The sequence below is a fragment of the Balaenoptera acutorostrata genome, chromosome 20 (assembly GCF_949987535.1).
Source record: "Balaenoptera acutorostrata chromosome 20, mBalAcu1.1, whole genome shotgun sequence".
Taxonomy (NCBI): Eukaryota; Metazoa; Chordata; class Mammalia; order Artiodactyla; family Balaenopteridae; genus Balaenoptera; species Balaenoptera acutorostrata.
This window is the reverse complement of record NC_080083.1, coordinates 41,336,492-41,406,690: the sequence shown is the minus strand read 5'-3', so window position 1 is coordinate 41,406,690 and position 70,199 is coordinate 41,336,492. Positions and strand designations below refer to the sequence as shown.

At 50.2% G+C, this 70,199-nt stretch overlaps 2 protein-coding genes across 15 annotated transcripts; one reads left to right on the top strand and one right to left on the bottom strand.

Moving 5' to 3' along the window:
• The first annotated feature begins 9,541 nt into the window (after window positions 1-9,541).
• On the top strand, window positions 9,542-20,295 carry CD300LG (CD300 molecule like family member g). Of its 9 annotated transcripts, none has more exons than XM_007180235.2 (7): window positions 9,542-9,640; window positions 10,576-10,902; window positions 11,542-11,626; window positions 12,317-12,429; window positions 14,910-14,962; window positions 17,854-17,973; window positions 18,458-20,295. In XM_007180235.2, the coding sequence occupies exons 1-7, from the start codon at window positions 9,598-9,600 to the stop codon at window positions 18,569-18,571; spliced, it is 855 nt and encodes a 284-aa protein (XP_007180297.2). In that variant the 5' UTR covers window positions 9,542-9,597; the 3' UTR covers window positions 18,572-20,295. The 9 variants fall into 9 exon arrangements, with proteins under 9 accessions (XP_007180297.2, XP_007180295.2, XP_007180294.2 ...); XM_007180233.2 differs by having other exon boundaries at window positions 11,452-11,626; XM_007180232.2 differs by having other exon boundaries at window positions 11,416-11,626.
• Window positions 20,296-29,688: 9,393 nt separating this feature from the next.
• On the bottom strand, window positions 29,689-57,966 carry MPP2 (MAGUK p55 scaffold protein 2). 6 transcript variants are annotated; one of them, XM_007180230.2, is made up of 14 exons: window positions 57,727-57,966; window positions 56,065-56,185; window positions 55,080-55,143; window positions 50,164-50,282; window positions 37,305-37,457; window positions 37,042-37,191; window positions 36,464-36,691; window positions 35,549-35,680; window positions 35,349-35,454; window positions 35,199-35,267; window positions 34,818-34,979; window positions 33,995-34,197; window positions 33,538-33,666; window positions 29,689-32,268 (listed from the first exon to the last, which is right to left on the bottom strand). In XM_007180230.2, the coding sequence occupies exons 3-14, from the start codon at window positions 55,108-55,110 to the stop codon at window positions 32,092-32,094; spliced, it is 1,659 nt and encodes a 552-aa protein (XP_007180292.1). In that variant the 5' UTR covers window positions 55,111-55,143; window positions 56,065-56,185; window positions 57,727-57,966; the 3' UTR covers window positions 29,689-32,091. The 6 variants fall into 6 exon arrangements, with proteins under 6 accessions (XP_007180292.1, XP_007180291.1, XP_007180293.1 ...); XM_007180229.2 differs by lacking the exon at window positions 57,727-57,966 and adding an exon at window positions 57,396-57,694; XM_007180231.2 differs by lacking the exon at window positions 56,065-56,185.
• Between the last annotated feature and the right edge of the window lie 12,233 nt (window positions 57,967-70,199).

Sequence of the window (70,199 nt, the reverse complement as noted above, 5' to 3'; positions counted from 1 at the left end):
CTGGTCAGGGAAGTAGATCCCACATGCATGCAGCAACTAAGGAGCCCGCCTGCCACAACTAAGACCTGGTGCAACCAAATAAATAAAAATTTTTTTGTTAATCTTAAAAAAAAAAAAAAAACTAAAAAGCTTTTGCACAGCAGAAGAAACTATCAGTAAAACAAAAAGGCTGCCTACTGAATGGGAGATGATATTTGCAAATGATACATCTGATAAAGGGTTAATATCCAAAATATACCAAAAAACTCATACAACTCAACATCAAAAAAACAAACAACCCAATTGAAAAATGGGCAGAGGACTGAAATAGACATTTTTCCAAAGAAGACATATAGATGACCAACAGGCACAGGAAAATGGGCTCAGCATCACTAATCATCAGGGAAATGAAAATCAAAACTACAATGAGATATCACCTCACACCTGTGAGAATAGCGTCTATCAAAAAGACAACAAATAACAAGTGTTGGCAAGGATGTAGAGAAAAGGGAAACTTCATGCACTGTTAGCGAGAATGAGAATTGGTGCAGCTGCTATGGAAAACAGTATGGAGGTTCCTCAAAAAAGTAAACGTAGAACTACCATACAATCCAGCAGCTCTACTCCTGGGTATTTTTCTGAAGAAGAAAAAAACCACTAATTCAAAAAGATATATGCACCCCTATATTCAATGCAACATTATTTACGACAGTCAAGATACAGAAGCAATCTAAGTGTCCATCAATAGATGAAAGGATATAAGAAGATGTGGTATATATATACAATGGAATACTACTCAGCCATAAAAGAGAATGAAATCTTGCTATTTACAACAACATGGATGGACCTAGAGGGTATTATGCTAAGTTAAATAAGTCAGACAAAAACAAATACTATATTATTTCACTCGAATGTGGAATCTAACAAACAAAACAAAAGGACAAACCTAAAACAGAAAAAGACTCATAGATACAGAGAACAAACAGGTGGTTGCCAGAGGGGAGAGGGTGGGGAAATGAATGAAATGGGTGAAGGAGATTAAGAGGTATAAACTTCCAGGTACAAAAATAAATGAGTCAGGGAGATGAAATGTACAGCATGGGGAATATAGTCAATAATACTGCAGTAACTTTCTATGGTGACAGATGGTAACTAGACTTATTGTGGTGATCATTTTGCAATATATGGAAATATCAAATCCCTATGTTGTGCACCTGAAACTAACATAGTGTTAGATGTTTGGCTGAATGAGAGCTTAGAGCTGGAGAGCTGAGGAGAGGGCTGAACCCCAGGACAGAGAAGATAACTCAGGGCGGCGTTGGCCAAGATGGCTGGAAGCCCAGGCAGGGTCACCTCACCCACCCAGGGCTTGGTCAAGGTGCTCCAGCCAGGGCAGCCACAGATGGAATAGGAAGATGAGCTTGATGCCAGAGGAATGAATGACTAGGGGGTCCATCTTTGCAGGGAGAGAAAGTATAGGAGGCATGCTCTGGCAAAGATAGAATGTCAATGGTCCTTGATCTTCCTAGAGGTGACAGAATCTCTGCTTCAGGCTACAGGTCTGCATCGTTTGGTTTGGCACTCAGCCCAGACACCGAAGAGAATGAAGAATAATTCCAAGAGGAGAAATGGGCTCACTCCCAGACAAAGAGAGTGAGTCAGAGGGTCTGAAGAAAGGGAGGGCTCAGCCTATTTACAACTCAGTGAGAACTAGGGAAAGTACTGTAACCTTGGGTTTTTGTTTCTGTTTTGTTTTGTTTTTTGAGATTTCTGATAACTTTTCCTATTTGTTGTTTCTGTTACTCCATCTCAAAAAGAAAATTTAGATTTGTGATATAAAATATGCTCGCAGGAAAGGGCATAAACAAGACAATTTCACAAATTAATAAAAAACGGACACCTGGGTAGCCACAACCCCAACGAAGAAATAAACCCTTCCAGCCCCAGAAGCCCCCATGTGACCCCTGAGAGCACAACATCTTCCCACAAAGACATCCGCTACCCTGACTTTTATAGGGATCACTTCTGCTTTCTGGTTTTACCCTCTAAGTAAAACAATACAATGCCATTTCGTTGGGTCTGTTTTTAAATTTCATCTAAATGGAATCAGTCTTTTATGTGCCTGGCTTCTTTCACTCAACATTATCTTTTTTAATGATTTATCCATGTTGTCTGTCATGTGCGTTGCTGATCTTTTCTCCCTCTCTGTGGGTGTGTCTCTTTGCTCTTCAAGGCATCTTTTGATGAACACTTTTTCATTTTAACATGGTCTAATTTATCAGTCTTTTCCTCTGTGGTCTGTGCTTTCTGTGTCTGGTTTTAGAACTCTTCCCCTACACCGAGATCATGAAGATATGCTCTATTATCTTTAAAAAGCTTTATCATTTTGCCTTTTACATTTAGTTTTGTAATCCACCTAAAACTGACATTTGTGTGTGATGGGAGGCTGGGGTCAAGTCTCATATTTTTCTGCACGGGTACCTAATTGTCCCAACACTACTTATTGAAAAGAACACCCTTCCCCCACGACTCCACTGTGCCACCTTTGTCATCCGTCCGGTGTCCATACTGTACCTCTCTTGGACCCAGGGAAGATGGGTCGTGCCCCAGGCCACAGGCTTTAGCATCCCACATATTATAAACACACACACACACACACTCACGTATTAAAAAACACAGACTGTGTTTCTTCACATTTGGAACATTATTGCTTGTGTCACATCTTCTGTTTTCTTTCCTTCTATGTCTCCAGTAAAACGTATTGATTCCCCATTTCTTTTACCCTTGTTTCTCTATTTCCCATCCTTTTGTTTCTCTGTGCGTCATCCCAGATGGTTTCTTCTGATACATCTTTCAGTTCACTATTATCGTTTCAAATGTGTCTAATATGAAATTCACCTGTTGGATTCTTCATTTTAATGATTGTATTTTTTCAGTTCTAGAATTTTATGCCGTTCTTTTTCAAATCTGCTATGTCATTTTTTATACTTTCTGGTCACCTGCCAAAAATTTCCAGCCTGACTTTTACCTCCTCTTCTCCTTGAAGAATAGTTGTGTTAAGGCCGTTCCTGCTATTTTCAATATCTGGACTCTCCGGGGGTCTGTTTCTGTTGTCGGCTGTCCCTGAACACTCTCACTAGTGGATTCTTGTCTCCTCATACAACTGGTTATCTTTGATTGCATATTGGATTTTATTTGAAAAGAAAACGATTTTTAAAATAATTGGAGTCTTAGGCTGTTGCTATTTTCCTCCAGAAACGATGTTTCATTGGTATCTTTATGATACCTGGAGGTAGGGGCCGGGAGGGTGTTACCAGACCAGGACAATTTCATTATTGGTACTTATTTATTTATTTAGAGTTGATTTACAATGTTGTGGCAATCTCTGCTGTACAGCAAAGTGACTCAGTCATACACATAGAGACATGTTTTTTTAATGTTCTTTTCCATTATGGTTTATCCCAGGAGATTGGATATAGTTCTCTGTGCTCTACAGTAGGACCTTGGTGTTCATCCATTCTAAATGTAATAGTTTGCATCTACCAACCCCCAACTCCCAGTCCATCCCTCTCCCTCCTCCCAACCTTGGCAACCACAAGTCTGTTCTCTATGTCCGTGAGTCTGTTTCTGTTTCGTAGATAGGTTCATCCGTGCCATATTTTAGATTCCACATATAAGTGATATAATATGGTATTTGTCTTTCTCTTTCTGACTTACTTCACTTACTATGATAGTCTCTAGTCACATCCATGTCGCTGCAAATGGCATTATTTCATTCTTTTTAAATGGCTGAGTAGTATTTCATTGTATATATGTACCACATCTTCTTTATCCATTCATCTGTAGATGGACATTTAGGTTGTTTCCATGTTTAGGCTATTGTGAATAGTGCTGCTATGAACATAGGAGTGCATGCATATTTTTGAATTATAGTTTTGTCCGGGTATATGTCCAGGAGTGGGATTTCTGGATCATATGGTAATTCTATTTTTAGTTTTCTGAGGAACCTCCATACTGTTTTCCATAGTGGCTGCACCAACTTACACTCCCACCATTCCCTTTTCTCCACACCCTCTCCAGCATTTGTTATTTGTAGACTTTTTAATGATGGCCATTCTGACTGGTGTGAGGTGGTACCTCCTTGTAGTTTTGATTTGCATTTCTCTAATAATTAGTGATGCGAGCATCTTTTCACGTGCCTACTGGCCATCTGTAGGTCTTCTTTGGAGAAATGTCTATTAAGGGCTTCTGCCCATTTTTTGATCGGGTTCTTTATTTTTTTTGTTGTTGAGTTGTATGAGCTGTTTGTATATTTTGGAGATTAAGCTCTTGTTGGACCAAGACCATTTAAAATTCAAGTTCAAAGTCTGAGGTTTCCTGGGACACCCAAAAGACAGGAAGCTGAGTGAAGTCCATGTGGCTTGGTTTATTTGCAATTCACCCTTCTCCCAAAGTGCAGCTCTTTGGGGTCCTAGCCTAAGGTGATAAAAAATTACATATATGCCAGATTTCTCACCCTTGGAGGGCCCCGCACTCCTAGCTCATCCCCTTAGTTGCTTCCTCTGAATCAGTAAATGCTCCGAAGGACAAAGGTACCTTGCCTACTCAGTTCATCTTTCTGGGGTTTTACTTGCAGACCTCAGCCGGGTAATCCTTCACACTCTTGTTAGCTCTTCAGTGCTTTTTTTAAAAATAAACTTTATGTTGGGGAATAATTTTAGATTTACAGAAAAGTTGCAAAGTTAGTACAGAAAGTCCCTGAATACCCTTCACTCTGTCTGTTTCCCCTAATGTTAACATCTTACATAACCATGTACGTTGGTCACATCTAAGAAATTAACATTGGTATATTCCTATTAACTAAATTCCAGACTTTCTTAGTATTTTGCTAGTTTTTCTAATATCCTTTTTCTGTTCTGGGATCCAATCCAAGACACCACATTGCAGTTAGCCTTCAATGTTTTTGAGAATATTTTAAAATATATGTCTATTTCATCCAGCTTCTGAGGGAGGATGGTCCTATTTACTTCGTCTTACATTGCTGCCCTCCCCCATTGTTTCACTGGCATTCCTAGAAATTAAAAAAAAAAAAGTCCTTTAAACAGTCAACATAAAAATCTCGAAAGCAGTTTTTAGATTTGTATAGTGGAGGAAGTTGAACAATTGAGTTTGTCACTGGCTGGGGATGGGGGAGCTGTAAGTGGAATAGAGGATGAAATGTATGTGAGAAAACCAAAAACTTTGTGTTGGCTCAGGCTATGCCCCAGAAACAAACTGCAAAATCTCAGTGGCTAGGGACTTCCCTGTTGGTCCAGTGGTACAGAATCCGCCTTACAATGCAGGGGACGTGGGTTTGATCCCTGGTCAGGGAACTAAGATCCCACATGCTGCGGGGCAACTAAGCCCACATGTCACAACTACCGAGCTCGCGTGCCCTGGAGCCTGCGTGCCACAACTAGAGAAGAGAAAACCCGCACACCACAACTAGAGAGAAGCTCGCGCTCTGCAATGAAGAGTCCGTGCGCCACAACTAAGACCCGATGCAGCCAAAAATATAAATAAATAAATAAATAAATAAATCTTTAAAAAAAATCTCAGTGGCTAAACATATAAAAGCCTCTCTTGCTCATAAAAGCAAGTCTGCTGCTGGCATGGAAGAGAGTCAGCTCTCTTCCAAGTGGTGACTCAAGGATCAAGGTTCTTTCCAGCTTTTGGCTCACCCATCTTTGCTGGGTGTAACACTCTTGGTCTCTCCCCACACCTTTACTTATTTGACTGATGAATTGGAAGAAGGAACAAGGCATGTGTCACCCAGCCCTTTTTACTTCCCTTCCTCCTGGGAGCTGGCTTGCCTGCAGAGACTGTGTGTTCTGCACTGCCTGTGAATGCATAGTGTGCCTAACTCTGAGGTTCAGGAGTAGAAAGCTCACTCTCCTACATCCAAAACCTGGTTACTGTACCTATGTAAACACAACTTACACTGTTTTTTTCCCCAAAGGTTCATGCATCATCTAAGGCAGTGGTTCTCAACCCAGAGTAATTTTGCCTCCCAGGGAAATATTTGACAACATCTAGAGAGATTTTGATTGCCTGTATTTGGGGGATAGTGAGGAGACTGACGGCATCTAGCGGGTAATGGCTAGAGATCCTGCTACACACAGGACAACTCCCCACAGCAAAGAATTATCCGTCCCCAAATGTCAACAGTGCTGATATTGGGAAACCCTAATCTAAGCGGAACAAATGACCATCTTAGATCAGCAGAAGTGACTCTGTCCGAGCAAGTCCAAACCGGAGGGGAATGGTTGGGGGTGACAAAGTGGCACCTGTCAAGCTAGGCCCTTTTGGGGCCAGATTTTGTCTGCCCTGTCAACAGCCCTTTCTAAACCCTTCCCCGCAGCTGGGACTTCCGTTCAGCCCGGGTTTTCTCACGTGACTCAGGGCAAACTCAGTCTCTTTAGGGTTCTCTCTACTCCTTCTTTCTCCCTGAAAGACTCTAAATCCTGGAGGTCTTTACTTACCATCAGGGCCTAGAGCACCAGGGGGCAGCCTTCCTCATTGTCTGCCTGTGCTAGCCTCACTGGGCTCTCCGATTTCCCGTGGGCTCCAGTGTGGCTGTTTCCTCCTCCCCATGTTGGCTGCCCCATCCCCTCATCCCAGACATGGCATCACCAGGCATGGCCAAGCCACTCTTGGGCACATGGATGTCACGAGGATGTGGTGAGGCTGCCGCAAGCCCATTGGTCCAGCAACCCTTTTGCTTCCCTTCTCTCCCATCCTGTGATGGCAGGGCACTTCCCAGTGCTCCAGGTAGGAAGCAGGACACAAGTGTCCCCTCCTCTCAGATCTCCAAACCTACTGTGTATGGGGGGGTTTCTATCCATTGCCCCCCTACACACCATGGGGCAGGACCAGGTGCAGGGCCCAGACCAGTGCCTCACTCCAGGGCCTTCTTCCCAGCTCTCGCACCAGTTCTGGGCCTGGAGGATCTATTTCTTTTTCTTTTTTTTGGCTGCGTTGGGTCTTCATTGCTGCACACGGGCTTTCTCTAGTTGTGGAGAGCCAGGGCTACTCTTTGCTGCAGTGCACAGGTTTCTCACTGAGGTGGCTTCTCTTGTTGCGCAGCACCGGCTCTAGGCGCGCAGGCTTCAGTAGTTGCAGCACGCGGGCTCAGTAGTTGTGGCGCACAGGCTTACTTGCTCCGTGGCATGTGGGATCTTCCCGGCCCAGGGATCGAACCCTGCTTTGGCAGGCGGATTCTTAACCACTGTGCCACCAGGGAAGTGCCTGGAGGATCTATTTCTTACGGAGTCTTCAAACCTCACTCCTGGCTAGGTGTGGGGCTGGTGGGGGTGGAGGGAAAGGACCTCACAATACACATGAAGGCATCAGGGGTGATGCACAGTACACCCCACACCCTCTTCATAAAAACAAAAATTTGGGTAACGCTTCCTTTACTCTCCCGAAATGGCAATCATCAATAATATGCCTTCTCGCATACTTAATTTTTAAAAATCACAATATAGTGCCTGAGCTGTAATAGAGGGGGAAAAAATCGAAGGAAAACGATTTGTAACCAAATAACACATACTCAAAGTGTCGTTGCTGAGGCCTCATGGCACTAGAAAACACAATAAAGTGTCAGATGCTTGCCCCTGCTTGTAACAAATAAGTTAGGATTTAAGAAAAGCAAGAAGATCAGAAATTATTCTGTATAAGAACCAAAAAATAAAAGAGCAGAGATATACTATTAAACACTAGAATAAACATTATTTTAATCTGTGTTTTTAAAACTGTGATTACCGAGACTTCCCTGGTGGTGCAGTGGTTAAGAATCCGCCTGCCAATGCAGGGAACACAGGTTCGAGCCCTGGTCTGGGAAGATCCTACATGCCATGGAGCAACTAAGCCCACGCACCACAACTACTGAGCCTGTGCTCTAGAGCCCAAGAGCCACAACTACTGAGCCTATGTGCCACAACTACTGAAGCCCACATGCCTAGAGCCTGTGCTCCGCAACAAGAGAAGCCACTGCAAGGAGAAGCCCGTGGGCCACAACCAAGAGTAGACCCCGCTCGCCACAACTAGAGAAAGCCCATGTGCAGCAACGAAGACCCAACGCAGCCTAAATTAATTTAAAAAAAAACAAACTGTGATTACCTTTTGTGGTCTGAGATAATAACAGAGTTTTCACCCATGTGAACCCCTGTCCCTGCCAGTTGAATGCCAGCAGCGCCCCCCAACCCGCCAACATTGTGAAATTCAAACATATCTCCTACATCACTCACACACACACACGCACACACACACACACGCACACACACGCACACAATCTCCCCTCCCAGAACCACTGAGTTAATGCTTCAAATATTAGCCCAGCAAGTGGATAAAAATTCCACCTGTATATATGGAAGTATATATGCCAAAATATTAACAGTGGTTTTCTAAGAGAGGAGGAGAATAACAGGAAACGTTACCTTTTTTTTTTTTTTTAACATATCTGCACGGTGTAAAATTTTGCTTGCAACCTGTGTAACCTTTGCAATCAGAAAAAACAACCAACAGAACTATTTTGGAAAAACGGTATGTCAGGGCTCCCTCTAGTGTGCGTGTTTGTTCTGTTCCTTTCAAGAAGGATTCAGTTCAGCTGTGGGAAGCCGCTAATTAAAATGCAAGAAAAATGCATTTTTAAAAAATGCATTTTTAAAATGCAAGACAACTCAGCGCGGCTGCGGAGCCCAGCCTTTCTGCTCGGCCTGCTGGTGGCTCCAGGTACCCGGCTCAGCCCAGCCGGACAGCTTCCCTCACCCTCCGCCTGCACCGCCGCCCCGTGGCCCAGGGCGGTACTGCGCCCTCCGGGAGGTGATGGGAAGGAGGGGCAGTGGGCGCTGCCTGTGGACCCCCTAACTTCTGTACCATCGACCACTCAGCAGTCTGGTGAAGCTTATGCGCCACGTCTCAGAATGATGGTCTTTTTAAACATATAAAATAATATACACATGCTTAAAAGAAAACCAATAATAAAAGAACTGGTTATCAAAATATAATTGTGTAATACTGTAATAAATGTGATTTTTTTTATTAGCACTTTAAATAACAACTCCAGTGGCAGATCTAACAACTAATGATTTTCCAAGTAGTGAGGTGCGTACACAGTATTTCAAGCTATCGGGGACAACTTGAACTGCTAGTGTCTGTGATTTTTCATCGGTGACAGTCACGGCACTGCGAACACTACTCATCATATAAGGAAAGATAAATGTTACTTAAAGGTTAGTGAAAAGTCAAGATGTACTATTTTCCCACCCAGATTCATGGACTCCCTGAATTCTACACACAGGCCCTCTGGGGTGCGCGGCTGGGGGCACGGTTAAGAGCCCCTGAAAGGGCATGGGTTTGGGAGAAGCGCTCGGTGGGTTTTCGGGTGCGGGTCGCCGTGAACCAAGGGTAAGTACTGAAGGGAACAGCAGAGGCGCCTCCCCCGGTTGGGGGGACCCACACGGCCCCTCCCTTCCCTTCCTTCTCTCGATCTCGCCTCTGGAGGAAGTTAAAGTCCCGCGTGGCCCGGAGAGGAACTCCTCGCTCCCGCCGTGCACTCCCGCTTGCCCAGCGCTCACCATGCGGCCCCTCGTCCTGCTGTGGGGCTGCCTCGTGCTCCCAGGTGAGATGGGGGGCGGGGATGGAGGGATGTGGGGCTTATCCCCAACGTCCTTATTGCTTATCCTTATTGCCCGTTGGGTCTGCAAGAGAGAGGACCTCCTGAACCTACATTTCCTTGTGGGGGTGACCCAGCCCAGGCGCCCGATCCTTCCAGGCTTCACCCCACCCCATTCGTCCTTAGCCCTCAGAGGGTGCGGCACTTGCTGTTTCTGGAACCCAGAGCCAGGTCTTGCCCCAGACCTGTGCGCTCCAGACCCTTCATGTCCAAGTGGCTGTAAGAGTACCTTTACCTCTTTTGTTTTCATTTCCTGGCTCTGTGCCAGCCTGGGGGCAGACAAGATGCCCCTTATTTAATGTTGCCCCATTAAACTCAGCAAGTATTTCTTGAACCTCTGCTGTACCACTCACAACAGCCCCGAGAGATAAATTATCCTGTTTCATCAATCCACAAGCCTGCTTTTCTTTTTTCTTCTTTCTTTCGTTTTTTAACCTTTTAACATAAAAAATTAGGATACATCTTATAACTGATGCCAGTTGTTCAAATGACAGTGTTTTTTTCTTAATGTTGTATAAAATTATGGTGGCTCTTACATATGATAGCATCTTAATTCAATGAAATAGGACATTGTCATCATCTACAGGTGAGAAAACTCAGAGGGGTCAAGCAATATCCCCAGGGTCACACAGCTACTAAGCAGCAGTGCTGGGATTCAAACTCTGGGCTGTCTGAATCTAGATCTTCCCCATCACCAGCCTTCAATATGCCAGGCTTAGGGAAACAGCAACAGTCCTGTCCCAAGGTCCCTCGGTGGCAGAGTGGAGTACCAGCTCCTACCAGGGCTGCCCCAAGAAGGGGGTGACTGAGGAAAGCCTTCTGGCCTTGATCCTGGTACTTGAATCAGGGAATTCCAACCTTCACCCCTGCTGTGGTTTCAGGTTACGGATCCCTGGTGGGCCCGAAGGAGATCAGCGGCTTTGAAGGTGGCACCGTGTCCCTGCAGTGCACCTACGGAGAAGAGCTGAAGAAGTACAGGAAATACTGGTGCCGGGAGGGCGGGTTCTTGATCTCCCGCTGCTCTGGGACTGTCTACTCTGGAGAATACGGCCAGGAAGGCAGGGTGTCCGTCCACGACAGCCCCCGGCAGCTCAGGTTTGAGGTGATCCTGAGAAACCTCACCTTGAAGGACATGGGGCAGTACTGGTGTGGGGTCAAAAGAGTGGGCTTCGATAAGACTTTCTCGGTTTCTTTGCTCGTCTTTCCAGGTAACAAATGTCCCTCCTTCCCTGGGAGGGGTTCAGGGTCATGGAGGTGGGGGCTGGAGGATGGCACCTCCCCACAATAAAGGACAGGCTGCAGCTCAAATGGGGGGGGGAGCTGAGAGCCACGCACAGGTTTGGGGTGTTCCTGAGATATGACCTGCTTGCTCAGAATGGCTTCCTCAAGGCCTCTGTTTGAGGTGTAGCTGGGGAAGTTCTGAGAAATTGGTCCTGGGGAGATTAGGGTTCAGGGGTCAAGGGCCAGAGGTCTGGGAATGCTGGGAAGCGAGGATCAGGGAAGGTGCTGAGGCATTGCTTTTGGACTTGTAGCTTCTGCTGGTCTCCACCTGACAGTCACCACAGCCAAGCTGGGGAAGACAGGGGCAGAGACCTCTCCATTCACAGGGACCTCCCCATCCGGGCGTGCAGCAACCTCTCCATATGCAGGGACCTCTCCTCACCCGGCAACCTCTCCATTTGCCAGGACCTCTTCTCACCCAGCAACCTCTCCGTATGCAGGGACCTCTTCTCACCCAGCAACCTCTCCGTATGCAGGGACCTCTCCGTATGCAAGGACCTCTCCGTATGCAGCAGCCCTTCCAAATGCAGGGACCTCTCCTCACCCGGCAACCTCTCCTCCTGCAGGGATCTCCCGCCAAGCCACACAGCTGGACTCCACCTCAACAGAGGACACCAATTTTGTCCCCAGCAGAAGCAGTTCCAAGCCCAGGTGAGCCCCAGGAGACCAAGGCCACCTTTTCAGGTCATCACTAAACCATAAGGTGCCCCTGAGCGAATAAGAACCCAACATTCCTCCCTCTGGGAGAACACAGCTTCTTGTCGTGGCCGCAGACATGCAGAGAGGGCAGATTCAGCCCCCATCCCACCCCCTACCCAGCAGGGCCCTGGAGCAGTGAACGACCTACATTACGGGGGCCAGCAGCCCTTTTGCCTTGGACATGCAGGCCCACCCCAAGGTGAAGGGTCCACCATGGCCTCAGTCCCCAGCTCGCTCCCTTTCCGGCTTCAGGGACAGCCACCCCAGTTCAGTAGCTCTTGTTTGTGCACTTTACGCTGGGCCCTGTGCTAAGCAGGAAACTGTGGAACCAAACAATGTGATGTTTTCTTACCCAACTGGAGTCCCAGCCTGAAGGACTGACTCTTGGGTCTTTATATATAACTGCCCTCCATTGCTGGTGGCCAGGTAACCGCTCACAGGTTCAGACCCAGCTGAAAGTGCCTCCTGGGGCTGGCGATGGGGGCTGAGGTCCCTTCCATTGGGACTAACCAGATGTTGTGGTCCCTGGTACCCTCTGACCTACTTGGGAGAGGTGAGGGCTATGACTGGGACTCAGAACAAGGATGCCCAGTGTGCCGCCGTCTGGTGACAGCCACCAGACTCCTTCCATCTCGCCCGCAGGGTGTCCATCCCGATGACCCGCATGTTGGCCCCGGTCCTGGTGCTACTGGCCCTTCTGCTGGCCACAGGCCTGGCTGCCCTCGGCAGCTACATGCTCCAGTGGAGGAAGAAAGGTGAGCAGTGTAGACGGGAGGGGTGAGAAGCTGTCAGCCAGGGGCCTCGCTGAGACCCACAGTCCCCCCCACCGCCCCAGAGAGACCTCGCGGGCCTCAGTGTATGCGTCCGAGACGTGGGCATCAGGAGCCCTGCTCCTCTTTTCTGAGAGACCCGCAGGGCCGTCCACACTAAGCACAAGCAATTCAAATGGGGGAGCAAGAGACTGGGGGGCTCTCATCTTGCTCTGGTCTGTCCGACCAAGCTCATCAGCCGCTTCTCTCCCTGTTGATCCCAGTGAACCCATGTCCAGTCTCTGTAGCTTCTGCTTCTTGTACGAGGACTGATTACAGGGGGAAGTGCAGGCCTGAGCACTTGAACTTGAGCAGGATGTGCGTTACGGCCCTGCACCTGCCGCTGGGTCTCTAGAGGTGCTCAGCTCCTTTCAAGGCTTGGCTTCAAATTCCAGCTCTGCCACTTTTTAGCTGTGTGACCTTGGGTAAGTCATCTAACTTCCCTGAGCCTCAGCTTCCTCAGATATATGCCCAACAGAAATAGAATAGAAGCCACACGTGTGATTTAAAATTCCTTAATAGTCACACGAAAAAAAGAAGAAACTAGTGAAGTTAATTCTAATGATACACTTTATTTAACATGATATATCCAAAACATTATCATTTCAACATGGAATCAATATAAAGATACTAATGAGGACTTCCCTGGTGGCACAGTGGTTAAGAATCCGCCTGCCAATGCAGGGGACACGGGCTGGGGCCCTGGTCCGGGAAGATCCCACATGCCGCGGAGCAACTAAGCCCGTGCGCCACAACTACTGAGCCTGCGCTCTAGAGCCTGCAAGCCACAACTATTGAACCCACGTGCCACAACTACTGAAGCCCGCGTGCCTAGAGCCCGTGCTCCGCAACAAGAAAAGCCACCTCAATGAGAAGCCTGCACACCGCAACCAAGAGTAGGCCCCGCTCACCACAACTAGAGAAAGCCCGCGTGCAGCAACGAAGACCCAACGCAGCCAAAAATAAATAAACAAATGAATAAATTTATTTAAAAAAAAAAGATACTAATGATACACATTCTACATTCATTTTTTCCTATTGAGTCTTTCAACCCCAGTGTAATTCAGAATAGTCACATTTCTGGTGCTCAACGGCCGTGTGGATGGCACAGATTAAGAGGGTTTAACTGAAATAACAGTAATGGGAAATGCCTTGCGCCCGGCACTGTGGTGTGGCTTATGTTGTTTTTATCTCCTTTAATCTCCTCAATACTGTCGAGTTAGGAACTACTTATTACAACACCTACAAATACCCCCAATTTACAGGGCAAGAAACTGAGGCACAGAGTGGTTAAGCAGCTTGCCCTGTGTTTGTGTAGCTGGAAAGCGGTAGAACCGGGAAGCCAACTTTGCAAACTGGCAATGTTGTCCCAGCGCTGGTGGCCATGGTGGGGAACGCTGGGCCTGCTACCTGACTCCCCTCTGTGTGGCCCCCAGGAAGAAATGTCAGCTTTGCCCACGTCCCTAGGCCCCCTCTGAGGAGTCAGGAGGAGCACACAGGGTGAGAAAGTTCCCATCACAACCTCAGAGCCTCTTAGCACCTTGCCTCTCCAATTGTGGTCCCCAGCTGGCAGCAGCAACATCCCCTGGTAGCCTGTTAGCGACTCAGACTCTCAGGCCCCAACCTCAGCCTACTGAATTAGAATCTGCATTTGAATATAATTTCCCAGGCTCCTGTACACACATTGAGATTTAAGAAGCAATGACCTTGGCATACAGGATCACTTCCCTAGCCAGTTTCTGGCCCACGCGAGGGGATTTCCATGTACCAATCTCAAAAGTCCAGGTCATTGCCGAGGTGCTGGGGTTCTCGGCCCAATCGGCTTGCCAGCTCCCTCTGGGAAGCCCCAGGTCCACCTACGTGGGAGCAGCTGCAGGCTATTCCCAGCTACTCCTGGCTTCAAGGTGCTCCTTCTGTTGCAGGAAGGGTGACTCCTTCCAGGGCCCGAGAGTGGGGCTCTTGTCTAACACTCGGAAATGAATTGTCTGAGGAAACACACGTGCTGACAAAGCAAGAGACTTTATTGGGAAGGGGCGCCCGGGTGGAAGGCAGGAGGGTAAGGGAACCCAGGAGAACTGCTCTGCCTCGTGGCTCGCAGTCTCGGGTTTTATGGTAATGGGGTTAGTTTCCGGGTCGTCTCTGGCCAATCATTCTGACTCAGGGTCCTTCCTGGTGGCCCACGCATCACTCACCCAAGATGGATTCCAGCGAGAAGGATTCTGGGAGGTTGGCGGGACGTATGGACTGGAGTCTCCTCTCTCCTTTTGACGTTTCCCGAATTCTTCCAGTTGGTGGTAGCTTGTTAGTTCTGCGTTCCTTACCAGGACCTCCTGTTTAAGATAATTCATGCAAGTGGTTACTAACAGGCCTGGCCAGGGTGGGCGGTTTCAGTCAGTGGTTCCCTTAACACTTCTGGTCTCTTTCAGCTCAACTGGCCATGGAGACACCGAGGAAGGAGAAGGTCCATCTCTCCCACTTGGTAAGGAAGGAGGCAAGTCCAAGCTCAGATCCCTGTGGGTCCAGAAGTCAGGACTCCCGGGCCCTGCCTCTCCGTCTCCCTGCCTGGTCCTCCACGGCTGACCTCAAGGCAGGACTTGCTTCCCACATCCAGGGAATCTGTGTGAGCCCCGAGATCAGCCCTTCAGGCTGCCCTCCTCACCCAGACTTCCCACCGGGTGCCAGCGGGGCTCTGCTCCAGGCCCACAGGCCCAAGGCCCTCTTCCCATCCCCCCTTTTAGAATCAGAGAACATTGGAGCTGGCTCCACAGGGGGGCTTTGATATCATCTAGTCCAGCCTTTCTCTAAATTTGGTGCAAAATCCCTTACGGAACACCTGGGGGTGGGTGGGGGGGGCGGCTATCAGAAATACACTCTCCTCGACATCGGTCCCAGCCAGAACCTCTTGGGGTGGGGGCCAGGGACCTGAAATTTAAACGCTGCCCTGGGGGATTCTGATAGCACACCAGAATGTGACTACCAGTAGACTCTAGTCTGCTTTTGCAGAAGAGAGAACTGAGGCCCAGAAAGGGAAAAAGTCTTGCCCAAGGTCACACAGCAGGCTGTGGCCCAGATAGAGAGCAGGATCCAGAGCTCTCGACTCCCATCTCTCCTCTTTCCAGAACACCCTTCTCTGAGCTTTCGTTGGCTCTGAGACCAAGGTGGTATGGCTACCTTGACACTCGGGCTGCGGGTGGTGCTCTGGAGACCAGGGGACAGAAAGAATGGGGGTCCCTGCGCCCATCATCCTGGAGAGAAGAAGCTGCCCTGAGTCTACCTGCTGCTGGGCCCTCCCCTGACCCCTGCAAAGAGAGACCCTCTTCCCACACCAGCACTCCTACGGAGAGAGTCACTGCTTAGGAAACCGAAGCCCCATCTGCCTCGCCAACCCCCACCCCTCCCCGCCCCAGCCTCTCCTTCCTCAGCTGTTTACTGAGATGCCTCCACCCTGATTCCCTTAAACACTGGAGCAGGAAAGGGGGGCTGCCATTGCCTTCTTTCCTGGCGCCAGCAGGGACAAAACACTCAGGCACGATCCCCCTAGGGAGGGGCTGCAGTGGGATGGGGTACTGGGCCTTCCTTCACTTAGGAAGCAGCTGTTGTTATCTCAGGAAGCTCAGCAAGACCAAAGGGGTGGACGGGAGTGAGGGAAAGGTCATGGAGACAGATGGAGGGGCTGCCACGGCCACTGCCAGGGCCCTCCTCCCGGCTCGGCGTCCTGGGGTTCACCCCTCCCCCAACTCCGGAAGAGGGACTGGGCTCAGAGGGAGACCCTCCATGCCTTGCTACCGCTTTTCTAGTGCCTAGAAGTAGAGGCTCTTATATAGATCTCGTATAGTCAACAACCCAGAAAATGCCTCCACGCTCACTGGAACAGCCCAGGGTCCACTGCATGGGCAGAGGGACCGTTGAGAGATGCAGACTCCCCCCCGGACAGAGGGTAGCGGTCCTGGCCACAGCCTACATGTGTAGTTTGCTCTCTGCCCCCTGAGGTTCTTTCCTCAAATTCTGTCACCCTTGAGAAGGTGACACTTCTGCAGCTGTTGGTGGTCAGTGGTCAGCAGTGGCTGGGTTTTGACCAAATCACAAAGCTGTCAGTATGGGATTCATGGGAAATGGACCTGATGTCAGGAGTTCTCTGGTCCAGCCCCAGCTCTGCCATGTCCTCCCCACAGGCAGGCTGGGACGCAAGAGGGCCGTGAGTGACAGCATTTGTGAATTCTCCCTCCCCCTCCCCTATTCCTTCAGGCCCACATCCCCCCAGTCACATCTCACCTGAGGAATTCTGTTCTGACTCTTACCTTGTCCCCATAAAACTGAAGATGTCACCAGAGGTGGCTCAAACATCTACCTCTGCCTCCATCTCCCACACCTAGGGTATTGATAGAAGCAGGGGCCCAGTTAGTAGACAAGGGACACTGCCACAAAGAGAAGTGTGCAGGACGCCCTGCCAGGATGTAGGCAGGAAAGTGTAGTGTAGGAAAGAGTCTGAGACCAAAGAATCACGAATACAAGGCCCAGCTCAGCCGCTCACCAGCTGTGTGACTTCTGGCAAGTTACATCACCGCTCTGAGCCTCGGCTTCCCCATCTCACGAGACTGTGGTTAGGAACAAGTGAGATGAGACACCTCGTAGTTATCCAGAAAATCGGAGCTTCTTTCCTTGGCTTCGGTGCCTATCAGGCCAGGGGTTTGTTGGCCGGGCCACCTCAGGGCAGCTGTGCTGTTAGGAGACATGGCTGGGGGCCTTGGCCAGCTCCAGCCTCCGCTCTGCTCAGCTGCTGGGCAAGGGAGCAGGAGATGGAGGGGCCCGGCATTCTGACCTGAGGACCCATGGGAGCAGCTGAGCCCAGGTCAGGAGATGGGCTTCCGCACTCGCTCTGGACTACCCACCTCTCTTCCCTGGGCCTCGGTTTTCTCATCTGATCAGGGAGGGATTGCTCAGACCCATGATCCCTAAAGAATTCTTCCTGTGCTGTTTGTTATTTGGTGAATCTTTGAGGTGTCCAACTTTGCTCTCTCCGGGCCTATTACAAAGAACCTGCAGCCTGTACATTCTTGCTGCTTCAAGGATAGAAATAATAATCATGGAAACAAATTAATCATTCCAGGAGTTCCCAGTTGTTGAGTGATAAAACATTATCAGAAATATTTATTACCCTAAGGGAAAAATTTCTATCCCCATTTTACAGCTTGGGAAACTGGGCCTCAGAGAAGTTAGGTGGCTCCCCCAAGGTCACACTGAGACATAGGAAATTGGCTGTAAGGACTCTGACTCTGCAATCCACCCCCCTGCCTTTCCCTCCTCCTGCTCCGGCTTGCGGACCATCCCTGCTGCCAAGAACAGGCTGTTCTGACTGAGTCTGTGTTTCAGCCACTGGGGAACAGCTGGGTCCCAGAGTATGCTGTGATCGACCTTGCGGGGCCCACTGGGCCTCCTGCCAGCCCCAAGCCCTCTGCCAGCCCCAACGTGGAGATCCAGTGCCTGAGCCAGGTGTGGACAGAGGGCTCTGGGGGTCTGGAGTCATCTAGCTTGGCTCCACTCAGACAATGCAAGGAAGTGGGGGAGGTCTCTGCCCTCAGCATCCACCCACCTCCCCCATCACAACCAGACCTTAGACCATTTCACCCAGGAAGCCAGGGCTCCTGACCTCACATCCTCATTTCTTCTGATCCAGAAAATTCTTGAATAGCATGGTGGGAGTGACAGCTTAAAGAGTTCTGAGGTGGCAGGATTCCCACATCTGCAGCCAGAACCGGGCCCGAGGCCATGAGGTTGATCTCCCAGGGAGTGGGGGCCTGGAAGGGGGGGGGAATGAATCAAAGCCTGGGGGTTCTGGGAAAAAGGAGTGTTTAGTCCTGTGTCCCCCAGATGGACAGGCCCAGAATGTGCAGAAAAGACTGGGCTGGACCCAGCAGCTACCTGGAGACCCCCCCAGCCGGGCTGTGCTTTTCAACCCCTACTGTTGTCTTTACAGACTTCAAAGGAAGATGAAGCCTCGTGGCAGACCCCTGAGGGAGACATGACCCCAGGCCCTCCCCTCCCCGTGTCTAGGGATGAGCCAGACTTTTCTAAGTTCATCTCAGTCTAGCCACCTAACGCCCTCCGTGAATCTCTGGAAGGGCTGAATTTGCGCTAACTTGGATAAGTTTTCTGCTACGGCTTCAGAGTCCTCCTGCCAGAGTCCAGGGCTCTCCTCCACCCTCCCCAAGCTTTCCTCCTGCATGCCCCAGCTGACCCGGAAGGCTTCATCAGCACTGGGGCCTGGAGTGGTGGCTTCACGGTTCCAGCTGGAGACGGGGACCTCCCCAAGATGGTCGCATTCCTGGGCAAAGCGTGCAGCTTCTGGACCCTCAAGGGGCCAGGCAGGGCTCAGGGGGTCTGGTCTGAGTTTGTATCTGCTACGGGAACTCCCCTGGGCCTGGGTGCCCAGCCACAGGCCGCTCCTAACTCCCCCTCCAGACCCCACCTCCTCTTCCCTTCCTTCCATCTTCAGACTCAAGGTCAAGTTCTCCTACATAAGCTGGTGAGGAGGAGGGAGACTGCTGGGTTAGACGGGATTCTGATTTCTCAAAGCTGGGCTGTGAACCTCCTGCATCCCAGTCCTTCAGGAAGCTGGTTAAAAGGATAATTCCTGGGCCCCATCAAGAACTACCAAAACGGAACTTCCCTGGTGGCGCAGTGGTTAAGAATCTGCCTGCCAACACAGAGGACACAGGTTAGATCCCTGGTCTGGGAAGATCCCACATGCCGCGGAGCAACTAAGCCCATGCGCCACAACTACTGAGCCCATGCGCCACAACTACTGAAGCCTGCATGCCTAGAGCCCGTGCTCTGCAACAAGAGAAGCCACCACGATGAGAAGCCTGCGCACCGCACCGAAGAGTAGCCTCCACTCGCTGCAACTAGAGATAGCCCGCACGCAGCAATGAAGCCAAAAATAATTTTTAAAAAAAGAACTACCAAAACCATCTCTGAGGCTGGGCCCGGGACTCTGCATTTCTAACAAGTGCCCTGGTGATTCTAACTCTTGAGTTTGAGCACCAGTGGGCTGGTTGAGCGCTCAGGCCCCTCCAGTTTAGAGAGTCTACATTTGGTGTGTGGAGTCTCCCCTCTGCCCCCTATAGGGCCTACTCTGCCCATGACACCATGACCCAGCTGGGGGCTTTCCTGGACCTGCCCGAGTCCAGGCCCAGGTCAAGTGCACATTGGAAGGTATGAGCCCAGGACTGGCGGGGAGTGGTTGTCTTTCTGATCTCCCTACCCAGCCATGCATTCCAGGCTTTGGAAGGAGGATGGGAAGAAGCACGGCTTCTTCCTTGTCAAGAAAGGGTTGACTACCTGTGGGTTCTGAGAGCTGGGGAAGGGGTAGGAAAACACAGGGTACAGGTGGAAGTGGGTATCTAAAAGGGAGGAGGGAGGGGACAGGGCAGGACCCTAAGGGGAACCTGACGATGACCTGGAGTTTGGTCCCCTGGAGTGGGCGGACGGAAGGTAGAATAACAGAACTACTGGGTTTTTGAAAAATGAACCGGGGGCTGCTCAATATACAAAACCTAGAAAGATGGGGGGATAAAAGGAAGAAAACATATCACCCATCATCTCACCGCTATCCAAAGACAAAATTATTGCAATTTGTTCTATTTCTTTCCAGTCTTTTTTCTCCACGTCACTTGCTGATGTGCTTCTACAAATTATTTTGTACATACAACTTTATATCCTGCTTTTCCCACTTAATTATTATATCATAAGCATGTTTTTGCATAATGTTTTTACAAACCTTTTATAAATTCAATGTTGATCAGCAGCATAATATTTCAGATTGGTATGCTTCAGTTTATTTCAGTTCTCTCTCACTAGATATTTAATTTGTTTCTATTTTTGTTGTAAATAACAGCATGGTGAATCTAGGCACATAGCTTTGCCTGCATTTGGAGATTTCTTTCAGAAGGATTTGCATATGTGGAAGCGCGAGGTCAGAGGGTGTGAACATTTCTGAAGTTACTGATACCCATTGCTAAACAGCTTTGAGAAATGGCAGTACCAGTTTCACCCCCACCAGGGCCTATCAGCCAGCATTTCTCAAAGTCCTCACCAGCCTCTGCACCTGTCCCAGTGGGTGTGGGAGGAGAAACCACCCGTAATGCCTATGGAGTGAGGGCCTAGGGGGCTGGGCAAGGTGGAGCCGGTCTGAAGATGCAAGGGAAACTCGCCAGAAGGTGGCAGCCAGTTCCCCGGGGGGTGAAGTAGTGAGCACTTTTTACCTTCTCTGAGTGGAAAGGGAGACCCGAGTCTGAGCTCTAGGGACTCTGCCCAGGATCTGGGCACAGTGTGTGCCCAGATGTTGGGGGAAGTAGGAATTAGCAAGTTTCAGGTGGTCTCAGAGAGACCCCAGAAGTTCCTCCAAAGCAGGCTTCCCCCATGAGAAATCCCTCAGCTGGAGGCTGGTGAGAACAGGGGCTTCTCAGAAGGGAAAGAAACTTCCTGTCCTCTCAGCCTGTCACCTACAGCAGCCAGAGCTTTTGGGGGACCAGAAGTGGTCAGCTGGGTCAACCCAGTCCCACCCCTTGCCCGATTTCAGACCATGTGCCTGCTGAAGAGATCTATGTCTTTTGTGAAGCAGAGCTCTCTCCAAGGCAGCCTAGGATTGGCATCCACTGGATTCCAAGTTTCCATGGATTTATTAGATACTCAAGCATCCTTCATAGACCATGTCACACTGTCCTAGCTCCCAGTGCTGCCACAGTGCTGGCCCAGCGCCACCCTCCTGGCCAGGGGAAGAAGTCTACTCCCTCGCCAGCTGCCACTCTGCAGTCCCCCATCTTGATACACCTTGGTTTTATATTTGTACCCCCACATCTTCAGCTCTGCGATTTTGTGTACCTATGAGAGGCCCTTGAACAAAAGAAGCAATAAGCAATAAGCCACTGCTCACCCATCCCAAGAGCAAGGGTTTCCAGCCTGGGAACTTGCTGAGAGGTAAAAATTAGGGGAACATCAGCATTGCTAAAGTTCTGTTTTGCCAAATTGGGATATTAGCTATAATAATAAACTACCCTTTATCCTCCCATTAGTTTCTTTTAAAGAAATATTTTAACACCAAAGAGAGTGTTGATGGGAAAATGAATGTTTTAAGATAGTCCTTCCCTAATCGACCCCTAGACAAAGAATTGGATGTTATGATCCTAATCCACTGAGGCCTATTGAAGAGAGATTTTCTACAATCTTTTGGTTACAAAAGGGGAAGAGTGGGGGAGGGATAAATTAGGAGTTTGGGATTAACAGATACGCACTACTACATAGAAAAGAGATAAACAACAAGGACCTACCATATAGCACAGGGAACTATATTCAGTATCTTGTAATAACCTAGAATGGAAAAGATACTGAAAAATAATATATATATATATATATATATATATATATATATATATATATATATATATATGTTTTTCATAGAGACCCTTTACCAGGTTGAGAAATTTCCCTTCTAGTCCTAGTTTCTGAGCTTTTTTAAATCAGAAATTGATGTTGATTTTATCAATGATTTTTCAACAACTATTGAGATGATTATATGTTTTTTCTTTTTTAGTCTGCAAATATGACTCTATTCTTTGATTTTCTAACATTAAGCCAACCTGGGGTTAACTTGACTTGGTCATTACTGGTATGTAGTTTTCTTTTCTTGTTAAGTTCTCTGCCTGGTTTTGGTATCAGGGTAAGCTGAAAAGTGATCCCTCCTCTTCAATTTTCTGGAAGAGTTTGTGTAGAATTGGTAATATTTCTTTTTCATATGTTTGGTAGTCTTCGTCAGTGAAGGCATCTGGGCCTAGAATTTTCTTTGTAGGAAGGTACAAACTAGACATTATTGTTAATTGCTATTTTACACAGACAATATTTACTTAGATTCTTACATTTCAGATTTTCTTTTTAAAAAATCATGTTAGTGGTAAACTCTGTCAGTTTTTATCTGAAAATCTCTACTTCATCAAAATTCTTGAAAGAGTTTTGCTGGGTATACAATTCTAGGTTTACAGCCATTCTCTCTCAGCATTTTGGAAATACTATTGTTTTGTCTTCTAGCTATAAGTGTTGTTGTTGAGAAGTCTGCTGTCAGACTGAGTGATGTGATCTTTTTTCTCAGACTGCTTTCTACTTGTACAGGTGTTCTGCAGTTTTACTCCTGACCACGAGTAAATTTTTCTTGTTTGGTGTAAATCCTTACATCTGTGGATTCATGCCTTTCATCAGTTCTGGAAAATTCTCTTCAAATATTTATCTATACTCCATTCTTTTTAATGTCTCCATTGACCAGGATAAAATTTTTTTAGACCTTATCTTTAAAACTGCCATATGTCTTACCCTCTCTTTCATAGCTCCCTTCTCCTTATCTCTGTTCTTCATTCTATATAATTTCTTCAGCTCTATCTTCTAGTTTAGTACTTCTTAAACTTGAAAATGCCTATTAATTACCAAGGAATCTTGTTAAACTGCAAATCTGATGCAGTAGTTCTGGATGGGGCCTGAGAGCTGCATTTCTGACAAGCTCCCAGGCTGATGATGCTGCTAATCCAAGGACCATACTTAGGGGAGCAACTTTCTGGTTCATTCATCTCTTTTCAGTTGTGTTTGATTTGCTGTTAACCCCCTCCAATTAGTTTTTGTTTTAATCATTGTATTTTTATTTCTATAAGTTCTGGATGGTCCTCCTTCAAAACTAACTGTCCATTCTAGTGTCTTGTTGCTTGTTAATTTTTGTAATGCCATCTTTTATTTCATTAAACATTTACACGCACATGGTTAGTTTACATTTTGTGCCTAATATCAGAAGTCCTTGGACATATAAATATGTTGTTGTTTATGTTGACTATTGCTCATGGTGGTCTGTTTCTCTGAATTTTGTGATCTCTTGTTGTGAGCTCATGTTTGGATGAATCTATGGAAAATCTGGGGGCTGAAATTGAGGATACCTTCCTCCAGAAACGATTTGCATTTGCTTCTGTCAGGATGGGTCCAGTATAAAGATACCAACTTGGGACCAGGTCCCTAGCTTACCAGAATCTCAGGTTATCTTACCTTGACCCTGGCTTTATGTTTAACTTACCAAATAAGATGCTAATATTGGCATTTGCCTTTAGGACAACTCCACCTTTCCTGTCCACTCACCATGCCTAAGAGGGCTGTTTTCTTTTGTTTTGTGACCTCTTTGAGATTTCCCTTCCCACAAGCCCAGCAATGCAATAAAAAGTGTTTCACATAGGATCTCATTGTTTAAGAGCACGAGGTACCTTGTTCACTCTGTCTGCACTAAAACCCTGACTCCCATTTTCCAGGCACCATGTAAGGCCCTTAGATTTTTATGTAACTCTAGGGAAGGGAAGAAGCCCTCCAAGACAGGATTGAGATATCATTTCTTTCCACTCTGGTGAGCAGGGACTCAGGGAAAGATTTTATTCAAGTTAGAAAAATAATGGGGTGTTTCCTACACCGGCATGTGACGAAATAAAATTCACAGTCACCACATCAGAATAAAGGGTAATCCTTAAAATTAGATATATTCAGCTTAATTATAAACTATCCTCTTGTACTTAATTTTCTCACTTGCTACAGATGAAATGGTCCACAGACCAACACCTGGGTACCAATACTACACAGTATAAAGGCAGGTTTATGGGAAGCTGCAGAGAGAGGAAGATCTGTTTCTGGAAGGAAAACCAAGCCCTGAAAAAAATGGGTGGAAACAGCCTTAAACACTTAGATTTTGGGAAACTGTCAGGCACTGTGCCAAGACTTGCAAACATGAAATAAGAGAGGATACGAATATAAACATCCAGATGCTGCACTTTCTCCTCCTTAGGTGGGGATGGCGGTCCGAGGTGCACACTCATGCCTCACACCTGGCACATCTGGTTCCCGCAGTGCACTGTAGCTGCAGCATGGCCTTTTTCGAGGCTATTTGGCTGCTCCCATGAGCTGGACTCCCACCAAGGAAAGATGTCCTTAGTGAAGTGGGTTCAATGAACTCTCTTAATCGTCAGCTCCATCTTCTGGCAACTCTCCATACACTCTTCCTCAGGCTCGGTCTACTTCCCAATAGCTTTTCTCCTTGATTCCTTAGCCTAAAATAATTTTCTAACTCACTCATGCCAAGAGTCCTGAAAATGTCTATCAATCTGTTATTCAGAACGATTACAGTCATTATTGAAATTAACAAGTAGATCGAAACCTCCCTCTAGTTGACAGGACCCCTCCCAGGTGTGGGGCTGTAGCTGGGAGTGTTTGTGTGTGTGTTTAAAGTTTGTCTAATTTGGGCCAAATTTAACCTTTATCCTTTTGTGTTGTCCCAGAAAGCTCATACTTTAAGTTGTTTCTAGATCCTTCATCATGAATTTACGCTGACGTTTGACTAAGCTAGTGGTGATAAAGAGAATGAAACCTCTGTTCCTAACCGGTTTCAGGGTTCAAAACTTACACACACAGGGTCCACTTCCTCCATGTAAAATGACATAACACTGCATCTTATAAAGCCCTTTCCTGTTCAGAAATTCAGAGGCCATTGCCCAACTCATAAATTTTTAAGGGAAGAAAATGTCAACAGATGTCAGCTGATAGTATTCATTTGTTCAAAGAAATGGTTTTTGGTTTATATAATTGTACTAAGCCTTGTGCCAAAGGACAAGAAAGCTTGGCCTCTGCCCTCTAGGAACTCCTGGTTATGGAGGGCGGGGAGCTACATAAACAATGACCACAGTGTCCCGAGGGGGTCCATGGGGTTCTTGGAGAGTCACATAGAAAGTGAACAGCAGGCACGTGCGATTGTGGATTTGGGTCTTGGAAAATCTCTAAGAAGTCCATCCAGGTGGAGATATGTCTCATGAGCAGTTGAAAATAGGGTTTGGGAGTCTTAATGTGTACAAGGTAACAGACGCTGTGGACCCACTGGCCCAGGAGTCCGTGTAGCAGAGCAGAAACAAGAGCTAAAGGCAGCATAACATTTCAGAGGTTGGCTTATTATATTCTCGTTTCCTCCCAGTCTTATGTCCCTCTTTGGAGAACACAGCTTTATTTTCTGCATTAAGTACAGTATATGAGGACACACCTTAGCCCCCCAGTAGGCAAAAATAGGGGCAGTATTCTAATCCGGCAAGTCTGAGTATCTTAAGTCTGGCCCTAAGCCAAGGTAGCATGACAAACTAAGGGGAGGGATGTACCCTTACTAACTTGGAAACTTGTAAACGGAAGGTAGTGGGGAATTAGGTGATCTGTGCCTTAAGCAAAATCCCCACGACCACCACCTCTCCTCACACATGTGCACACACACTCATAGCCAGGATTCTGGAGTAGAAAAAGAAATTCAATATCAAAAATATTACCAAAATACCAATTCCTTTTCAGTGTGCAACAAGCATTTATTCATCCACTTAGCAAACATCCCCGTATGTTTGAGAATTCGTTCCGGCATCAGCACCTCTTGGAAATGCTTTTTGATGCTCCCACGGACGGACTGAGGAGCCATTTCTTGGTGCTGCCGTAACAGCTTCTCATTACAGAGTCCTGATCAGGACCCTCTTCCTATCTGCTCCCGTAGACTCTGGGCCTCTGGATGTAGGGACCCCGCCTTGTTCAAAGGTGCTCAGTAGATAATTGTTGAATGAATACAGTAGTCCCCGCTTATCGGCGCTTTCAGTTACCCACGGGCAACCGCTGTCCATAAATATTCAATGGAAAACTCCAGAAATAAACAACTTATAAGTTTCCAATTGCGTGCCATTTTTTTTTTAAATAAATTTATTTATTTATTTATTTTTGGCTGAGTTGGGTCTTCATTGCTGTGCCCGTGTTTTCTTTAGTTGCGGCGAGCGGGGGCTGCTCTTCGTTGCGGTGCGCGGGCTCTAGGCACACGGGCTTCAGTAGTTGTGGCACACAGGCTTAGTTGTTCCGCAGCATGTGGGATCTTCCCGGACCAGGGCTTGAACCCGTGTCCCCTGCATTGGCAGGCAGATTCTTAACCGCTGCACCACCAGGGAAGTCCCCAAATTGTGTGCCATTTTGATTAGTGATGAAACCTCTCACCGTCCCACTCTGTCCTGCCCAGGACACGCATCATTCCTTTGTCCAGCGTATTTCACCTGATAGTCACTTAGTAGCCCTCTAAGTTAGATCGACTGTCTTGCTACCACAGCACTTTGTGTTCAAGTAACTATTATTTTACTCAAAATCGCCCCAAAGCACCAGAGAAGTGATGCTGGCAATTCGGATCTGCCACAGAGAAGCCGTAATGTGCTTCCTTTAAGGGAAAATGTGAAAGTGCTCAACTTCAAGAGGAACGAAAGGGAATTCCCTGGTGGTCCAATGGTTAGAACTCCGAGCTTTTGCTGCGGAGGGCCCCGTTCCATCCTTGGTCAGGGAACTAAGATCCCACAAGCCACACGGCCAAAAAACAAACAAACAAAAAAAAGGAAAGAAAAAAATCGAACGGTGTAAGAACAAATCTATCCAGGAGACTGTGAAGAAGGAAAAAAATTTGTGCCAGCTTTGCTGTCACACCTCAAACTGCAAAAGTTACAGCCACAGGGACTTCCCTGGTGGTGCAGTGGTTGAGAATCGGCCTGCCAATGCAGGGGACACGGGTTCAAGCTCTGGTCTGATCCCACATGCCGCGGAGCAACTAAGATATGACTTAGTGCGCCACGACTCAGTGCGCCACGACTACTGAGCCTGTTCTCTAGAGCCCGAGAGCCACAACTACTGAGCCCGCGTGCCACAACTACTGAGGCCCTCGCTCCTGGAGCTGGAGCTCCACAACAAGAGAAGCCACGACAGTGAGAAGCCCGCGCACCGCAAAGAACAGTAACCCCCGCTCACCACAACTAGAGAAAGCCCGTGAGCAGCAACGAAGACCCAACGCAGCCAAAAATATAAATAAATAAATAAATTTATTTTAAAAATAATAAATTAAAAAAATAGAGTAATTGGAAACTTTCTTTACTAGATAGTAAAACAGAAGTTTCTAAAGAATTAAAACTCTGATCATGGCAATTAGGCTAGATAAACAGATCAATGGAACAAGCTAAATGGCCCCTCCTTACCAGCTGGCATGGCCTGCACTTGTCTCTCCCAGAACTCTGTGGTCCCCACCAAACCCAGCCCGGAGGGAGCCGGGGCAGTGAGCTTAAGTCTAAAGGTGATGCCCTCAACCCCCTGGGTCTCGTGAGGAGCTGAATCTGGGGATGGCAAGGGAGCCCACACGACCCCTCGTGGTTCCCTTTCTTAGCCCATGTTTCTCCTCCAACAGTGCCTCCTTCCCCAAGCACAATCAATTTCTAATCAATCCCCCTCCATTTCTAATTTCTAATCAATCCCCCTCCATCTCTGGAAGGCAGCATGGCAGGGAAGCCTGGCTGGGAGCCAAGAGTCCAAGAGCCTGCTTCCAGCTCTGCCAACAACTTTCTGTGTGACACTGGACAAAGCCCTTGCCCCTCGAGGCCAATCTTCCCAACTATAGTGTGGTAAGAATCCTTTCTGCCATACTAACCACATGCTACTGTGCCAAGAGGGAAAAAGGATTTTTAAAAAAAAACTGGCAGAATTCCTTGTAGAAATTTAACTGTCTTTATTAGGAAAAACTGATGCTAGTTTGGGACTAGAAGGAAATTCCCCCCACCGCATATTTATTTATTTATTTAATGTGGTTTTTTTCAATTTTTTTTTTTCAATTTACTTTTGGCTGCGTTGGGTCTCCGTTGCTGCACATGGGATTTCTCTTGTTGCAGTGAGCTGGGCTGCTCTTGGTTGCGGTGCGTGGGCTTCTCTTTGCGGTGGCTTCTCTTGTTGCGGAGCACAGGCGTGGGCTTCAGTAGTTGTGGCACATGGGCTCAGTAGTTGTGGCTTGCGGGCTCTAGAGCGCAGGCTCAGTAGTTGTGGCGCACAGGCTTTGTTGCTCCACGGCATGTGGGATATTCCCGGACCAGGGCTCAAACCCGTGTCCTGGTTAGATCCTGTTTCCTCTTCTGGAGCACCAAGAAAGACTACATTTCCCAGCTTCACTTGCAGTAATCCAGGGCCCAGTGACTAGGGAGACTGGATCCCTGAATCACTGCAAGGAGTGCCACCCAATCTCCATCAGTTGTGTTGTGAGAAAGAAATGAATAATAAAGTTGTTCAGTTGCTGAGATGTTACTCAGTTGTTCAGTTGCTAAGCTGTTAGCCTTTCCTGAACTTCGGATTTAATTGCTCTGGATTGGGGTCCAGGCAATTGTATTTTTTAACCCCACAGGCAATTTTAATGTGAGACCAGGGTTGAGAACCACTGGATTAGGACAGAATTACAAGTGTGGAGTTGCTATAGTAAAGAAATATTGAGTTTCCAGGGGTGCCCCAGGAGATGGGGAGAAAGTTGTCCAGAAATGAGAGAAAAAAGCAGGAGAGGGCCCAGAAACATGGAGGGAAGCAGGGGGACCCAAGAAGAAAAAGTTGGCCAGGAAAACATTCTATGTGCTGGGAATGGTCAAGGGACATTTCAGCATTGGGGTGTTTAATATTCAGGTCTAAATTCTCATCAGGGCTGTCAGGTGGGTGATATAAACCCCTATGGCTGCCTCCAAATCACCAGTCAAGTTAGCCCCACACTCGTCCCTGTGTGAACGGATGCTTGGGGGGAAGTCAAAGGAAGGGGGCCAGTTCCACACCTGGTCATCACAGGGAGAAGGGAACAGCCAAAGCCCCCTCTTGAGAATCCTCAGTGAGCATTCTGGGCTCCCCTGAGGAACTCAGGTGGGAAGGAAGGCTGACCTCTCAACCACACACCCATAGTGACATCGGGGTGACCTTTCAACCAGCTCTCTATGGCTCTTGTTGTTAAGCACCTAGAATCAATCCTAGCATTAGCCCTGGGAGAGGCCATGACACTTTACAGAGGATGAACTTGAGGCCCAGAGAAGCAGAGGAACCTGCCTAAGGCCACACAGCAAGTTCCAGGTGAAGCTGGGTGGATTAGTCATAGGGTCCCTGAGTCCCCTGGCCCCATGGATGCTCACAGACTCCTCGATGCAAGCATTTAGCAGGAGCATCTTCTGGGGGTGGGGAGTGTGGAGTGGCGAGACGGGAATTTTCAGAAGACATCACAGAACGCAAGACATGTCACTCCAGCTTCCATTCCAGAATCATCTATGCTGTGCTCCCCACTCTCAACCTTTCCCAAAGCCCTCCACCCGACCCCAGTGAAAGACAAACAGAGCCCAGAAGCTTTGCTTTCACATTTAATCAAAGAAAAAGAAAACCAATCAGAGAGAAAGCTCAAGAACTGGATGGCTGAGAGATGGGACGGGGGGAGGACAGCTGGGCTGGGACTGAGTGTGGACGGGGGGCAGGGTCCTATTATCCTGAGGTTCCTCAATACAAGCATCCACAGTGGGAAGAGGGAGGATGGAGCCCGAGGGCTAACGCGGTGGGCACACACACCCATTCCAACCCAGTACGGGTCCCCGGAGTACGGCTAAGGCAGGGGAGGTAGAATGCTGTTCAGAGAGGAATAGAGATGGGAAAGGAGGGGCCCAACCCACAGGCATCACCAGAGGTGAAGGTGCCAGAACAGTAACTGGAGCTTCACCCTGAAGGGCCATGTGCCAACCCTTCAGCAAGGTGCCCAGCCCCACCTCTCATCAAAGAGGATGGTCTTCTAATCAGAGCGCTTTGGAGGTTAACCAAGGGGGAGGGGGTAGCTGCCTCTATTCCCCAGTCTCCCGGGTGAGGTGGGGATGAACAAAGTACCCCATGGCCCTGGGCCAGCGCGAGAACACCTCATTTTCCTCCCACTCCCAGTCCCCTTGGGTTGAGGGTGAGGGTAAAGCAAGGGAGAGCAGAATTGAGGATAAATTAAAAGAACATTGACTAAAGGGAAAAGAGGAACATAAAGTTGACTGCATAGTGGATGCAGAGCTATGCAAATGAGATGGAAGTAGACTTGACCTTTACATCTCATTTGCATATCCTAGGCAAATGCAAATGAGATCCCTAATATAATAAATATATTTCTGACTTTGTAATAAATATTCTGTTTCTTCTCCCTCCCCTTCCCTAGGAAATGGGCACACAGTGGCTCAGGGGCCAGCTTGGCTGACACTGCAGCGAAGACTGATTAGACAGAAGAACTGGGGAGCACAAGGGCTGGGGGGGCGGTCATGGGGGGGTCCCCTACAAGGACAGGTTCACCCCGGGAAGGGTCACAGAGAAGGATGAGGGGTGAGATGTCTGGGGAAGTCAAGGACAGCATACTTTTTAAAAAAGGGATTCTCCTATTTTACACAGTTGCCCTCCTCAAGGACTGGAGGGTGGCATTGAGGGTCGGGGGCAACAGGAGAGCGGAGGAAGACATCTGGGAAGGGCCAAGCCTCTGGAATCTGGGAAAAGGGTCTCATAAGAAATGGGGGGCTGATGGGGAGCCCAAAAACGGGGCCCCAAAGAGTGACCTCCAAAGCACAACAACCCTTTGCTTCCCCTCTCCAAAAACTAAGCCTGACACACACACCAGTGGCAGAAACACAGACTAGGCACCGCAGCCTGCGGAACCGTAAGCTGTGGAGACTACAGTGTGGATGGCGCCCCCTGGCGTTGTGCGGGGAGTCTGCTGGGGCGCAAACGTCCTCCAAGGCCATGCCCCGTGGCCCAGCCCTCCCCTTTCCTCAGCGCCCAGGCCGCCCTCATGTGAGTGGGCAGCTGGACCCGGCCACAGAGACCAAAATGGACAATGACCACAGACAGGGAGCCCAGACGCGCCCCCACCACGGGCCACAGAGGGCCGGGAGCTCTCCCGTCAGGCTCCTCGTCACAGGGCTCGGCCTCCAGCCCACCCCTGCCTGGGCTGAGCCCGCAGCCCCCTGCCGCCCTTGCCCTGCGGGGAGCAGAGCTGGCCTGTCAGGGGCACATTGGAGAAGTCTGTGGAGAGACTTCGGCAGTGAAAAGCTGTGCATGAGGGAAGGACAGGGAGCCGGCCCCGTTCCGAGGGGGCAGAGGACTGCGTTGCTCCCTGGCGGCGGCAACTGGCTGGTGCTTCGGCTCCTCCAGCCTTCGGGATGGCACAAGGCTGGCGGCGCCGCCTGGGCTTGCCTAGCCGCCGGGGGGCTGCGTACCCCCCTGGCCACAGGGAACCAGCCTAAGGCCTGCCCCTAGGCTGCAGGGGCAAGAAGTAGGAGCAGCCCAGGAGTGGGGTCAGGGTGGCCAGTCCAGAGGAGAAAAAGTGACTGGCGAGAGGGGTGGGGACAGTGTACCTACTGACCACGTGGTCCCAAAGCAGCTTTTCTCTTCTCTGGACTGAGCATTATGGAGGCGATTCCGACACTCCGGGGCACGGCCTGGCCCTCAGCGAGGGACATCTGGTGGCCAGTGAACGTCGGGAGTGGGTAGCACCTGGGCACAGAGGTGCCCCACGAACACCCACCTCCCTGGCAGTGCACGCCTCCTGCGCTGAAGCCAGACTCGGGGCCATGACCCAGGGATAGAGCCAGAGTGCCGGGAACGGGAGCTGAGGATCATGGCTGGGGCTCACGGTTGGGAAGGGGACGGATTCAGGGTTCTGGGTCACAACCCAGAGGGCCGAGGTCCAGGAGAACAGGCTCAGTACACCCAGCTGACGGGCACCCACTGGGGCTCCGTGCGCAGCTTCTCCAAGGCGGCCTGGAGTTCATGGAAGGTCCTCTCCAGGTTGCTATTGACCAGACTGAGGTCGAAATAATGCCCGTAGCCCCTCTGGATGCGGCTGCTCTCCTCCACTGTCCGTCTCAGGTCCGCCTCCTGCCAGCACAAGGGGACCTCCCACCCATCAGTATCCCCCTGGCACCCCCAGCGTCAGGGGGACCCACAGCCTGCCCCATCTAGCCCCCTCCCCAAAGCCCAAAGTACCAACCATGGCAGGCACAGACCCCCTGGCTGGGGAGGCAGCAGCCCCTCCCTGCCTGCCCCAAGGCAGCTCTCCTGTAACCGTGGACAGACAGATGGGTGGTGGGAAGGGAGGAAGGAAATAGCCTTTAGGAAGTGCCAAGCACTGCACTAAACACTTGGCAACTAGCGCAATCTTCACTACAGCTCTGCAAGCAGGACTAATTATTCTCATTTACAACAGAGAAAACTGACGTACAAAGAGGCCACACAGCCAGCCAATGGCTGAACGGGGTCTGCCTGACTCCAAAGCCAGTGCTCCCTTCAGTCTGACTAGGTCCCCTTACCTAGACAGCCTGAAAGGCAGTTGCCACGCCTGGTCCTAGGGCCACCCACAAGGGCCAGAGGCAACCCCCTCTCCAGACCCAGCCCAAGCTGGACCGGCAAGGGTGGGAAGGGAACTTGAATACTGACTTACATAAGCCGAGGCAGAAGCTCTAGGACTGACCCAGCTGTGTCCCAGGGGCTCCAGTGCGCCCTGTTTGTGGCCAGAGCAGGCTGCAGTAGTGGGGAGCCCAGCCCGGACCTTTCTCCTGGGCCTGAGCAGCTGACCGGGGCCTGAGAGCTGCAGTATCATAAGTGGCCAGCAGAGGGACCCCTGAGTTCAGAGCTCTGCAAACCCTACACCTGCTGAGGAAGGCTGTTCCAAGGGGTCCCTGGGGGGAGAGGGGTGCCCTGGAGTCCTGCAACACCTGCCTTGAAGCCTCTCCTCCTTGCACTGCCTCCCCCTTGATGCTAACTGGTCCCTCCAGGCAGCCTTCCAGCCTCTGGCCTCCTCCCTCCCTTCAGCTTTACCCCCAGCTGTAAACAGCCCACCTCTGCCCACAGATCTCCCACCAGCTCCCCTGGAGCCCTGTTCCCACAGAGTGTACCGAGCAGGGGGCCTGGCAGAAGCTCCCATGCCCCGGGCCAGCTGTGTCCCTGACTCTACACTTCACTTCCTCGCTCAGACCTCCATTCCCACACCTATAAAGTGGGATTCGCAAGGCTCACCTCAGTGGTACCTCAGGTGGGCGCCTCTCCCCTTCCCGACACCACCTTCTTCTCTTCCTCGGCTCTAGCTGGCCCCCCACACCACCCCAATCAGCCATTAGACCCCTCCCACCACACCTTAGAGGCCCTCACCGTGAGCTGTTTGGTGGACACCCCACTCTCCAGCGCCGTCCGGTTCATGGCTCGCAGGGTCTCAAAGTCAGGGGCCTCGATGAACACCACATAAGGGACAAACTCAGCTGTTCTCAGGACCTTCACTGCCTGCAGAAGAGGAGGGTCAGGAGTATATCCCCATGTACATCTGGGGTGATGGGGGTGAGAACAGGCACCTGGGAATAGATGAGAATGTGGACCTGGGGCTCTGGGACATGAGTCCTGGGGATGAATGGCAAAATAGCTGGCAGGTGGCTGGGGATGGGGTGACTGGGGGTCCAGGAGGCTGAGAAAGAGGTTCTAGGTGGGCTGGGTCCCTAGCAGTAGTTGAGGGATTATAGGGGGGTACTTGGAAGTATATGGGGTAATACTGGGGGGCAAGCAGAGTACCCAGAGAGGTATTGAGCAGGCTGGGAAGGAGCCGGCCAGGCAGTACCTGGGGGTTGACATCCAGCACACACACCCGGCCGGCAGCGACCACGCCCCGGATGGAGTCGATACGTGTGCCATACAGGTTGCCCTCGTATTCACCATGTTCCAGGTATCGCCCAGCACGGATGTCAGCCTCCATCTCCGCACGGGACACAAAGCTGTAACCCTGGCCTTCCCGTTCTGAGTCCTTGGGCCTCCGGGACGTGTCTAGGGGGAAGGAGGGGCCAAATGGGCACAGGCAGGCCACACCACCTCAGACACACGTGCTCGTGCTCTACCTGCACCAAGCAGCCCTGCTGCCTTCCCGCACACCTTGCCCTCGCCCTCACCATTGGCACCCACAGACTCGAGACGTCCATATTGAGGGGACCTTCAGAAATCACTGTTCTAACCCAGTGCTTACAGATGGAGGGCTGAAGCCCAGAGAGGGCAATGTGCAGCCCAAAGCCACACAGCAAGGCCAAGCAGACCTGGGGTCAGCACTCAAGTTCCTGCCTCTGGTTCTGTCACCAGAAGCCCTCTTTTCCACAAGGCCACACACAGCTCATAGCCCTGTTTCACATGGGTTCCCAGCTGGACTTTTAGCAAGTGAAACATGAGAGAAGGAAAGGTAAGGCTCGCACCACCCACGTGGCCAATGGTTCCCCGCCCTCCCCAGCCTGCAGTTCCCATATCCACCCACAGAGGGCGTGCACCACACACCTCACACCCAAAGGTATCACTTAACCTGGGGCCTACGCAGATGCCCATTCAGTGGACCCAGCCCTGGCCCCCAGGGCAGCCCGTGCTCCCTGCCTCCCACGCAGCAGGACCCAGCCCCCACTCACAGGGCACTGTGGTGCCGTAGCGATCCGGATCCCACATGATGAGTTTGTTCTTCAGGCTGCGCCGGCCCACACCCTGAGCCCCGATCAGCACCAGGGTTTTCCGGCGGAAGGGGGGCATGCGGGCCACCTCCTCATAAATGAGCAACTCATGGCGGTCAAACTCTGGACACAGGGAGATGGCACTGCTCATCAGGTGAAGGGGCTGGGGCTGGGCTCTCAGGGAGGCCAAGGATAAGAGGGCTGGGGCCAAGGGCAGGAAGAAAAACAGGGCAGGGCTTAGGGACAGGGCTGGCGGCATCAGATCCAGGAGAGGCACAAGTCATTGGTGGGGGAGGGAGGGGGCACTGCAGGAGGATGGGGGAAGGGGCCCCCAACACCCACCTGCATTCTTGGTGGTCAAGTACATCATTCGCTTCTTTTTCTTTCCTGAAATGCTGCCGCACAGGGTCCCTGGCCATAAGGAGATGAGCAAGTGAGGCCAGGCAGGGCCACGTCAGATCCCAGATTAGAGGTCTCGGGGGAGGACTGTACCTGAGGTGGGTGTCAGCTCCAGGTCCCGCTTGACAAAGGCTTTCCGCTTCTCCTCCAGTAGCTGACTGGGGATGAGCCCAGCGCTGCCCCCTTCTACGTGGCACGCCTGAAATGACCGTGGGACAAAGATGTGCCTGAGTAAGCCCTCACCGCCCCCCGACGCCCTACCTGGAGAGACAGCACAGGTGCCCAGGGCTCACCTGCCACCAGTTGGCATCGTCCTGGTTTACAATCTGAAGCAGGTCCCCAGCATTGAAGTGCAGGCCGGCTTCCTTGCAGGGGATAAGGCTGTCTCTGGCTGGGTCATAGTCAAAGTGGCATTTCACAAATACCTGGGCCAGGGATTTGGCAAAGGGTCAAGGGAAGAAGCAGGGGAAGGCTGGAGGGGGCGATGCCCGTTCCTGTTGCCACCCCTACCCCGAGGGTGGGGGGGTGGGAGTGTCACACAGTTCACCTTCTGCCCCTCCCCTCACAAAGATGAAAGAGACCCTGGCACTGCCCATCTAAAGGCATGATGCCACAGGCCTGCCTGGTCCACCTCCCTGGTACCAGCCTCCCTTTGCATCCAGAACAAAAGGACTCAGAAGGATAGGGGATCTGCTCAGGCCTGGGGCCCTGGCCCTACCCACCAAGAAGGTGGGATCACCTGGTAAGGAACATGATCCTGGCACCTAATGCAAGATCCCCCTGTCCCCCTACACCCTCCCTCGGAGGAGAGGGCTCTGGCAAAAGGCTAGACAGCCAATAGGAGAGGTGAGCAGAGCAGCGAGACCTCCACAATCCACCAACCTGAAGGCAGCTGTATAGGACACACGACAACCCAATTCTGGGCACCCGTGCCTACACGTAGGCACATGGAGGGCTGCACACGATGCAGGAATTCATTTGTACACTCAAGTACTCCAGGCTTTAGATGCGCGCACATCCCTTACACATGCGCATGAGTGCCCAAGACTAGGGCAAACGCGTGACCGCATTCACCAGGTGCATTTTGCTTTGAGTACACTGGTTGGTGAGGAGGGGCTCCCACCAGGAGGCCTGTGACCCTGGCCGCCGGGAAGCTCAGCCACCCCTTGGGCCTTGTGCTGGGTGAGGGGCTCGGTGGAGGGGCCCACCTGGCGGGGCAGATGGGGCTCCTGGTAGCTGGGCAGGATCTTGAGGATAACGCTGCCGCTGGAGTTGCGCAGGAGCTCCTGCAGCGCGCGGGGGTCGCTGCCCACCGGCTGCCCGTTCACCTCCTTGATGATGTCGCCCACGTGTAGTAGGCCTTGCTGAGCCACCATGCCCCCGTGCAGAATGCGTGCGATCACCAACTCGCCACCCTCCACGCGGAATGTCACGCCCTGGGGGACGGAGGGCGGGTATGATGAGGCGCCAACTGCTCCAAGTCAGAATCTTCAAATGGGTCTCTTAAGAGCCCCTCCATTCTACCCTTCCACCCCCACCCTCAGAGCGACCTTCTCTGCCATCTTCTGCCCAAATTCTTTACTTACAGGGGCACCAGTGGACTGAAAGTGGGCAGAATGGAGAGAGTCACAATGTCTGCGGTCTCCTGGGTGCGCTGGCGCCCGACCCTGGGCAGAGCTGATCCCGTCTTCATCTTCAGCCCTCTCCTGACCAGACTGGATTCCCACCGGTTACTCTCAATCCCCCCTCCCGAGATTCCACCACTGGCGCTGCCCAGCGCCCTCACCAGATGCTCTCCAGCCGTCTTGCGGATGCCCACCATGCGCACCGCATCAGGAGGCAAGGGCTGGTTGCTGAACGTGGGGTCCAGGCCAGGGCTGGGGGGTGGTGTCTCATAGGTCTTTGAGGCCACAGAGTCGTGCGTCTCCAGGAGGGACTGGGGAGGTGGGGGGAAGAAGAGGGACCATGGGGCAGTTCCCCGAGGTCCCTTCCCATCCCAGTTCTAACCTCCTGCCGGCGCCACCCCAGCAGCCCGGGAGAGGACCAAACCTGGAAGTGGGGCTCCTGGAGGATGCGGGCCAGCTCAGCCGCCGTGCTGCTCTGCTCGGCCAGCTGCGCCAGGTCCCGCAGGATCTCCTGCACCAGCTCCAGGTTGTTGTCCCGCACGGCCTCCAGCTTCGTCTCCTCCAGCCGCTCGTGGGCCTGGGGGTGGGGGCAGAACAGGTGAAACTTGATGCTTCCCCAAGAGCCCTGGGGTACCAAACAGCGCCCCACCCCTGCCACCAGCTCCCAGGCATCTTCCCACCCCCAAATGCTGACTTTACACCCCGTCCACAGCACTGCTCCTGGTATCAGTCTCAGAGCCTCACTCACTCAGACACAAGCACACTCACACGTGCGCACAGGTGCCTTGCTTTCTCCTTTCTCCCCCAAAACAGTGATGGGGACTCAGTTTAGGGAAGAGAGAATCCAAAGGATAAAATTTCATTTCCATCTCTTGCCACAGAGGGCCATTAAAATCATCAAACTGTCCCCAGCATCCAGAACCCTATAAGCAACTGAGTTCAAGGACAGCTTCTTCCACCCAACATCATGGTTGGGTGGGGTCTTGGACACCCTGTAGCCCAGATTAAGGAAGCCAGGGAAGTGGAGAAGCTTGCCCAAGGTCACAGGGACTTTAACTTGGGTCTCCAAGCCTTGGGCCCAGTGCTCCCAGTGAAGAAGGGGACAAGATATCAGTACATGGTACCAGGAGAAGGCCCTGCACCTCCTTGTTGCTCTACTGACTCTGGGCTCCATGACAATGAGCATGGGCTCCATGACAAGGTGGGCTCCGTGACAAGGTGCTCTGAAAAGGGAAAAGGAAGCCTTTGCCAGTGACGAGCCCAGCGGGGAGAGTTATGTTATGTTAAGTGGGAAGAAAGGAGTCCCATTTCAGGGATATACATGGAGACTTTTTTTTCCCTCTGGATCATCTGAAAGATAGTTGCAGACAAAAAGTCCTTCGCCTCAAAGTACTTCGGCAGGAATCTCCTAAGAACAAACAGGAGATCTGCTATATAAACTACAGTGTCATTGTCACATGTGAGACATTCAGCACTGACACACTGATATAACATTATCTAATAGACAGTCCATGCCCATGTTCACTATTGTCTCAAAAATATTCTTTATAGCTTTATTTTTCTGATCTACAATCTAACCAAGATCACATGTTAAATTTGGTTGTCACATCTTTTTATTCTCCTTTAATCTAGAACAGACTCCAATAACTCTTAGTCTTTCAGGGCATTTTTTAAAGAGTCCAGGCCAGTAGTTTGTAGAGTGCCCAGAACTGGATTTATCTGACTGCTTCCTCACCTTTAGACTCAGGCTAATCATTGCGGCAAGAGTTCTATATAAGTGATCTTGTGGTTTTCCCACACTTTTAGACTGTGTGACTATTCTGTTCCCCAAAAATCATTCACTAATGGATTTAGTATCCATTTATGGCCTTTGCCTGAATCAATTATTATTATATGGAGGGGTTGCAAAATAGTCATTATCTACATGTCTTATTTGGCATTCTATTATAAAAGCTCTTCCTTTTTCCCTCCCACTCCTCCTCCCTCCCTCCCTCTCTCTCTCTCTCTTTCTCTCTCTCCCCATATCTATGGACTATGGATTTTTCTACTCACTGTGTTCTAATCCATCACCATCATTACCTTCATTGTCTCAATTTATCCCACATTTGTCCAGGGGAGCCCCAAGCATGCCTTTTGACATGTTCCCATCAGTCCTTGAGCACCTCTTCCTTCCACCATGAGCTCACCTTGTACTTTCCCTACCCTGGTTCTGGAATCAGCAATTTCCCCAAGGAACCCTGATTCCTTTTGGTGGGAAATGGTATTTAGAAACCAAGATCTGGGCACTCAGTGCTCATTGATTCTAGGGTGTCATTACTTCAGTAGACGTTAGTTGATTCTGACAGTTCTCATTAAAATCAAACTCTACAATACTTTCCTTATCTTCTCCCATTCCATATTTGTATCTCCCTTCTCCTTTGGTAAGAACTTTTCCCCAAGAACATTAATATATTTTAATTATTTGTTCTGTCCTTCAATATTCAAAAAAGTTTCAGATTTGCTAAACTACTGCTACTACCTATCACAAAACTACTAAGTAAAAATCGAGATTTATCTGCATTCTTTTTGTCCTCAGAATAGTCTAAAAGAACTTACAGCATTAATGGAAATGTTCTATATCTGGGCTGTCTACTGTGGTAGCTTGTAGCCACACGTGGCTATTGAGAAATGTGACTAGGACAACTAAGGAACATAATTTTTAATCATATATCAGCATTTTAGTTTATTTTAATTTTAACTTAAATATTTAAATAAATACCCACGTGTGGCTAGTGGCTACTATATTAAATAGTACAGCCTTAGTATATATCCCACTTAGGGCATACAGTCAGAATATTGCGAGAAAAAAGTTACTTAAATTAATTCCTTTTTCTGTAGGATTATGCTAACAATTTGATATATGGATAAATTCACTTATCTGCACTTAATTTCAGGGTGTGCTTTTTACATTCTTTTTAATTTAATCTTTTTTAATATGTACAACATTCGCATGGTTCAAAATATTTTAAGAATTTAATTCTATTTATTTATTTATTTATTTCTGGCTGCGCTGCGTCTTCATTGCTGTGCGCGAGCTTTCCCTAGTTGTGGCGAGCAGGGTCTACTCTCCATTGCGGTGCACGGGTTTCCCATTGTGGTGGCTTCTCTTGTTGTGCGGCACAGGCTGTAGGTGCGCGGGCTCAGTAGTTGTGGCACGTGGGCTCAGTAGTTGTGGCTTGCAGGCTCTAGAGTGCAGGCTCAGTAGTTGTGGTGCACGGGCTCAGCTGCTCCGCGGCATGTGGGATTTTCCCGGATTAGGGCTCAAACCCGTGTCCCCTGCACTGGCAGGCGGATTCTTAACCACTGCACCACCAGGGAAGTCCCTCAAATTTTAAATCTATATAAAAAGTAAACTCAAAAAAGTCACATTTCCATCCTCATCCCTTCTACCCCATTTACACCCACACTCTAAAGGTAATCATCTTCATTAGTTTCTGGTTTATTCTATCTGGGTTTTTTCCCACAAAAATAAATAAATATTTCCCTTTCTTACGTAAAAGATAGAACACTATGTACACTCTTTGATACCCTGGGGCTTTTGTTTGTTTAATTGGTTTGGTTTGTTGTTTGGTTTTTTATTTAACAATATGCCCTGGAAATCACTCTATGCCGCTCTGTGGAGATCTTCCTTTATTGTTGTTATTTTTCAATCACTACATTTGCATGATTGTGTGACTGGAGTACCATAATTTATTCAACCAATCTCCATGGGTATTTAGGTTGTTTCTAATATCTTACTATCGCAAATAAAACTGCAGTGAATAGCCTTGGCATAGCTGTTCTATATCTGTGGAGAAGATCTTTCATGTAAATTCCTACAAGTCTTGCTGGGTCAAGCAGTAAATACACATGTGGTTTTGTTAGATATTGACAAACTCCCCTCTGTGGGGCTTGTGCCACTTTGCCATCCCACCAGCATTAGATGAGAAACTTTCCTGAAGCCTTGCCACCGGAGTGTGTGATCAAACCTTTGAATGTCTGCCAATCACACGGATGAGAAACCATCTCTCAGTGGGGTTTGATTTGCATTTTGCTTATTATGAGTGAAACTGAGCAGCTCTTCATATGTTTAAAGGCCATCTGTATATCTTTTTCTGTGAACTGTCTGTTCATGTCTTCTGCCAATTTTTCCATCAGATCTTGTTTCTTTCTTTTTCTCACTTTTTTAAACATTCTCTATATTAGGAAAATAAGCCCTTTATCTGTAATACCTCTTGCAAATATTTACCCCCAGTTTGTCATTTGTCGTTTGACTCAGCTTATGTTTTTCTGTCAATGCAAAAAATATATATTTAATGTAGTTAAATTTATTAACATTTTATGCATCTGAATTTTGAGGCATAGTTTTTTAAAAAGGTATTCCTTACCCACAGATCCATGTTTCCTTCTAGAATGTGTATGGTTTGTTTTCTCAATCTCTGATCTTCTTGGAAGTTTATTTTCATGTACAGTATGAGGTATGGATCTACTTTGATATCTTTCCAAATGACTATCCAGGTATCCCAATACCATTTAATAAAAATCCACAAGAAAATTATTCCTTAATTTTCTATGTGTGATAATGATAGTGTGAACTTTTTTTTAAGAATCTTTATCTTTTATCTATACAAACTGAAATACAGATAAAATTATGTCTGAGATTTCCTTCAAAATAATTCAGGAGAGAGAGGAGGAGGAGGTGGAGGTATGCATAAAACAAGATTGTTCATGAGTTGTTAAATGTTGAAGTAGGATAATGGATGATGGGGGTTCAAGAAACATTTTTGAAAATTTCCGTAATAGAAAGTTGTTCAAGCCCATGAGATGGGGAGATTTTAATAACATCTCATAAGGATACTCTGAGGATTTGGTGAGATGGACACAGTGCCTGGCACACAGCAGGTGCTCAATAAAGGCTCACTCCTTTCCTGTCTTCCCTTCCCCAAATGGGCCAGGGAAGTAGCATCCCACACAGGGAGGCATATTGGCCCCACTGTCGCTAAATCATCCTCTGCTGGGGGAGCAGCATTTCAGCCTGACTCCTACAGTCTGGCTGGGCAGAGGGTTCCCTGCTGGGGAAACAGACAATTGAAGGCGCTAAGGAGTAGTACTCGGAGACCCGTTATGCCTTGATGATCCTCAGAAGCCAGAGGGCAGAGACATGCCCCAGAAGGTTCCACCAAACCCTATGTGATCTTTACTCATTAAGCTCAGCACAACCCACAGAGCAACCCTGACTCCGTTACCAGTGTCTAGACAATGCTGAGAGCCCAAGGCCCCAGGAAATGTTTCAAGAATAAACAAAGGCACTCAGGTTTGCAACCATCTCACCATGGTGACCCTGGCCAGGCTCCTTCGGGTTAATGGGAGCTAGCTCTGGCCCAGCTTACGTGAGAAGCATAGAGGTTGCCCATTTTAGCTTTAGGATCTTCTGCTCCATGGATGAGGAGGACAAGTTTCCCCAGAAGCCCTCACCTAACCAAGCAGGAAGCCAGTGTGTCTCCCATGCCTTTTACCTCCCACCTTTGACTTAATGACCCCTCCCCCTAGGCTGATCCATTCCTCTGCCTGTGGCCCCCCCGGATGTCTTACCCACAGATGGAAGATCACAGCTCTCCAAGCTCAACCTTCATGGGCCAGAGGAAACTTTCAACATTTAATCATTCAAATACAAAAGAAACACTACCAGCAGGCTGACCCAAACAGCTGATTGACCAATGCTGAGAACACCCAACATGTGTCACAATTTGCAACATACTTTTCTGGGACTTTGGGAACTCAGAATTGGATTAATCATATCCTTGGCTCATGATGTATTCTCATCATTGGTTTGTGCACGGCTTCCTTTGAGTTGGTTGGTATTAAATTAGGTACTTTTGTAATAATACAACAAGGATCTAAGTACCCACCACTTAAACCATAAAGGAGGATCTTGACAATATCCTACATCTAATCACATGCCCCACGCACCCAACCACCCACCTCTCCCACTCAGAAACCACCATCTTGATTCCCTGTGTTCATCATGCCCTGGCTTCTCATTTTACATAGTTTTATTATATCTATATGTATTCAATATATTCCTAAAATAAATATTGTTTTTAGTTATTTTAACCTTTAAAAAAAGGGAATCGTGCTATATATGATTCCTCGAGGCCTGATTTTTTTTTTCACTTAGTATTAAGTGAAAAATTTTTTCACTTACTATTTTTTTGCAAAGATTTACTCTTATTTTTCATATTAGGTGAACACATATTCACTTAATATTAATTTTCATTTAATGTTATTTTGCTAAGATTCATTCTTTTTTCCCATATCACATTAGTTCATTCTTTTTTTTTTTTTTGACCGCACCACACAGCATGTGGGATCTTAGTTCCCTGACCAGGGATTGAACCTGCGCCCCCTGCAGTGGAAGCGTGCAGTCTTAACCACTGGACCGCCAGGGAAGTCCTAGTTCATTCACTTTAATGGCTGTATTACAGTCCATCGTGTGACTATGCCATATCTGATTCATCTCCTCTCTCCTTGAAAGGCATCTGGGTCGTTTCAGGTTTTTGCCATTCCGAACAGTACTACTATGAACATTCCAGTCTATGTCTCCTGGTGCACATGTGAGAGTTTCTCCCAGTGGGTATATACATGTCTGATGGTAAAATAACACACTTGACAGACATTCCACTTAAATGTCACAATGACCCTGTGAGATTAATAGTATCAAGGCCATTTTCCCAATAAAGTATCCGAGGCTCTAATGGGTAAAATGAATTCCTTTTCACAGCTCATGGGTGTACAGCAGGGACTCCTGTCAAAGTTTCCTGAGCGTCCCCACAGCTGTGGTGTCACTATCTGGGCGCCTGTTTTTAGAAAGCGTGCTCTTGTACAGCACACACTACAGTATTAGAGGCACAAGGCCCCACAGCCAGGAGAGTGGTTTTGAATTTCTGTGGTAGCCATTTGCTTAATCCGGCTCTGAAAAATCACCCTCAGCACAGCAGGGGCTCAAGCTCCTTATAGACCAGAAACTTGGGCCAGGTTCACACTTGGCTAATGGTAGAGCCGGCCCTTAAACCCAGATCTGCCAGCTCCCGATCCAGAACCGGATGTAAACTGCAGAGGCAGAAACGCCACACAGCCGTTCTTTGAAAATCTTTTTCCCTCTGCCTTCCCACTCTAACCTCTCTGATCAGGAGACAGAATTCTCATTTGAAGCCCAGGCTCATAATTAAGTAGTTCAAAATCTGAAAGTAGTCCAGAGTGTGGTGAGCCAGAAAATAAAGGGACTCTTCAACCTGGATTTGGCCGTGTGATCTGCTTTGGACAATGGGACAAGAGCAAATGTGATGCAAAACAGAGGCTTGGAAAGTGCCTGCGATTGGGGGCTGGTCTTCCACTGCTGCTGAGACCACCATGTGAAGCAACCTGGGCCACCCTCCTAGAGGATGAGAGATCACACCATCCTAAACATTGCAGTCTTCCCAGCTGAGACACCAGACACGTGACTGAGGCTATCCTAGACTACCCCATCCCAACTGAGCAAGCTCAGACCAGAAAAACCACCCAACCGATCCACAAAATCATGAGACATAAATCAAAGTTGTTTTAAGCCACTGTGCTGTGGGGCGGTTTGTTACACAGCAAAAGCTAACTGATGCGCTGGGCTCCCCACCACTGTAGCCTCTGTTTGTCATGTCCCCTGGTCAGAGTCTCCATCTTAGTGACCCTCCTGGCCCCTCATTCTTGTAAGGCCCTGCCTTGCTTTGCCAGCTCTCTCACCACCCCCTTATCACAGGACTGGAGTCTTCCCTATGAACTCTAGTCCAATGGCCAAGACTGCATTATAACAACTCTTTATGGCTTAAAAATGCTTCCACGTCCATGACCTCCCCTTATCCCGACCACAACTCTGAGAGGTAAGCATCGTTATCCCCATTTCTCAGAAGAAATGACTGAAGCTCAGAGAGATTCTCAGACCTACTAAAGTCACACAGCTAGCCAGTGAATCTTCTGACTCCAAACCCTGTGCTTTTTCTTCTTCATCTCATGTGGATTAGTTCACAGGCCTCCCAGCTGGCAGATGTCAGCTGGTAACAATTTACCTAAATTTCTGAATGTCATCTGCCTTTGATTTCTCGCCGTGGCCTTGTCCGTTGTTGGAACACCTGTTACTGGGTCCATGTCAGAGCTCCCAGATGTCACCCACCTGCCAGGGCTGCCACCTGCTGTCTGTAGCCAACCCTCTGGATTTGTGATCTGCCTGCCAAATTTGACTTCCTTCACAACCTGTAACTCTCTGGGTTTGTCCCCTCAGGGACCTGCTCCTCCCTGGTCCCAGATCTACCCAGTGTAGCCCCTCCCACATCATCTGCCGCATCCCTGGAGAGGAGAGTCATCAGGGTAAGGGAAGGAGGTGAATAGCTACCACATGGGGTTCCAATTGGACTCCGCTCCTGTGGGTTTCTGGGCCACCAAGCTTTTGCAGCTGGACCTTTGATCAAAGAACTTTGTCTAATAGGTTTGAAATTGATCTGTGTATACATAATCATTAAAATAGGTGAGAAAGAGGGCTTCCCTGGTGGTGCAGTGGTTGAGAATCTGCCTGCTAATGCAGGGGACACGGGTTCGAGCCCTGGTCTGGGAGGATCCCACATGCCGCGGAGCAACTGGGCCCGTGAGCCACAATTACTGAGCCTGCGCGTCTGGAGCCTGTGCTCCGCAACAAGAGAGGCCGCGATAGTGAGAGGCCCGCGCACTGCGATGAGGAGTGGCCCCCGCTCGCTGCAACTAGAGAAAGCCCTCGCACAGAAACGAAGACCCAACACAGCCAAAAATAAAAATTAATTAATTAATTAATTAATTATTTTTAAAAAAGGGCAGTGACATTCCCTTGGTTGAAGGAAGCAAACTTATTTTAAAAAAAAAGAAAAAAATAGGTGAGAAAGAATAAGAAGTAGGTCCTGTTGTCCAAAGCAAGTGAAGCAGTCAAGCCCAGAATGAAGAGTAGAAACTCTCCCTTTTGATGAGAGGACTGGCAAAGTTGCATTATAAAGGGTCACGCATAAAGGGATCGGAAAGATTTTTACTGAGCTCAGATGGGCCTTTATGGAGATTCACTTCCTGTTTGTTTCACAGCTAGATGGAGAGAAGTCACTGGGTTCCCTTAGCCCCTGAGCCTCTTACGGGGGTCTCAGCATTGAAGACATGTCCACACTACCTTCTGTTGTGTTAATGCACAACTGGAACCATTCTAGGAACTTCTTGGGAGGAAATTCTGGCCGGCTTACCCCAAGAACACTTCTGGAGAAGGGAGTTTACTTACGGTCTGACACAGCACATTGGTAATTTCTCAATCAGGCAGGGGTCCCAGGACTGGGACATTGCAGGGCTCAGTGAGAAAATGACAGACTCGGGCTCCCTCAGGAGAAGAATAAACTTTCTGACAGTTCATTGCCATAGCCCTAGCACTGTGCCTGGGACTTGGTGAGCACGCCATGGATATTTGTTGAATAGAGGACGGATGACAATGACTAAGTGAAGGACAGAGCCATCCAGCCAGCAATCCCATCTTTGGAGAGCTGTCAAATGGGTTCCATGAGGCCATCAGAGGGGAATGCTATGGGGGTGGGGGTGGGAGGGTCACACTTTGGAGGGTGCTGGCTACAGGATCTTCTAACCCAGAGGTTCTGCATCCCGAGAGCCCCTCCTTATTTCACTGGCTGTCTCGCTATAGAAGCAATCGCTAGAGTGACTCAGAGATGATGTGGTTTAATAAATCCAACTGTGAAGTCAGCTTTGGAAGGTTACAGACATTGAGGTTCAAATGTGCATACTCAGCAACTCCACTGCCAAGTGTCCACCCTAGAGAAACTCTCACCCACGTGCAGAAGCAGATGGATATGAGGATGTTCACGGCAGCTCTGTGCTTTACAGAGGCAAGTCCGCGACACTGCCTGTCTCTCAGTAGGGGAACCAGTAAATGAATACGCTGGGCTCTATTCACCTATTGGAATGCCACACAACAGTTCAAATGAATCTATATCTCTACGCATGTCAATAACTATGTTACTTATATGAACCAGAAATCTCAAAAACCATAGCTGCTTACGCTATCATTCCATTACGCAAAGCTTAAAACCGCATATAACAGGGGCACATTGTTTACATCTAAATACATGCGTAGGCAAGACAGGCACACATTCAGGGGAATGGCATCATCGACTCAAGCCAGGGGTCACCTGTGGGCAGGGGAAGCAGTGGAAATGAGGAAAAGGGGAGAGGCATTCACTGGATCATGCTTTTATTTCTTGAAAAGAAAGAGCAAGAACTAAAGCAAACATGGCCAGCATTCACATCCTGGAGGTGGGTACTCAGAGGTCTGTTATGTGCTTTTTCTACACACTCTCTTGTATTCACTAGTTCAATAAATATTCAGTGAGCACCTACTATGTGCCAGGCACTGTTCTAGGCTCTGGGGATACAGTAGCAAATCAAGCAGACATCCCTGTCCTCGAGGAGCTCGTAATCTCTCTGTATGAAACATGCATAATTCCTTGTTTTGATTTTTAACACATGAATCCAATCCTTGACCACCGAATGAGAAGCAACTTGCCTTTCTCCAGTCCCCTACAATCTGTTCAGTTTTCTCTTCCCCAGAACCTCCCACTAGCGACCCTCTCACACCTCTCATCTTCCATCATTAACGACTGCCCTTGGTCTTCAGCCATTCCACAGATGATAACATACCAGGCTGTGACCCCGGGACACAGCATCCCCTGTAGCAAGGGGGCCTGGTCCCCTTCCATGCCCCATGTCAGGGCCAACCACAGCTGTCCTGTGACAGAGTCCCCACCCTCACCCTGTGGAAGACCCATCACCTGATTGTACCGCCCTCCCCCTCCCTGCCATCACTGTCATTGCCAACTTCCTGGTTACGCTCACCACCATTCACTGGAGACCCTGGGACTGCCTCCCGTCTCCTCTCCACCCCAACACCTGTGTAGACACCCCATCCTACGAGCCCTCCATTCCTAGATGTCTCTTTTTTTTTTTAATATTTATTTATTTATTTGGCTGCTCCGGGTCTTAGCTGCGGCGTGCTGGATCTTTAGTTGCGGCCTGCAGGCTCTTAGTTGTGGCATGCAGGATCTAGTTCCCTGACCAGGGATCGAACCCAGGCCCCCTGCATTGGGAGCACAGAGTCTTAGCCACTGGACCACCAGGGAAGTCCCAATTCCTAGACTCCTTTAACATCGATGACCTTCCCGTCCACTGCAGCCACATCCTAGATTGTCATGTCACCCCCAGAACTGTCCTCCTTGGAAATCTTTCACTTCCCAACCCTCCCTCTGACCTCGGCCTTCGTTTCTTCCAGCTATACACTCTATCCCCAAATCCGGAGAGCCCCCAGGCCTTCACCTCCGTTTTCTCCCTGCCCCTCTGTCTGCTCCTGGCCACTCTCCCCTCCCCTCCCAACCTCGGCCCCAGAGGTGATGCTCTGGACCATTCTCACCTCTCCCTGCATCTCAGCCTCCCACAGCCCCCATCCAGCACAAGCCCTGGACCAAAGCCACCCTCTGTGTCTCTGGCCTGAGTCACCCCCACCCTGGGATTGACAGTCTGGAGCCCTGTCGATCCTGCTCCCTGGCTTTGGTGGGTTCCCTCTCTTCCCTTCAGCTATTAATTAGCTGAACCTTCACTTCCAAATCCCCCCCTCCGCCCCGCTCCACTCAACCCCTGATCCCTGATGGCCAGCAGAAGACTGCCCGCCTCCCCTGAGAAATCTGAGCCATTAGCATGATTCCCTGCGACTCCCAGCCTTGGGAGCGCTCCTCGTCCTCCTCAGCGAAGGATCGCCCCCTCCCCAGTCTATCCTTGCTTCTAATCTCACTTGAAGGCAGCACCAGCCTCACACTTTCCCTGTGCAGAATCCCAGGGGCGTGGCTACCCACACCCCTCACCTTCCACACCCAAATATCAAGTACTGCCAACTTACTTCCTAAATATTTCTTTCATCCTCCCCTCCCTCAAGCCCTGTTACCACAGGTCTAGTTCAGGGCCATCCCCGACGCTGGTCTCTCCAACTCCAGCCATGACCCTCCAACCATCCTCCCTGTGGCTGCCAGAGGGATGCTCCTAAAACACCTGTGTGCCGTCATCACACCCATGCTTAAAACCCACAAAAGGGGGCTTCCCTGGTGGCGCAGTGGTTGAGAATCTGCCTGCCAATGCAGGGGACACGGGTTCGAGCCCTGGTCTGGGAAGATCCCACATGCCGCGGAGCAACTAGGCTCGTGAGCCACAATTACTGATCTTGCGCGTCTGGAGCCTGTGCTCCGCAACAAGAGAGGCCGCGATGGTGAGAGGCCCGCGCACCGCAATGAAGAGTGGCCCCCACTTGCCACAACTAGAGAAAGCCCTCGCACAGAAATGAAGACCCAACACAGCCATAAATAAATAAATAAATAAAACCCACAAAAGGCTCCAAGTTGCTCACAGGACATCACAGGACGATGCCCAAGCCCCAGGCATAGCCCCCAGGGCCCTTCACCAGCTGCCAACAGCTGCCAACATCTCCACAGCTCACACTCCCTGTCTCACACCTAAAGCTCCAGTGTCACGCTGACACTTGCAGCTCCTGTACACTTCTGGCTCTTTCTCACCTCTGTTTCTGCTCAAGCAACATTCCATGCCATGGAATGCCCTGCCCCTCCTCCTCATACTTCAAGACTCAGTACAAATGGCCCTTCCTCCAGGAAGTCTTCCCTACCCACCCTGGGATGGGTCAGGCATCTGTCCTTTACACTCCCCAAACGCCTAGCGCATCTGCCTCTATCACTGTTGTTACCAACGTGCTTTAGAACTTTCTGTTGTAGTGAGTCTCTCCCCCACCTGATATGTGGCAGGTGACCTTAGATAGATGTCCGCACAAAATGCCCAAAGGCAGAAAGCTAAGCAGGATGAACTCTGGAGATTCCAAAGCACAGGCATGCTCACCCCTAACCAATCATACCCTCTACAAGTTGGCAGTCACCAAACACCCATCCACGTGGGCACATCTACACACTCACCAGTCAGGCGTGGGGGCAGCCTCCCTACCTGCAGCGGCTCAGATTCATCACCTGGGCATGGATGTCCATGCATACCCCCCTCTGGGGGTCTCCGGTGCCACGTGCCCCATTCCCAGCACCCCTGTGGCTAACATCCCCCCACGCACTATGCCTCCCCAGGCACAGTGCCCTTGTGTCAGCCTCCCTGGAGCACTCTACCTTGGCCAGGGATCTCACTATAGGACTTTCCATAATGCCTCGAAGGAAGATCAGGTCCAGTTCGGCTGCCCCCGTGGCATTGGGGAGGGATCCCAGGTTGTCCAGGACTTGCTGCATGGCTGGAGGGAAGGAGCAGGCAGTGAGACACACAAGTGCCAGCTGAGCACAGGGGACCCAAACACACCATAGAAACCCTGCCCTTCTTACCCCATATCCCACAGAAAACAGCCCCTCCCCAGCAGCACATACTTCCCTGCCTGGCACTCCTGGCACTCCTTGAATGCCTGGGGCAGGGGCCCTAAGAGGGGAGGGGCACTTTCCTTGGCCTGTTCTCTAGGCCCTAGGTAAGGCTAGCCTGGGCAAGTGGAAGGCTCTAGGCACCAGGAAGTGGACTCTGAGGTGGGGGGAGGGGAGAAAAGAAAGCAGGTGTCAGGTTCCAGGTTCTGCCCTAAACCAGAGAACCACATCATTCAACCTCTGGATGGGCTGAAGCCACAGGACTCAGCCACCTGCACGAGGCGGGCTCAGGGATGAGAGAAACGGTGCTTGGAGCACGTCCCTGAGTGCAAGTCAAGCAGGCAGCCATGCAGGAGGTCAGGGTCTACCCAGTATCCAGTACCAGCTGCGCCACTAATTCAGAGTGATTTTGCACTTGTCACTGTCCCTCACAGGCCTCAGTCTTTCCTTCCTGTAAAATGGGTGGATTAAACTGGTTGGTGTCTACAGGTCCTTCAGCTCTGAAAAACAATGACCCAGAAGTTAATACAGATCATAGGAAGCCAAGGTTGAGGCCCAGAACACTGGTAGGAACTGGGGAAACAGGCACCCTGGGGCTTGAGATGGTTGTGGACACCCAAGGGCAGAGGGCAGACCAAGTCATCCCAGGGATCAGCAAACCCTCAGCCTGGGATGGGACATAAGCAAGGGCTTGAGAACACCTGAAGCTGGGCCACTGCTGAGGTCTGAGGTGGGGGCTGTCTTCCCCCACCAGCAGAGGTGGGAGCTCCTGGCTGTGGCAGGTTCTGGGGGAAGGAAGGGAGAAGCAGAGTGTGCCCAGCTGGGGGCAGAGATGGGCAGGGGGTATCATTACTCTGCCACCCTGCTACCCATGCCTACATCTGCATAACAGCCCCCAAACCGGGGAGGAGGAGGGGTGGTGGGTACAGTCCCTGGCAACTCTCACTGCTCTCGGCAGTGCCCCCCTCCTCCCGGACGGAATGGGGGTGGGGAGGAAGAGGCTCTGAGACTGGAGCTGGCAGCTACTGTCCAGGGACTCTTGGCCTCCCAACCTCTTCCCCCTCATCCTTCCCACCTTCTCCAGAAAAGACACCCACGCCTGCCCTCCAGACCCCTTCTGCTCAGCCCTGGGCTTGGCATTGGTCAGACACCTGCAAGGCCCTTAGTGGGCTGAGAAAGAGGCCAGGGCAGGGACCCTTCCCGCTCTGCCAGGATATCCTGGGACCCGCCCTCTCCAGTCATCCTCACACCCAGCCTGCCAGCCATCGGGAGGACTGAGCCAAGGTAGTTGGTGCCCTCAGCCCAGGCCAGCGCTCCCGGAGGGCCGCGCCCCCAGACCCTTAGGCTCCTGAGAGCCCGCTCCTAGGGACCCTCTCCAGATGCCCCAAAGCCCGCAGGACCAGCCCCCAGCCTTGCCACCCCGCCTTTCCCTACCTTCCCTCCGGAGCTCGGCTTCCTCAGAGGAGCCCAGGGATATATCCTCCAAGGAGGCCCCGCAGCCCGGGCTGCCGGCCATGGCTGCCCCCCGACCCGGCCCAGGGGTCCCGGAGTAGCCTCCACGCCGCCGCCGCCTTCCCAGCCAGAGGCTGGCGGCGCTGGAGGAGGCGGGACTCAGGGAGCGCCCGCTGCAGGGTCAGCCAATAGCAAGACTCAGCTGTCTGACCGCCTTGCTGATTGGCCAAAGCCCCGACTGTATCAGAGAGGCGGGGAAGGGGCGGTGGGAGGGTCCTCGTCCCACGGGTGGCAGGATCCCCCAGTTTTAGTACCTACCACTAAAAGGGGAGGAGGCGGCTGAGAGAAGGTTTGCAGGGGGAGGGGGCTAAGCGTGCAGCCCCTTCAGGACCGGAGAGGTGCTCAGAGACCCTCCCCTCCCAGCCCAGCCGCGAGAAACCCAAGGTGGGTGGGGACTTGGCCCCGTCTTGTTCCCGCCCCCCTCCTGCAAGTCCCTTCTCTATTACACCCCTTGCCACCTCCTCTTGAGCCTTCCGACCTCTCCTCTCAGTCCCCTCTCCAAGCCCAGTTTCCTTTACAATGACCCCCTCAGGATCTAAGGAAGCCAACAAGAACGACGCTCGGTCCTCCGCCAGGAGGCTGTGGCACCACTTTGGCATGGGACAAATTCCTCAAGCCCCAAATGCCTCCCCCAGCTGCTAGCCATGAAGCGGTGAGGGGGAGAAGAAGGAGGGAAAGGGGTGGCACCACTGTGGGCAGGGAAGGGCGCCCCAAGCCTTCTGACCCCACGTCTCAGCAGCAGCTTCTCCCCATCTCCCAGTTGCGCTCCCCCTTGCTTAAGGGGGTGATGCCCGTGGGCAAGTCAGGCATCTTGGGGTTGGGGACGCGAAAAGGTGAGGGAGCATTCACGCAGCAGAGACCAGGGGGTCCGGGGGGAGGGGGTGGGGGGGGATTTGAAAGTTACCCCAGCCCAGAGCCACCATTCATTCCTCTGAGACCCTGTACCCATGAAGCCACCACTAGGCGCTGCTGCTGCCACCAGACTGCCATTCCCTGAGGAGTGACACCAGGTCACAGCACACCCCTGGTTGCCATGGCAGCAAGCAGGATTACACACTAGGACACTAACCCAGAGATTTAAAGGGCCAGCTCCAACTGAAAGCCCCATATTCCAGCCTTGATTCAAAGAAAGGAGGGAACCAGCTGAAGGGGGAAGAGAGGGCAGAGCTGATGGACTGGAGTCCAGGGGTAAGCTGTCTAAACTCTCAGTCCATGCCAACACCCATGTATCTCTAACCCTCAGGAAAAGGACTCCTCCACCTTACTAGAAATAGAGTTGGGGTCTCTCTGCAAGAGGAATACACCCACACCATCGCCCTCTCTCCACAATGATAGTGGCCATATTGACACATAGGTAAGGGTAGAAGGACCCTGCTAGCTTCACTCTGCAGAGCCCAAGGCAAGGATCTCTGGGGGAAGGCAGAGGGGACGGGGAGGGTGAACCTGACCTTAGAGGCAGGGGCGCAGCTGTCTATCAGGCCCATGAGAAGTGTAATGACCACCAAATGAGAAGGGGCAGAACCCACCATTAGATTTTTGAGGCCAGGAGCCAAGTCCAGCCCCAGGGCAGGCACAGAAGGCCACCTGAGGGAAAGACAAGACTCCTATGCTTTGAGTCTCCCATCACCTCTTTACAGAGGAGGAAACACAGGCTCCAAGAGGTTAAGCAGCTTGCTCCTATCCTTCTTCCTTTGGATATGGAAAGGCAAAGCAGCCCATGGCACAACACCCAAGGGAGCAGGTGCCCCAGGAGTCCTCAGAGGAAGCAGGCCCTCACACCCACCCCCGGGCTCCACTCACTGCCCTGTCCCCCACCCCACCAGGGCCCATCAAGAGGCCTGCAGCAGGGAGACTAAATTGCTGGGCCTTCCCCTCCCTCTACACCCCTGCCAGGCACTATTAATGGGTTTACTGGACAGTCCCAGATTGAGAGGCCTTTAATCACAGGCTCAGGGATGGGCTTAATTAACCCCTAAGCAGCTTACAGAGGGGCCCAGGCAGGCTGGAGCAGCGGGGGGAGGCACTGAGCCCTCCAAGACTGCAGAAGCTGGGGGACATTGGTACAGTCCCGCCACTGCATGGAGAACAGGCCTTTCCTGGGGGACAAGGGTGTCACAGTTTAGGCTCTGGCCCACTCACAGCAGCCTTCACTTTCCTAGTTCAGTTTGTCAGAGGAGAGGAACAGGCGACTCAATCTAACTGAACTGGGGGGCCTGGAACACCTTGCAGAGGCAGCAGCAGAACCTAGAGAGAGGGAAGGGGCTACATGGGCAGGAGGCGTGCAGGCAGGGGAAAATTCAGAGAAATCAGAGCAATACAAGAGCAGTTTACAATTGTTACGGCCCTAAGAAAGCCTCTAGCACAGGGCACTTCACCTGGTGGGTCTCTGAATGCCCTTAAGGGGGCGTCCCTGGACCCCTGGAGTAGAATGCAGATTTTGTGCATAGAAGACTTTTTCTATGATGAGGACCCTCGGCTTTCATCAGATTCTCAATGGGACTCAGGACCAATACAAGTTAAAAACACTGATCTTGTCCCATCACTTCATCTTCCAGATGGGGAAACCTAGGTCCTAAAAGGGAGGTGGATTGACTCAGGGTGACATGTTAATGAGGTAACAACTCAGCAGCACAGCATAATAATTGTGAATATTCTTAATGGTAAGGTGCTTTCTCTGTCATAGCCTTTCCCTCTCTTTACTTGAAGCAGGCTCCAAGAATTTAAGCAGCTTGTTCCTGAGGCTTCCTAGCTTGTCTGGGTGACCCACACCCTTGCCCTAAAACCTCCTATAGAACTAAGTCGAGGCTTCCTGACCTGGCATTCTCCACGCACAGCTTCCTGTGCCCCAGCACACACACACTCCCATCTTAGCACGTGACAGTTCACTCTACCCATCTGGTGGGCACTGCACCATGGACTTCTCCAGAGCATGCATTCCCCCGGTCTCCAGGGAGGTGAGTTGTGCCATGTCTCCAGCCCCACCCTGGGGCAGGTGCGGCAGGGTGATAGAAGTTGCCTAAGAAATGGCTGAGCAGCTGGGTGGAGCAGCCGTGGCAGGGGGCAGTTTGTTCCTACAGGGAGCTGTGGGAGTGCCTGACTGCTGCCCCCACCCTGCCTGGCACCCTCTGAACCACTGATATAAACTGACATCCCCACTCCCTTCTTACCAGACTCAGAGTTGGTGGCGGCAACTGGCATGGTGAAATCAGCAAGGGCTCTGAAATGGCTCTCCTGGAGGAGGGGAGAGAGGAGGTTGAGAGGGCACAAGGGCAAAGCAATGGGGAAGGAATTAGGAAGGGCCTCCCCCTCAGGATCACCCAGCGAGGTAGGGGAGAGTGCATTGCCCTGACACTAAATGATCTCACAGTCCTGGGAGGCAGGAAGAGCAGATATTACATGCCCATTTCTCCCAAGGAGGAGGAGACAGAGGATCAGGTGTTAGCTGATTTGCCCAAGGTCACAAAGCTAATAAAGAGAGCTACAATGAAAACCCAGGTTTTATGACTCAAAAAAATTTGTTTCTGCCTACCATCTGTCTTTTTTTTTTTTTTTTTTTTTTGAGAGAGAGAAAGGGTGGGAAAAAGTCCAGTTTGAGTCAAAAGCAGGAAAGATGGGTGTTCCCTGACTTTAAGCTCCATGGGTCAAGAACCACATCAGTTTTATTTTGCCTCTGGATCCTAGATCTAGCGCAGTGTAAATGCTCCACAAACGTTTGTCCATCTGTCTGACAGAAATGATGTCATACATCCCCGAGGCCTCTGTTGCTTCCTCTTTCTCCCCCTGCCCCTTCTTAGCCGGAGCTGGGACAAGGAGAGCAGGGGCTCTGGGCAGAACCAGCCATGGAGTTTACAGACCCAGTTCCCATCCCAGGTCCTCCCCAAGCTGGGGTTGGATCCCTCATTCTCCAGGGGAGGGTGCAGGTGGGTAACCCACCATTCTTCCTCACTTTGCCTTCCTGGGCCTGTGCTGCTGGAGAAAACCCTAATTCCTGGTTGCCTTGACAACAGGAGGCGGTGGCTCACAGCAGGGGTGGGGGAGTGCAGGGAAGCAGCTGGCAGTGCCCACTTTAGGACTGAATGCTACTGGGCCCTGGGGGTGGGGGGAGCCACAACTTCACCTCCCCCACCAAAAGGTCCCTAGAGGGACCACTACCTGATTTTAATAAAATCTTCTCTCCTCCTATCACCTTCCCAGGCCTGAGCTGGTCATCTGAGCTCAAGTAGCAGAAATTACAAAAGTGGAAGGATGGCTCCCCTTCCTCCTGGATCTGCCCCTGAGAACAAGGAAGAAAGGAGCTTTCAGGGAGAGGAAGGGCACCCCTGTCAGGCTAGCACCCAGGCTGGGAGCAATGCCCAGGATCCACTGTACCAGCTAGTGCGCCGGGCGCCAAACCCTGCTGTCTTATTCCTAGACAGTATCGAGGAGGGCTCCATTCCTGCCCCCTCCCGGGTCCCAAGGACCTGGAACCTGCAGCCCTCTCCTGGCTGGCTCTAATCTCCCTGACAGTTGCTGGCAAAGAGAACTCCAGATGTCCTCCTTCCCCAGAGGGTGGAAGGTGGGGAGAGGCAGGGAGGATCCTGTCCCCAGAAGTCTTGCCTAGCCTGCCTGGGTTTTCCCTCTGGGGAGTCGGTTCCCACGGCATCGGCTAGCTCTGCCCTACCCCCACCCAAGCCTCCGAGAGGGCGGGGCCCGGCTGTGCCCACAGGAGAACAGCAGTGCCAGGCAAGCCAGCCTGGCTCTGAGCCAAGGTCCGGAGCCCAGGCATCTGGGAACTCGCAACTCAGCTTCCAAAACCTTGGGCCCAGGCGCCCTCTCACCCCTACGTCCAGGCTATCCACACTACCCAGGGTCGGTAGATGATGTGGGCCCACCGAGAAAGGGGGAGGTTTCCTCCAAGCTCCGTCAATACCCGTACAAAGAGATGTAGAGGAGAAAGGTCTGACAAAGGCACTTTGAAGACCGACAGGTCGTGGGGAGGGGTAGACAGACTGGGTCTTGTGGCCGGACGGGTCTGCAAGCACCGACTGTCAGAGCGCCCCCCTCCCGCTCCAAGAGCCCAGCCCGAAAACGCTGGGCGCTAGGACCTGGGAGGAGGGGGGTGTGTTGCGAGCCATCAAAGAAGGCTCTTTGCTTGCTCGCCCGCCAGAGACTAGGGGATGAGGTCACTGAATGGCTGCGCCCCCACCCCCACCCCGTCCTCACTCTCCGCCCCCCCCCCCTTAGTTGACCTAACTTTCTGGCCCTGGCTCCTCGCTCCTGGCACCGATCCCTTCCCAGGTCTCCAGATCCTAGCCTTGGCCCCCGACCCAGACCCGCCCCCTCTACAACCTGGGAAGCGAAGAAGCATCACACCCCCTTCCCAGGACCCCCTCCCAGGAAAGATTAAGGTGCTGGCCTCCCGAGGTGGCAGGGGAGCCAAGGGGACCAACGCAACCTCTGTCTTGCGCCCCCACCCCCGGAAGAGCTAACAGCGCGGTTCTTACGTAATGCCTGGCTCCGAAGTCCCCAGAATCCGCACAGCCCCCAGAGAAGCCGACCGGACGCCCGGGCCCCTCACAGCTCACCAGCTCTGTGCCTGACGTCACTTAGGAGCCCTCGCCGCGGGGGCGGGGGCCAGCGTCAATGGGCAGCGGGGTTTGGTCTCTCTCTAGGAGCACCCGAGAAAGGGGGTGGGGGCGGGAGGGTGAGAGGGAGGGGACTGGCCTGAGGGAAGAGGCAAGGGGAGGTGGGACGCAGAGAAAGGGCCCCAAGTGCCATGCCAGGACGAAGAGGGCCCTCGGGTGGGTGCTGGCTCGGGGGCTGGGGGCCGCCTACCTGCGCCCCGAGAGGCCCCTAGCTCGTGGTTGCTCCAGCGCAGCCCGGCGCTCCGCGTTTATTGCTTGTCAATCGCAACCCCCGGTCTTAAAGCGGCAAGGCCTCCTCTGCACGAAGGGGCGGAGACCGAGAGAGGAGGGGAGGGGGATACGGATGCCGCGGGACCACCCCGAGGAAAGTAGCCTTTCCGAGCAGCTAGTGGGTAGGCCGGGAGGTGGTGGTTTGGGAGACACTGCACAGCCCAGGATCCACCCTCCTCCCCAACTTGCTTCCTACTCGGGGAAGCAAGGACTGGGACCTGTACCCACTAGTCCCTCGGCGCCCAGCGATCCCTTAAAAGGGCGATGGTGAAAGATTACCCGCCCCCTTCTCTCAGCTTAGACTCGCGTTCCAGTTCCAAGCGTGCCTCACGTTTCCTCATTATCCTGCTTCCCAACTGGATAAGGGAGCAGGAGGAGTTTAGGGAAGCCCCCAAAGAGCAAGAGGCGCACCCCCGTAGGGCCTCGGGCTCAGGGGCAACTTTTAAGGATTCAGTGGTGGCTACCTGGTTCCCAGATCCTCTAGGCGAATTTGCAAAAAAAAGGGGGGAAACGTCGAGACCCTATTTCAAGCCTGGACCGGAGAGCTGGTCCACACCTCTGTCTACGGAATACAGAACGAGGTAACCTTTCCTCAGAGTGCCATCTCAAGAAATAAAGAAACACTTAAACCCAGTTGCCCGCCTTCGCCCGGCTTCTGGCTCCACCCTAGACCTGCACTTAGTTCTGGCCTTGGAATACTGGAGGCTCAGCCCCAAGACCACCCTTCGCTAAGTGCGCGGAGCATGCGGGGCCAGCCGCAGTACTACTCTGGCCGCGGTATCCCCCAACCACTCCAGCTGCCCTCTAGAACATGCAGGGCTCCTAAGATCAGAAATGAACTGCATCCTGGAAACTTGCTTGGAAATCTCAGAAGTGGGTTTGACTTGGAAATCCATCTTGGAAGAATGGGACTGATCCCCGGGTCCAGGAGACTCAGCTCGCCCCTGAGCTCTGGAAGAGCATAGGTTTGAGTACAGGTAAAGGCAAGAGCCACAGAACCAGGCCAAACTCGACTGAAAACCCTGATGTTTTTCAGTGCTCTCCGCCCTTGTTATTGAGGAAGGAGAAGAACGTTGGTTAGCGACCCCAGATGGCGGGAACTGGAATTGCAGGCTTCCGTCTCCAACCAAAGAGCTTGCTGGAGCACGATGCTTCCACCCCTCTCTTCTGCCTTCAAGCCAGAAGTTCCTCCTAATTCAATTCAGGAGGAAGTCCCTTTCCCATTATGAAGGCTACTCTCCACTCTCACCTGTCCACCTCTGGGCGGTGAATCACTTGGCTATTTGCGTTGGGTTGGGAAGTGGAAGGATCTTGAATCTCTCCAAAATATTAATTACTTCTTCTCAGTCACGTGACTATTACCCCATAGCAACACACAGCAAACTTTCAGTTTCACTCAAGATCAACAGGACAAGGTGGGATCCCAGATTTTGGCCCTCTAGGAAGGTGGAGCCCAATTCATTACCCTTACAAGCTGCCTCCCCCCATTAGCCAGTCAACAAGCATCTCTCTTATAAGGGCCTTATAGAATGCCAGCTCCTCACATATGTTCAGAATCTTACAATTGATATATTGTTCGATTCTCACAACAGCCCCATGAGGTTACAGAGAGGGGAGAAACATTTCCTGATACAGAGTAGGATGCTCTTATTCTGTTCCAGATAGGGTGCCAACTTCAGTGATAGTGAGTCAGATACCAGCTTCAGCGCCAGCATCAGTGATTCCTGAAAGTGGAGGTTGGGGAGGGGTGGTGTCAGACACAAAAATCACTTTCTGGCGGTATAACTGAATGTCATAACAGAGGTGTAGTAAATGTTCTAAGCAGGGCCCCAAAGGAATGCGGGTGCTACTAGTGGGAAATAGAGTTGCTGGGGCGGGAAGCAGGTTTGAGGGGTCCACAAGGCATCCCATGGCAGTTAGGGGCTGCCCCTCTGGCGGCGGCTTGGGGGAGTGGGGGGAGTAAGGGGGAGTGGGGGAGGTGGGGGGGGGTGAGGGGAATGAGTCCTCTCCCTCTGGGGTCTGTATTTAGCTGTCTTCCTCCCTGTCCCCGCCCCAGAGGTCACAATGGTGCAGGCAGTGTCTCTGCTTCCCCTAAAATCAAGGTTTTCCTCTGGTGGATATTCACTCCAAGGCTTTGGGATTCAAGGCACAGAAAGAAAGAAAACTCGGAGCGGGTGTTCTGAAGGGCGTTGTATTGAGTGATGTTGCACTTCCGGAGATGACCAGCAGGGGCCGCCAACAGCTATCCCGAGCCTCTGTTTCTACACCCACCCACTCCGATCGATCTCTTTCCCCGACCCCTACAACTCGCCAGTCTTGTTTTGAAAGTCTTTTCTATTGGCTGTAGCTCTCAGTAAAAAAAATAAATAAAGTTTGGAACCGTCACTGTATGTATATTTATGTTTATATATATTTATGCGATTGAACTAATATGTTTATTAAAAATCATTCATGCACCAAAAAATTTTCATGATTATTTTTTAAACTATGAATAGAAGTTCCAATATTTTCTTACCACACCATAAAGGATCATCTGATGCACCCCTAGGTGCATTCCCCACTTTGGAAACCAAATTTCTAAAGAAAAAGCTGTGCCCCTACCCTCTCTTCAATCCCAGCCTCAACAGGGCATCTAGACAGGTAGCTTTGCCTCCTCACCAGGACCAAACCAAACCCTCCCTGGAGAACCAAGTGTCCTGGACCCTTGCTCCCGTCACAACCTCAAGACAGCCTGAAACGCCCTCCACCATCACCACCACCACCACCATACACACACCAACCTGCCCTGCACCCACGTTAGACTGCTGGTCTGGAGGAGCAAAACCTCTCCCGAAAGCAGCCTCCTGGCCCTCCTCCCCTCTCCCCACCCCTGGCCCAACACTCGTACTTTGCTCTGCCTCCTTGCTTTACTCTGCCACAACCCCATGGGGTGGGATGTTCTGGAACTAGACAGTTCTGTGCTGACATCCTGGCTCCGCCACGTGGTGTACGTGTCCTAGGCCAGTTACATAATATCTCTGAGCCTCAATTTCCTCATCTGCACAATAGGGATAACAGCCTCTGTCCTGGGAGAGGACATAGAGTGGCTGCCACAGTGCCGGGCACACAGAAAGTGCCCCATAAATGTGGTTCCTTCCTGGGAGTAGGTCTGAGTAGGCTCTCACTAGGTGCCAGCTGGGCAGTGGGTGGTTAGTCTCTGTCTCTGGCTGTCTGATGTACCCATAACTGGCCTCAGGTCCTCCTGGGGAAGGTGGTGGTCCACCCCAGGGCTTCTGAAGCCCCAGGTATCTGGTACAGAAAGCATGTCCTCTTCCTGCTGCCCACACACCCATTAGTGGCATCTTGCCCAGCCTTATCTGTGCCACCCACCTCTCTTATCCTCTTCCTCCAGTGCCCAACCAAGGTGCCAAGGGCTTTGCTGTGGGCACCATGTAAGGGGGCCAGGAATAAGTAGCCCATCACTAGAGTGGGGACGAGCTCACAAAAGGCAGTGCAGACCCTGGGAGTGGGAGGAAGTCCTGCTAGCCAACCCAAAAACCCAGTGTCCATTGCTGGAGACTCCCACAAGTCAACTGCGTCTTGGAGTGCCCCTATAGACCCTGGACAGGGCAGGAATGGGGCAGGGTCAAAGATGAAGGAGTGAAAGGAGGCGGGGGTTAGGAGAAATGAAGGAGATCTTTTCTTTCCCCTGAGTCTAGAGCATCTGCTTAGTCACCGTTCTCCCCACTGGTTAGATCTGCATTCTTCGATTTTCAGAGAGCTTGCTCATAGTTTAAATTTTTATCCTACAATTGTGGGCTGATGCTCTGAGCTCTAAATATCACCCCCACCAGAGCCACCATTTGTAAGCACACTGCCAGGCACACTTCAGTCTCTTCACATGTATTAATTTCTTTGATCCTCATAATTACATGCTGAGGTGGGGAATACTATCACCTCATTTTACAGATGAAGAAACAGTGCAGAGAGGTTAAGCAATTTACCCAAAGGCATTATGCTAAGTGGTAGAGTTGGGATTTGACCCCAGGTCATCTGGCCTCAGGCTCCGCTATACATGCTGCACCTCACTTCATAGCTACCATTATTAGCTTCGTTTTATAAATGAAGAAACTGAAAGCCAGAGAAGTTCAATGACTTGCCCAGGATCACCCAACAAGCTAGTGGCAGAGCCAGGCCTAGTAGGTTTGGTTAGTAAAGAGATTTGCTTAGTTTTCCATCAATTATTCTTCAACTTACAAAAATATGATAACTCACAAAAACAGCTGAACTTAAATAACACTTAAATTTGACTTAAAGATTATGCATATAATCATCAGCCTTAAAAGAAATAAATACCTAGAAACAATTTGTAATCTTTCTTGCTAATCCTTAGCTGTTATCCATCACAGGTTAATCTAATCTTGAATTTATCTAGACTTGATTAAAATACTTTTACTAATGCGCCCTAAATCTTTTATTCACTTGGCATCAGATACTGGATTGAGAACAGCTTAGCAGCTCTCAAGAGCACCTGGCAGGGATGCCACAATGCAAGAGCCTTCTGGCTTTCGGAGACCGCTTTCCTCCTCCCACACAGAAAACTCAGCTGCTTGGCCTTGGTTTCCTCATCTGTAAAATGGGAGGTTGGGGCACAGGGACTAGTTAACTAAATTCCCTTCCAACTCCATCAATCTGTATATCTCAGGAGACCACTTTCCGCTCTGCTCATAAAGGAGATAAAAACCTTCTTCTTGCCACCAGGGATTTCCAAGAGGTAACCTCTTGATAGGTATTTCTTGAAATGTTCATTATTCCACTAAATAAATACCTATTTCCACACCTGTGAAGTTCTTTGAAGACGGTGAATGTATCTTATTAACCGCTGTAACTCCAGCACCTAGCGCAGCGCTTGCCGTGAAGTGCGTACTTGGTTAACACGGGTGCAAGCTCTGGGGGCGGGGCCACGCAAAAGAAGTTTGAAAAGCTCCCCAGGGGATTCCAACGTACAACCAAGGCTGGCAATAGGTGCATGTAAGGGATCGTCAGCAGGAGATGTGGCCTGAGGCCCTTGGTCATTAGACTGGGGCTGGGGCATGGACAGGTGAGGACTGCCGGGCAGCTGGATGCAGAGACGACCCCCAAGGCCTCTTGCCTGAGAAGGTAGGTATGGACATGGGAAGGTAACTATGGACTCAGGGCAGCAGGAAAAGCTGAGGGAACCCAGAGGAGAGCAGATGAATGTGCCCCCAGACCCAAGGGAAGAGAAGGCCGCCAAGAACTGATGGCTGCATCTGTGCTCTCTAGTGCCCACCCTGCGAAGGGGGCTTCCATTTGGTGTATGAGGATGCGGAGGCCCAGAGAGGTCCATGACTGGCCCCTGGCCACACCCAGCTGGGGGCTCCAGGGTCTCTGGTCCTTGCTGTCCCTGGCACAGCATCTGAGAGCAGAGGCAGAGCTGATGCCCTCAAGAGGAGCCAGCTCCGTCCCCTCACTCAGGGGAGAGACGGTCCTCTCCTTACAAAGGGACATGCAAAAACAGCTGATCAACATCCGCATGATGAAAGACGTTTCTTTTTATGAATTTTAAGTATATATATGTATATAATGTTTCATCAGACATTTTTTTCTTTCTTTTCTTTAATCAAGGTACAGTTGATTTACAATGTTGTGTTAGTTTCTGGTGTACAGCAAAGTGATTCAGTTATATATACATTCTTTTCCATTATAGGTTATTACAAGATATTGAATATAGTTCTCTATAGAGTAGGTCCTTGTCATTTATCTATTCATCAGACACTTTTATTAAGTCAATGCCAAATTCCTTCCCACTTCTCCTGGGTCTGATGTGAGGCTAACATCCCTCTTAGAGGCACCCCCATTTGGAGGGGGGAGCTGGGAAAGGGACACATTAGGCATTTGTTAGTTTGTGATACCACGATAAAGGAGCTGTCCTCCTTCTCCTCCTGGGTCTGGGGATCACAGGACAGGAGGGAGTTCCCTGCCAGCAAAACTTCAGTCAAAACAGTTCCTTCTCATCCTCCTCTCCCTGCACAGGCCTCAGGAGCCTTGCACGACCGCACCTCTCCACTGCTCCGCTGATGAGGCAGCATTAGCTTCAGATAATTGTTCAAGTTTCTTCCTTGTTGAATAGTACAAAATATCTCTGAAACTAACAGGAAGATATTTTGACATAACTCGTGTAACTTGTTGCTTTAATTAAATATTACCTCACCTCATTTTATTTTAACTAGGAGTTTAAAAGTATTATTTAAAGAGTCTTTGAAATGCTTGTAACTAAGAACCAACAGAAAAAATTAAATTTAGAATACGAATGATCTCCTTAATCTCACCTTTTTGTTTTTTGTTTGCTCTAAAACATTATTGAACTTTTCGTAAGTATTTTGATTTAAGGTATCTTGGATCTTGTTACTTTGTCATCTAAGACTCATTATTTTAATACAGGGGGAAAAAAAGATTTAGCAGTTTCTTTTTATCTTGCTAAAATGTAAAGTTTGCCATCCAGTCATTTGAGTGTGATCCGTAGGTCCTTGGCAATATGTATTTGCATTCACGTTATTTCTGTTTTACTGCAGTTTTGAAAAGCATATAAGGTGCCACCAATCGTCATGTAATTTTTTTAGATGATGTAACTATAGTTATCAAAATTGATATTAAGTAATGCCTAATACTGTGATATGTAAACTTCATGAGATCTTCATTTTCACATTAAACATGAAAAAATCAACTTCAGAAAAAAAATTTTTTTTTTAATTCCCACCAACAGTGTATGAGGGTTCCCTTTTCTCCACATCCTCTCCAGCACTCACCGTCTGCAGCTTCCTCGACGATGGCCATTCCGACCGGTGCGAGATGACATCGCACTGTAGTTTTGATTCACACCTCTCTAACGGTTAATGATGTCGAGCATTCCCCCACGTGCTTGTTGGCAATCCACATATCCTCCTTGGAGAAATGTCTATCTAGGTCCTCTGCCATTCCTGGATTGGGTTGTTTGTTTCCTTGACATTGAGCTGCATGAGCTGCCTGTAAATTCTGGAGATCAACCCCTTGTCACTTGCTTCATCTGCAAATATTTTCTCCCACTCTGAGCGTTGTCTTTTCATCTTGTCCATGGTTTCCTTTGCTGTGCAAAAGCTTCTAAGTTTCATTGGGTCCCATTTGTTTATTTTTGTTTTTATTTCCATTTCTCCAGGAGGTGGATCGAAAAGGATCTTGCTGTGATTTACGTTATGACTCTATGGAGTGTTCTGCCTATGTTTTCCTCCAAGAGTTTGACAGTGTCTGGCCTTACATTTAGGTCTTTAATCCATTCTGAGTTCACCTTTGTGTATGGTGTTAGGGAGTGGTCCAATTTCATTCTTCTACATGTAGCTGTCCAGTTTTCCCAGCACCACCCATTGAAGAGGCCATCTTTTCTCCATTGTACATTCTTGCCTCCTTTATCAAAGATAGGGTGACCATATGTGCATGGGTTTATCTCTGGGCTCTCCATCTTGTTCCATTGATCTATACCTCTGTTTCTGTGCCAGTACCATACTGTCTTGACCACTGTAGCTTTGCAGTATAGTCCGAAGTCTGGGAGCCCAACTCCTCCAGCTCCGTTTCTCTTTCTCAAGATTGCTCTGGCCATTCGGGGTCCCCTGTGTTTCCATACAAATTGTGAAATTTTTTGTTCTATTTCTGTGAAAAATGCCAGTGGCAGTTTGATGCTGCTCTCTGATCTGATCTCCATCGATTAGTTTTGCCTATTTTATTTTAGTTTTGCCATTCATATAAATGGCATCAAACAGTGTGTTCTTTTTGTGTCTGAATTCTTTCACTCAGCATCACGTTTTTGACATTTCTCCGTATTGTTAGGCATCTCAGCCATTTGTTCTCTTTTCTTGCTGAGTGGTACTCTTCCTTTGTGAGACATATGGCAGTTTGTTTACCTTTCCCCTGTTCTGGTCATTTGCATTTCAATCCACTTTCTTCAGCCACATTTCCTGCTGTTCCTGCCTCATTGTACCTGTCTAACCCTCTACCTGTTTCACTCCAGTGGCCTCCTGCAGTCTTGCACCCTCACATCCCCCTACCCCACACACACACACACCTCGCCTTTGCTTGTGCTGTTCCTTCTGTCTGGAATGAGCTGTTTTCTGCTCCTCTGCCCAGCAAAATCCCCCCTGGGGCCCAATTCTGGCAATTCCTCTTCTATGAGGCCTCTCTGGTCCCCTCCCTGCCCTGCCCTGCCCTGGACTCCTGGGGCTCTTGTTCTGCTCAAGCGGCTGTGACGGCGTTTATGGGGTCTTCTGGCAGGTGATGCCCACGTCTGGCTCTTGTGCTAGACTGAACTCCAGCAGGGGGAACAGTGCCTTACTCACTCCCTGTCCCATGGACACTGCCCAATGCCTGGAGGAGAACAGATGCCTGGCGTTAGTTGAGTGAACACATGTTAACTATCTTGCCTGAGTAACATAATATGAAAAATCAGGATGTGAATTTCACTTCCTTGCACATTCCCAGGGGGATGAGGGAGGGCAGGCCAGGCCACCTCCCAGATGGGGTCAAAGCCATCTGGGGAGGGATCAGAGAGTCTCAGAGAGAAATGGGGGGAGTCAATTCTTGAGCCTGGTTCTTCCTGTCTGAGCTTGGTTGGAGCATCCAATACCCTTTCCTCCAAGCCTGAGACTCCTTCCAAAGGAGACAGGCTTGGGTCTCTCCTCACAGCCCATGGATCTGAAAGACTCAGACTCAAGTCTTTCGCCCCAAGGAATCTCTTTGATGATGTGGGTATTTGGGTTAACCCACGGGAGGCTGGAGGGGCTGATCCCATGCCTGGGACACAGTAGGTCAATCTTCTTGATGTCCCTCCCACTCTCCTTGTCTTGCCCTCACTCTTAGGCCACAGGCCTCAACGCAATCTGGCTAAGCCTTTTGGCGGGGTCCCAAAGCAGACTGGAGGTACAGATGCTCTAAGAACAGCTCTTGTTTTTGCAAAGGGGAGTGGTCCGGAAAATTCCAGACTGGGAGTCCTCAGGGCCCTGCTTCAGTTACAGGGGTCACTTGGCGTATTTATTGCACAATATTTATTGAGCACCTGTCCTCCTGGAGGGGTTGCGGGCACTGGGACACAGCAGTGAACACAGCAAAGTCCCCTTTCTAGGAGCTTCAATTCCACTCACACTCTTTTTTGGGGGGTAAAAGTTTTATTGAGATATAATTCATATACCATAAAATTTACTCTGTACAATTCAGTAGTTTCTGGTACATTCACAGAGCTGTGCAATTGCCAACCACGATCAATTTTAGAGTATTTTTATCACCCCCCCCAAAAGAAACTTCATGCCCTTTAGCAGTCACCTCCCGTCCCCCCGGCTCCGCCCTAGACAACCAGCAATCGACTTTGCAAGGTTAAGTTCTTTACTACATACATTCCGTTATAGCTGAATAACATTCCATTTCATGGCTGTACCATATTTTGTTTATCCATCCAGCAGTTGATACATACTTGGGTTGTTTCCACTCTTTGGTTATAATGGATAATACTGCTATGTGTGGACATAGTTTTTCATTTCTTTTGAGCCCACACCTAGGAATGGAATTGCTGGTTCATATGGTAATTCTATGTTTAGCATTTTGAGGAACGGCCAGACTGTTTCCCACAGGGGCTGCACCATCTGTTCTATGCATTCTTATTGAGGGAGGCCTCCCCTGGGCCAGACCAGAGTGAGAATTAGTAAGCTGACTGTCATTTTTCCTGTAAGACAAAATACCAGCAATTTCCAGACCAGCATTTCTTTTCCCAGCCTCAATTTAAGATGATATTATTTGCATTCTTGTCATTTTAATATTTAGTCTACTAATGAGGGCTCAATATATAACCTACTTAATTTCTTAACACAATAGCTACATTTTCTCCTAAGTCACCACAGACAACTGTTTCCTCCAGAACCTTCCATCCTGGGCCACATTCTCAGCCTGAGGGGATGCCCGATTCTGGCCAGATGAGCTGGAAAGGAGCAGGAGGGAACTTGCTGGGGTGATGAAAATGTTCTGTATCTCGACTGTGGGGTCGATTACATATTTGTCCAAATGCATCCAATTGTACACTTAAAATGGGCGGATTTTTGTGTTTAAATTTTTCTATAAAGTTGTTTTTAAAGTTATTTTTTTTTAAGTAGGCTGAGGTCAAATTGTGAAGGACTTTAGATGTCATGCTAAGAAGATTGGGCTTTATCCAGGAAGTAATGGGAGGCTTATTAATCAAAGGTTTTTCAGTTTGCTTTGGTTTGGTAGCAAGTAAAAGTCCAACTCAAGACAGCTTAAGCAAAAGAGGGAATTTCTCTGAAGGGTCCAGGGGCAACTCAGAGAGGCAGATTTGGGGCTGAAAGCCTAAGGAGCCTTCTCTCAGCTTTGCCTCCCAATAACCCTGTGACCTAGCTGTAATGTACCCGCCATAGCTGAGGACACCGTGCTCAGAGAAGTAAAGTGACTTATCCAGGGATGCACAGCCAGCAGGCAGCATGGTAAGCTTGGAGCCCAGGTCAGTCTGATGCTGATGCCTGTGTCTTGACTGGAGCAACAGAGAAGAGTTCACTCGAAAAGGCCCCTGGGAGAAACAGAGCCAAGCAGATGGAAGGAGACTGGGAGGGGGGAGGGGTGCAGAGCTTGGCCAGCAGTCTTGCTTGAGTTAGGAGCAGCTGATAGACCAAGGGGCTGGGAGGTGATGGAGGGGGACTCAGGACTGCAGGTGGCCCGAGGCCTGAAGGACAGAGAGGCATGTAACTGGCTGGGGGTAGCTTTCCAAGAAAATGGGCCTGTTTCTCCAGATCCAATAGGGTAGGTCCCAGAACTTCTCTGAGCCTGTTTCCTCAAATGAAAAGGAGTTCACAATGCCTGCATGGGTCATCAATATTACAGATGCTGCAACAGAATGCTCCTCCTGGTACCCAGCACTGAGCAACTGCAATGATTATCAGTTATCAATATCTAACTCTATATTCATAGAGCTACTGTTATTGATAATAATATTGAGTCCTTTATGCCTCCTCCTGCAACCTGCTCACCCTATCGAGCATTTTCCCTTATTCTGGGCCAGGAAGGAGGGGAGCCGAGCACCATCCCTCAGAACTTGATGGTTCCTGGAATGAACTGAGCCCGGAAGAGTGAGGGACTGAGGGCCCTTGGCGCCGGAGGAGGAGCCCAGGGGTTTGTAAGGGCAGCCTTGGTTCTCACAGCCAAAGCTGCAAGGGACACATATTCAAGCTCTTTCGGGGATGGGGGCATCAGCGCTGGGCTTGTGCCTAAGTAGGATAAATAATAGCCTGTTTGTTGGGATTTGAGGTACACTGGCCCCTACATCTCTCCTCCTGCCTTGTACTATGGAATTTTATCATAGGAATCTCATTGCTTTTTCTGGAGATTCTTGGCTCCATGGAAATGTAGTCCTGGTCTCACTTGGCTACTGAGCCATCCCATAAACTTCTGTGACATTGACATTGAGTTTCTCATCCCTTCCCCTGAAGGAGAAGTGTGAACGGGGGTGGGGGGAAAGAGCGCATCTGGGAGTAGAGGGGCTCACACACGCCAATCACTTATTTGTGCCGGGAGCTGTCCAAGGGCTTCAGCTACATCATCCGACTCAATCCTCACAACAGCTCTGTGCTCTAGGTGTAACCAGCTCCATTGCACAGACAAGGCTGCGGAGACTCAGGGGAGATAATGTCCCTTAATCAAGGTCACACAGCCAGGAAGTAGTGAAGTCAGGATTCCTACCCAGAAGCCCCTGCTCTTCCTACTGTGCCCCTTCTGGGAGTGGGATGGGCATGAAAAAGCATCAGCCTACATTTCACAACCTTACCCCAGAAAAGCAGTAATGTTGAGCAGTTACAGGGGCCCTGACAGGCCACACAGCCAAAACTCTGTGACCTGAGGCAGCCCAAGGCCTGAGTTCATCCCTCAAGCAGGCAGCCAAGACCCACCACCCTTCAGAGGGCTCTGCGGGTCATCCATCCGGGGCTCCAGAGTGGCAGGGCAGGCTGGGAAAATACCCAGGACGAGCAGTGAGGTCTGCGGTCCTGAAGGAAGAAACCTCACCTTCATCCCCCCACCCTCCCCACGCCAGAGGCCTAGAAGCCAGGAGCAGGGGCTCTGAGGCCTCACAGCAGCCCTGCAGGGAAAGGAGGCACCCTGGAGCCAGCTGGATGGGAAGGAACGCCTGGTCTCTCAACATAGCTCCCCTCCCAACCCTGAAAATAGCCTCTGGGAAAAGCACAGCCCCCTCTCAACCCCAGAGACAGTTCCTCCCTAGGATCTGTAGGCTTGGAGCAAAAAGTTACCCTACTCCTCAGTGCCTCTGCCTCTGCCACCCACGCCTCTGGGCCTCTGCAGGGACTGTGCCCTGGTCAGGAC

Coding starts and splice junctions, on each gene's coding strand:
- CD300LG (XM_007180232.2), top strand. CDS start 9,598: ATGCGGCCCCTCGTCCTGCTGTGGGGCTGCCTCGTGCTCCCAG. Junction 11,627..12,316: donor AGAAGCAGTTCCAAGCCCAG/GTGAGCCCCAGG, acceptor TCTCGCCCGCAG/GGTGTCCATCCCGATGACCC. Junction 17,974..18,457: donor AGATCCAGTGCCTGAGCCAG/GTGTGGACAGAG, acceptor TTGTCTTTACAG/ACTTCAAAGGAAGATGAAGC.
- MPP2 (XM_057536920.1), bottom strand. CDS start 51,916: ATGGCCGGCAGCCCGGGCTGCGGGGCCTCCTTGGAGGATATATCCCTG. Junction 34,198..34,817: donor CTACGGCACCACAGTGCCCT/GTGAGTGGGGGC, acceptor CCTTCCCCCTAG/ACACGTCCCGGAGGCCCAAG. Junction 33,667..33,994: donor TGCTGGATGTCAACCCCCAG/GTACTGCCTGGC, acceptor CCTCTTCTGCAG/GCAGTGAAGGTCCTGAGAAC.